Source organism: Pongo pygmaeus, chromosome 3, assembly GCF_028885625.2.
Source record: "Pongo pygmaeus isolate AG05252 chromosome 3, NHGRI_mPonPyg2-v2.0_pri, whole genome shotgun sequence".
Lineage (NCBI taxonomy): Eukaryota > Metazoa > Chordata > Mammalia > Primates > Hominidae > Pongo > Pongo pygmaeus.
Window position 1 is genome coordinate 61383790 of NC_072376.2, and position 72089 is coordinate 61455878.

Consider the following 72089-nt stretch of genomic DNA (forward strand, 5'->3'; position numbering starts at 1 on the left):
CTAAAGCAGTACATCTAAAAATGCATTCCGTAAGTTCTGTTACTTCAAAGGCTATTTGATTACACTATGGACTTCTACATGCCTTTTTACACTGATGTAGGCTTCTATGTTAGCTGGATCCTTAGTTTCATCCCATAATTGCATGCTGTATTTTTAAAATTAACTCTTTAATATAGGCCAAATAGCTTAAAATAACACTGCAAGCTCTTTATTACATGGTCTTTCAGCTGCATTTCATGCCATCAGGGTGTTTCACTTTCCAAAAGGAAGAGATTTAAAGCCGTAAAAATTTTATTACTGTTGATAAATAATTCTTACTAGAAATAAACTGTAGTTAGATTGTCTCCCTAACATAGTCTGCCTATATGTGCAAAAGAGGAAAGGGTAGAAGTATAAAGGGAATCAAATCGTCCAAAGGAATCTCTATCTAAGAGCATTAATTTAGTATTTAAAAACATTGCCATATGTCATATCTTCTACTCCCAGCAACCCCATAGACAATTAAAAAACAAATAAATGCGTTCCAGTTCTTGAAAGACTTAGAGTCCTCCCATGGAAACACTTCAGGAATGAAACAGAGTCAATACTGAGTTGTCAATTATATATTTTTCCAAGTAACATATTTTTAAAAGGAAAATTATAGAATTCGAATTAATATAATACACTTGTTTAAAAATACAAACCAAATAACATATATTTATGCCTATTCTTTAAGTGAATCAATAAAACTGCCCAACTTTAAGGTCACCTGCCTTATATGCCTTGAGGCTTATCTGGTTTTAGAAGAGTCATAATAAGTAAGTGATTCACTGCCTGGTTGGATTTTAACCAGACAGAGGAAAGTATCAAAGAGAATGCCCCACAATAAAGCACTTTAATGTGATAATTGAACTACTAGATAAGATAGATGAAGTCATTATTGACTATGAGAAGCTTTCCATTCTGTAGAAAATGACTTTGGATAAGAGGCCTCCAGAGTTACAGAGAGGTTATGTTTTGGTTCTTTAATGGTGAGAAAAAAAAGGGCGCTAGGAGCCTACTATAGTACATGGAGCATAAGTGAACAAATAAAACTGCTCATTTCTTCTCCCCCCTAAAATTTGAAATGCTTATCATTAAAAATTAATTAAAGGTGAAAAAGATACCGTAAACATATGTATTTATGTGCAATTCTGTCAAATAGAATTATGAAAGGGCAATCAAATGTTTTTATATAAACTACTTGGAAGTATCAAAAATTTCAGGTTAAAAGGGGTTTCCTCCCAAAATGCCTAAATGCATTCTAAAGTAAACATATTATCTACGGAAACAACAACCTACTTTTTCACACCATAAACGTGTTAGTGATAATGTTGTAATATACTTTAAAGTTATCATAGAAATAATGGAAAGTACAGTTTTTCTAAAAATAAGATAAAACTGATGAGTTCACAATTTCTCACAGAAAAACTTAGCTTAAATAAAATTATACTATCATTTTAAGAGAAAACAAAATTAGCAGTTTCTCTGTTACATTTCCACCCTGAGCACCCCAAAAAGTGCTTTCTTGGTCACAGAATTCGCAATCTGTGAATTGAACTCTTATTCCCTATTTCTTGTTGCCAAAGGATTTTGGGTTTCTCTCTATCCTACTCAATCTCTCCAACAAGGGAAACCAGGAACAACACCTTGGACCTTCTGAGGTGTATAATTTAGATTCTCATATAGCAAAGAAGGCATGATGGACTAAATGGTCTCTGAAATTTTACCAATAGAGTCAAGAGAATTTGATTAAGCACTGTCCTTTGATTTACCTCTCACCAGCTGCAGGGATTATTTAAACCAATGTCCTTGGTGCTCTAATTTCCACCTTTTCAACCAGAATCAGCTTATTTACTTCTTTGAATTAATTAACCCTCTTGCTCCTAAGACTCATCTATTATGGTATAGAAAGAGCTTGGGTTTAAAATGTAAACAGATCGTAATTTAAATTGTGTCTTGGTTACTTACTGACTATACCCTTTGATCATAACTATATACTCTGTGCCTTAATTTTTGCCATCCGAAATTATAATAATACAGACTACAGTTAGAAGATGACAAAATAAATATGTGAGAGTTTCTGTGGTTGATACATACTAAGGATACAAAATAAACATTTTCTAACTGAATGAACTCCACCTTATTCAAGGATATTTACTTCTAACCAGGGCTTAGAGAATGAATCTCAGTTTCTAACAGTGAAATCTTAAGCAACAAATACTGAAATGTGTACAAAATGTGTACAAAATTTTTTGGCACAAGGTAAGTTTCTTCAAATCTTCCACATCAATGTACCTGCTCTTAAGGCTAAATGCGGCTGTCTCGCACTCCCTGGGACTATTAAAGTCGGTTTTGCCTGGAGTTTCCACATCTAACAATTGTTTTCAGTAATTAGGCATCTTCTTGATCATATATACTTCTTGACAGGCACAGTCAAGGAGGGAAATTAAACTTAATTGAGAATTATGACCATAATGGCAAAACAGCCTTTAATGAAAATGAGTTACATTCATTGGCTGAGGCCATAATGAGATGATTCTCCTGAAGCAGAGTCTTGGAGAAAAATGAGTAACTAATTCGGGAGCAAAAAGTCTCAAGGAGAATACACATGTATCTCTAAAACCAAACATCATAACTTAATTCACTATAGGTAGTGGTATATTTTTCCTGCAGAATCACTCCAGAATTCAATAGAAGTTCATAGCAAACACTCTCAGGGGAAGAAAAAGCTTTACAATTACAATCTTAATATTTATCTTCCTCTTAAAAGAAATACAATGCATGTGATCATGGCTTAAATGAAAAGCAGCAGGTTGCTTCAAAGCATGTTCATCGCATTATGCTTAATGTATCTTTGTTTGTTTCTTGAAAAGAAGGGTATCCATAGGTCTTCACCGGAAGTAAAGCATAGAATTTGAATACTATACCAAATTCTTTCCAGCCTTAAATTTAGACCACGCTAGAGTGCAGTTCCTTAAAATTATATCTGTAAATAATTTTATGAAAGTTTCAAACTGTAAAAATGCTTCATTTTGTTTGTAACATTTTCATTGGTCCATTCCACATTTACAAATGACATCTCACCTTTCTTTGTTACACCATATATTACTAAAAAGAACATAACATCTATGGGCAATATGCTGCAGGAATACTTTTTTTTTTTTTTTGAGACAGTGTCTCATTCTGTTGCCCAGGCTGGAGCGTAGTGGCACGATCTCGGCTCACTACAACCTCCATCTCCCAGGTTCAAGCAATTCTCCTGCCACAGCCCCCTGATGAGTAGCTGGGATCCCAGGCACCCACCACCACGCCCAGCTAATTTTGTATTTTTAGCAGAGATGGGGTTTCACCATGTTGGTCAGGCTGGTCTCAAACTCCTGACCTCGTGATCCTCCCGCCTCAGCCTCCCAAAGTGTTGGGATAACAGGCGTGAGCCACTGCACCTGGCCAGGAATACTTTTATTTTTTAAAGTGGGTAATTACAATTGAACTTGAATGCAAAAAACAAAGAACTGGCTCACAAACTAACGTCCTGAGCACCTAAATGCTTATGACAGTGATCCTACATAATGCAAGGAATTTGGCATTTGGGATATGAATGAATATGTATATTTTAGAAACTTCTCAAAATAATATTTCCCCAAACTTGGTTCATAGACCACCTTCATCAGAATCATGAAGGCTGATTTCTTGTCCCCAAGTGCAATCCACTAGATCAGAATCTCTAGGCATGGATCTCAGATGTCTGCATTTTAAACAAGCTGCTTGAGTATATCGCTTACTTCGAAATGCCCATTTATAGACAAAGAGACAACAGACCTAATTAGTCCAGCAGTGGATGGGAACCTCATGAACACAAACTAGATGACACTTAAAACTTCTCACCCTAGGCCCGAGGCCCTGCAGGATGCAGTCTCTTTGCATCTCTCCAGCTTTCCCCAGCTCGTGCTCCCCATTTTCTGCTGCACATGCTTGGGCCACACTTAGCAGCCTCCTTCACAAGCCTAAATTCTGATTAACCTAAAGCCCAAAGGACACCCTCTACCACCTCCTATCCTGACAATGGCCAGAGCCTGATCTCATACCCTTGTCCCCCGCTTCTCTCTCCAACCCCCCACCCCAGCTAACATGCGTGTTCATATGACTTCTTTGTTAACAAACATCTTTACTTACATATAATTTACATACAATAAGCTGCAACTACTGAAAGTGATTCACAAGTTTAGATTTCTGTCACCCTGGAAGGAAACCTCCTTCACATTAAGGTCACTTCACATCCTACTTTCCCCTCCCTAGCCCTACGTGGCCAAGAATCTCCTCTCCCCTGTGCTTGTTCTGGATGTTTATATGAATGCCAGATGTGTAGATGTCCATCATGGCACTTGCAGCTGTGTTGCAACTACCTACTTATACATCTGCCTCTCTAACCAGACTTACAGAAACTCAGCTTCCAGGGTCTCGCATTGTGCCTGACACTTGAAGAATAATGAAGAAATACTGGATTAATTAATAAATATCTCTTTTTCCTCCTTTTCACAGGCAAGGAGGGGCAGAACTTGCATGTGAAAAGGAGGAAATGCAATAGAGAAGACTGCTTTACCTAAACTGGGGGTGGGGAGTTAAGTTCTGACAGGATGAAGGGAACTGGATGAACCACGAAGTCAAAATTAAATACTTTCCAAAGTAGCACTGATCTGTAAAATTTGGCATTAGCAGTGTTTAATATGAGAGCAACTGTCCATGAGATTTCCAGTGATACATAAGCACTGCTTCTACATGTCAGAGAAAACTACCCATTTTCTGCTCTTGTCCTTTACCTCCTTTCCGAGCACCTCTTGCAGCCCGTGTACTCTTCCTTGGTGCAGGGTCAACGGGTTGCCCAAAGTTTTCTTCTGCCAGGTATGCTAATTTCAAAAAGAAATACTCCTTTCCTCTAGTCTTACTCAAAATTTCTACTGCCTGAGAGCTATTTACATCACGGTGAAGTGATTCTGAACACGTTAATCAATAGGCAGAACTGGTTAAAAGATTAGGCAAGTATCGGTCATTTAATTAAAATACAATAGAACATACTCTTGAAGAATCCTCAGAGTGAAGCAGGTAAATCATTAAGTCGCCCAAAATACCACAGGGGTCTGGGGGAATGAGGGACGGGCGAGGGGCAATTACTGTTAATATTTTTCTGAACATATTTTATGGCAGCTCTCTCTGAGGACATATACATGTATGTATGTGTGTGCATGTGTGTGTGTGTATACTCACTTTTGTGATCCATTGTACAGAGTTTTTCATTTCCGTGAATACAAATCAACAGTATCCATGGATGGCTGCATGGCATTCCATTGTTGAACATTACATGATTCATCTCTAAACAATCTCTTATTCCTGGACATTTAGGTTATTTTACTTTTTCTCTGGGTAGTATAAACAATTCTAAAAAGACTATGAGCATTTATCTTTGCACAATTAGTTTTCTTATTAAAACAAATGTTTATAAAGAAAATTTCTGTAACAGAGAATATCCAGGTTTTATGTTTTGATCAATATGGTAAAACTACCCTGCAGAAAGACTGCATACCTTTATGCTCTGATCAACAGTGTATATGTGTCTATTTCCCTACATACAGGAAACGATTGCATTTTCATAATATTTTCAGATTTTACAAGAAGCATAAAGTAAATCATGGCCTTCTGACACTGCTCTGTCGTACTGGAAAATCAGCATTTTATTAACCTTTTTTTTACAAGTGATGACTGCAAAACAACTTCTGAAGCTTTCATCATCCTTGACCATCTCTCTATCTCTGACCTCTATCCTTCCCCAAATCCATACCCCACCTTAGTTCCTTAAACTGGAGTCATGGAGGCTGTGGAAAACACACATTCCCTAACAATCAAAAGTATAGAAATTGTAATGGTCTATTTTTTAAGCAAAATAGAAATACAATATTCATATTTTATGTGTATATCTGCAGTTACTAGGAACTTTAAGTATATATTTATTGATCCTTTGTATTTCTTTTCTGAAGTCCTGTATCTATTTGCCTTATAAGAATATTTACCTTGGTTGTTAAGGTAGTTTTTCCACCGATATTAAGAATCTTTGTGATACATATTAACTTTCTATATATACGTAGACATATATATTTCTAGACCCTCTATTCTTTCCATTATCTTATTATGTTAAATAATATAAATTTATAATGAATCTCAATATCTATTAGGGCATGATCCCTCTTCCAATATTGCCTGATAGTACTTTTCTTGTTTTATATATTTTTTTCAGAGGTACTTTAAAATCACTTGACAAATTAAAAATCCTAATAGGTTTTTGCTTGAATTTACATTGAATGCATAAATTTTTAGTGATTTCATATCACTAATGTTTTAAACTTCCTCACTGTAGCAGTAGAAGTATTAGTAGAAACAGTCAAATAATTAGCAAATGGTAACTAAATGTTGAGTATGTATAAGATGATTTCCAAACACTTAAGATCATGGGATATTTTTTAGTATTGTCATTACTTTGTAGATAGGAAAACTAAGCTACAGAATATTTACAGAACTTGATAAATGGTCAAATAATCAGTAAAGACTAGAGCTAGAATTCCACTCAAGCATTTTGAAAAGAGATCCCGTATAATGATAACTCTGCAATTGAAATACATCCTTCCATTAAAGTATTAATGTTTTACAAATTAAAAAAAAAATTTAACCCAGGGCCTGTACAGGTCTTGTTGAATTTGTATCTACACTTTTTATGTTTTTAGCTGCAGTTTTTAATTATTAGATATCCTTATATTTTCAAAAATTTTGGCATCATAAATACTATCAATAATTTGTTTTGTAAACATCTAATGTGCTGAATGCTAATTGTTTCTGAACATATTTTGGTCACTTCAGGTTTTTAAAAATAAATAATAATATTGTATTCTTATTTCCAATTTTTATACCTCTGAATTCTTTTTATTTTCTAATTCGTTTGCCTAATAATTCAATAAAAATAAAGTTTTTATTAAAAATAGACATTAAAGTTAACTAAATGCCTTTTTTTTTAAGATGGATTTTCACTCTGTTGCCAACCTAGAGTGCAGTGGCACGATCTCGGCTCACTACACTCTCCGCCTCCCGGGTTCAAATGATTCTCCTGCCTCAGCCTCCCGAGTAGCTAGGACTACAGGCACTTGCCACCACCCTCGGCTAATTTTTGTATTTTTAATAGAGATGGGGTGTCACTATGTTGACCAGGCTGGTCTTGAACTCCTGACCTCATGAACCTCCCACCTGGGCCTCCCAAAGTGCTGGAATTACAGGCGTGAGTCACCATGCTGGCCACTAAACGCCTTTTTCAATAATCATATAGATTTTTCCAATTTTAGTGTCATTGATCATATTGACTTATAAAATTAATTAGGATAATTTTCTTCTCTCTTTCTAACCTCCAGCACTTAAAATGGCGTAGGCTTCTTGACTATAGAAGAAATTCAAGAATAAAATTTTCTAGCCATAGTACTTTTTATTTTTAGGATAGCTCAAAAGCTATCTTCCTACTGGAAAACTTACAGATTTAATCACTTACTGAGACAATTCTTCTAATTTATAGCCCCCTGAAATATTATTAATTTGATGCATATTTTCTTGCTGTCCTTTCTATTTGTTTTCATAATTTTTGATCAAGCAAGCATTCTGTGTTTTATTTACTGACTTCAAGGAACAGGTTTCTGAATTTATTTTCAAATTCTGCTTTCCCTCCTAGTTCATTAATTTATGTTTTTATATGTACTAAATCATTCATTCTAATTGCATAAATTTTGTTGTGTTGATATTTTTCAGATGTTTAAGTACTTCATTTATTTTATTTTTATTTAGTTCCTTTATATTATGGTTTTGTATACAATCATAGATTCCATATGTAGCATATTTTTACTGCTATTTTCTAACTAATCTGGAATTATAGTTTTAGTTTCTTCTTTTTGCATATGTTATTTCTCAATTTGTTACATTATTTTTATACAAGAGACTAGTCTATCATTAGAAATTTGCCATAATTTACTAAGTTTCTGTGTTGAGTGTGTGTTTCTGTGTTTCACTGAGCATATGATAACATAAACAGTATGTATGATATATTGTCAAGTTTGCTTGTCAATACACTTTGCTTCTTTGCTTGTATAGTACAGAGCTTGCTCACCTCTTGAATGATATTTATTAGTTATATCAGTACAATCATTCTTGCCACAATTTAATTCTTGTGAATTAGTTTTTCATAAATTAAATAAATTAGCTAAACTCAACTATTCTTCATGTTTCTCTCACTTTTTTGCTGTCTATTTATCAATTTTGTTACATATTTTAATTGTATACAATAAATTAAGATGACATTAGATAGAGACTGATATTTTTTGTTGAGGTTTTATAGGGAGAATTTCAGAGTATCGTCAAAAACTCTTCTCCCCCATTTCCACTTACTTTCCAAGAAATATATAAAATTTTGTGTTTGCATCCAAATAAAATCTACAGCTATGAAAATAGTTAAAATAAAGTCATTAAAAATTCAGCAAAAGAGCAACGAATATTTTAAACCATAAATCACATATCGGGAAGTGTGAGATGTGTCTTGAATTAATGTGCACTTTTTATCATAACGGTATCCTTGAAATCTGCATCATGGAGTGATAATCAAGTCAGAGTATATCAAATTGAGTTTCTCATACTTTAGTATTTAAACTGTAAAAATAAGAGACTAAGAAATAATTTATATTCAATTTTCTTTTTTACAGTGCTATGATTTCAAAGGTTACATGACTAATGTTAGTTTCCAACATTGTTCTGCAACGAATAAAAGCTTTGTGCTAACTAAAGAATATTTAAAATTCACTAAACTCAAGATATACATACCAGTTTCTGGTCCCCACCCACCCACCCAATTTAAATAACTGCATCTATTGAGAAAGAATGAGACAAGAATGAAAATAAAGAGAGCACCATTTTCATATGCCAGAAACTGTGCCAGAGTTGCCCTGTTCTATATAAGAGCCAATAAGAGGTTATTTAAATTTAAGTTAATTAAAATTAAATACATTCCAAGTGGAAACTATGTGGCTAGTGGCTACTGTTTTGAATAGCATAGGTGGAGGACAATCCCAGAATCACTGAAAGTTCTTTTGGACAGCACTGAGGGCAGTTATTTTTCTTCCCAAGAATAATGAAAAATAATTTCTTTTTATTCATCATTTCAGATGGGACAACTGAAGTTCAGAAGAAAAAATAAACAGCATATTCAAGTTTAGAATATTAGTAACTGGTGAACCAACGACTTTATGTCAGTTCACTTTGGTTTCTGAGCCTCTGCTTTTTCCACTTAATATGTAGAACTGACTGACGGAAAGAAATCCTTAACATTAGGAATAGCTCATGGAAGGCCCCTCCCTGAGCTGAACACAGCCTCAAAAATCTCACCAGAGGTAGCACTGGCACAACTTGTCCCTGGAATATTTATCCTTGTCCTTTCTATATTCCTTGTCTTACACTAGATTCTCTGAATTGTGCTGAGTTCTTACTAGTGTGTACATTTTTGAATTAAATTAACATTGCAACTCAGGTTTCTCCATTACCTCTTACCTCTAGCAAAAATTTAGCAACTGTGCCAAATAGTATATTTATATTTTATACTACCTACTGAGACAACTTCTGCAGGTGACACAGTCTAAACGTCATGTCCAAACTTAACCCTTTAAGTTCTACCAACATTGTCCTTTTCCACATTTGTGGACTGAATAACATCTCCCAAAAAGATATGCCTAAACCCTACCCTCCAGTACTTACGAATGTGAATTTATTGTTAAAAAATAATTTTTGCAGATAATTAAGGATTCTGGGATGAGATCATCTTGGATTCAAGGTGAGCAGTAAATCCAATGACCTATGTCCTGACAAGTATAAGGAGAGGGAGGTTTGAAGCACACAGGCAACGATCAGAAAATACAGAAGTGAAGGTCAAATGGAGATGGAGGCAGAGGTTGGAGTGATGTGAGTACAGCCTAGGAACAGGAAGGATTCAGGACCACTAGGAGAAGCTAGGAGGGAGGGACGGAACAGAATGTCTCTCAGAGCTTCCGGGAAGAACCAAACTGCCGGCACCTTGATTTTGGACTTCTGGCTTCCAGAACCGTGAGATGATACGTTTCCGGTTTTGTAAGCCACCCAGTTAGTGTAATTTGTTTCGGCAGCTGGAGGGAACTCACAAAGCCACCATCCCTGTCAGTACAACTTCTTTTCAGTGCTTTGATCTCTTCAAAGCAGTTACTGTTTCTTCCACATCTCCCAAAGATATAATCAAGAATTTCTTGTGATTAAATTCCCAATTAACGCAAACAACTAAATGCAATCTGGGTGAACACCTGAAGAAAAATGTCAAAAATACGTAAATGTTAGGTTATGGGAAAATGATTTTGCCTGTTAAAATTCGGCTGACTGGCTGGGTCTAGACCCACGCTACTTCCTTTTTTAAAGTTCTGAACAGGCGCTGAGGCACTAGAAGCCTAAGGAGACTGAATGACATAAGATGTGTGAAAGTGTACTGTTGATCAATGCTACAGGAGGAAAATAGCTTCATCTAACTGACAAACAAAGGAGGGTTCCATTTAATGCGACATATAGGTAATGGTATGTGAATTAATTATTACCGTGCATGGTGATAAGAAAAAAAGCATATAAAAATTTACATTTATTTTATATGGCCAAACCAAATTATTTTAGATGGTCTTACCTTGTATTTCTCTGGCATCTGCAAAACCAAAGTTTACCAATTTTCCATATCCTAAATCTTTTAATGGTTCTTGCATACAGAAACTATTTAGAAAGACTCTCACAAAGTCAAACATTGTGTTTTAAATTGCCCCAAATTCCCTAATTCTATAAAAGGTAGCTGTTTTCCTCCTAAGGTCTAGTGCTGGTAAATAGAGTTATTTACACAGGTCATATTCACCTAGGTGCTCACTAAAAATAAAAATGTGGATTGATCACCTTAAGGTCAGAATGCTGTAGGTGAAAGGCCAGGATGGAAGTGAAATCTCAACCAGGGGAAGTAAGAGGAGCAACCTCAGTAATTAATGGTAAGGGTGATCAAAGGAAGAGAAAGGGAGGACTTGACTTTTCTTCTGGTAGAGTACAGACGGCATGGGCCAGCCAGGTGTTGGCTTCAGAGCCAAGGGAGCTCCTGACCCAGACACAAGACATCTCCCTAGTAAAAGACTTCAAGACTTAAATAAAGAAAAGAACATATTGCCCAAAACTCATCTGCAAATAATTGTAATAAATAGTAGCACATCATTTCCTCGTGGGGATTGGGATAAGGGATCAAAACATATTCAGTCCCAGAAAATGAAGCAGGGGGGTTAAAAAACATAATTGTAATTTGAAAGAGCAAGCTTCTTCAGGTTTGCTAGGAAGAAAACAGTATCTTCACCCATAGAGAGGAAAATGATCAGAAGGCCTGACAGGCCTTGACCATTTAATTTACAAACTAACCTGTTATCATTTTTTTGTTTATTTTTCTTGAGATGTGGTCATCAATAACAGGTAGTAGATGCAAAGGGAACCACTTAAAATCACTTTAGCCTAATTAAAATTTATGCTAGCCCCCAGTTTCTAGGTTTCTCCAGTTAAGAAAGGTCATGTTTTCAGGGGGAAAAAAAAAATACTGGAAAAAAAGAAAAAGAGAGAAAGAACAGAAAAAAACGACTAAAGTTTAACATCAAATGACATATGTGCCTAAGACTCTCCATAGTATACCGATCCATTCTTACTGAGACTTCTATTATATACATTAGAGACTTTTCACTGTTTGCTGACAAGAGAATACAGACGATCAGAATTATCACACCTTGACTGATAGGAAATTTGCTGCCGAAGGTTTGCAGCTAATTTTCTAGTCTACATTGAAAGTTTTTATTCTACCAATTTAAGCCCACAATTAAAAAAAATTATTTTAACAGCAAAAACTTCTAGAAAGAGCATTTTTTACAGACCTGGAGAGAGAGTGGCACTGAAAGAGGAAAGGTTATCTTTGATAATCTAGCCCGGGATAACCAGATTCAGGTAGGGGCCAAAATAACTGGATTTAAAACAACAAACAAGGAAAAATCTAATTCATAAGGTAATTCAATAGGGATGTGTTACGTACCTGTAAACTTTATTTAGAGAAACAACCAAACTGGCCAGGCACGGTGGCTCACGCCTGTTAATCCCAGCACTTTGGGAGGCCGATGTGGGTGGATCACCTGAGGTCAGGAGTTTGAGACCAGCCTGGCCAACATGGTGAAACCCCGTCTCTACTAAAATTACAAAAATTAGCTGGGTATGGTGGCAAACACCTGTAATCCCAGCTACTCGGGAGGCTGAGGCAGAAGAATAGCTTGAACCCAGGAGGCGGAGGTTGCGGTGAGCTGAAACCACACCACTGCACTCCAGCCTGCGTGACAGAGTGAGACTTGTCTCAAAAACAAAACAAAACAAAAAAAAGCAACCAAACAAAAAGAAAATTTTCTTTTGTTTGTTTGTTTCCTGGAAACTAAAGTGATTGGAAATAAATATTTTTAAAACTAAGTGAGAAAACAGTGACACACATTTGAATATATTTAAACATACCTAAGATATGTATTGAAGTATTGGCCTATAGTATACATTAATAAAATTTGTGTAAGTTTGTGCAAGAATTAATATAGATGAATGTACATACACATGCATATATCTATTATTTCCGCAGTGGAAATAAAATAATAGAGAAATAACTGCAGATATGTGTGACACTATCTATTTGCCTATATTTTAAAATATTATGCAGAGAGCAATGAAGTTCTTTAACTGAAGAAAGCTAAAACTTGGTTAGAATTTGAACATCAGTCCAAATAACTGGTGTTTTATTACGTCTATCTGCAAGAAAATTGATCTAAGAAAATCTTGCAACTTTACAATTAATTGGCAGCAGGTGAGTTAATGCTGATAAATCATGAAAATCTACAAACATGTTTTTATTCCTATACACTACTTTATTTTCTTCTAAAATCAGAAGTAGATTATAATGATAAAACATCAGTGTTGGTAATATTCTCTAAGTATTATTACAAATTCCTTGGTTTGTAAGTGAGGAAATTGGAGCTAAGAGATATGCAATAACCCACCCAAGATCACACAGCTTTTAATGAAAGCCAAATCTCAGATTAGGCAGCATTCAGTGTTATATCTATAATACTAGAATATCAGAAATAATTTTTTCAAGCAATGATTCCCCAAGAGTGAACCACAACAGTATGGAGGGTCCAATTATTCAAGAAAATGCTTACGAAAGCTGTTACCTCAATCATATTAAAAATAAAAAATATCCAAGCATACACTAATGTAATTTAACTTTTTAAAATTTTTCCTAAATAAATATTTTGGGATGTCAACAAAGATACAAACAATAGTAAAATTGTTCATTTATCTTTCTTTCTAATGTGCACAGTTTAAACAACTGAAATATCCAACCATAACAAATTGTTAAATAACTTTTGCTAGATCCATAGAATGAAATAACATGTGACTATGAAAATGATGTTGTAGTGAAAGGTTTACTGGCTTCAGAATTTTAATTTTAAACAATGTTATGCAAAATGTTATGATAAATATAGCATAATCGACATACATAAAAAATATATATAATATACCACAATATCACTCACATTTATCTTATAGAATTGTTTTGTATTGTATTTTGCATTTGTAGTTTGTATTTTAATGCATTATTACACTTAAGAACTATTTCAGAAGTCAGAAAAGAAATGCTGAAATTGTGATTTCATCATAATCATATAATGGAATACTGAACAATGGTTATAATGAATGAACTAGTTCTAAATGTACGAACAAAGAAAAAATTTTAAAATCATGAAGAGCAGAAAAGCAAACTGTAAAACGATACACAGAGTGAATGTATAATGAATGTTAAAATGTGACTTCTCTTCTAAATTGATCTTTACAATTTCATTTAATAAATATTATAAAGACTATCGTTTTAATATTGAATATTGGTTCTGTGGGGGCAAATAATTAAAAGCCCTAATAAATACTACAATACAAATATTTTTGAGCATCTTTCTTCTGACCATGTTACTTATCCCAAATTTGTATTCCTTTTTTGTTCCCTCAACTAATTTTCTTTTTAATTTTCATGTTATTTTAATAAAAAGTATTAAACCAAAAGAGTAAGTATTCCTGTACTCCATGTTTTGTCTTTGTAGTCTTCAAAATAAACGTTCTCAGTAGTGACATGAAGGCTTCTCTCAGAGGTCGCTGATGAACAGGTTTCAGGTTTGGCACTATTTTGGTGACCTTGGTCTTACAGGTTTGGTTTACAGTATGTGTCAGTGTTGCAGATCTAATTAGATTTGAGGATGATGACTCGCACTAACATTCACAAGGAAATGAAATGTATAACCTACTATGCCGATTTACTAATTTGTAATCAAAATCAAATAGGAGCCTGGAGCTCTTGCCTGCTGCCTGCAGAAGCACCCTGAACACCTTACTTCACTAAAGAAAATGGGCAAGAGTAAACAGATTATCTGAAGGTGACTTGGTGGCATGAATTAGAATACATTGTTCTATTTATATGATATACTCCTAATGCCATCAGACCATGCAGGTCTGCAACATCAAGTATTCAGAAAGCTAGCAACTACTTTCTTTCCTGGAGGGCACCCATGTGAGTATTACCAAACATTGCCCTTCAGATTCTGGTTCAGTTTGCATGTTTTCCATACACAATTAGAAACATTTATCTCATAGACATTGTTAAGACTGTCAGTATGATTGGAGCTGCTGCCTTGGGAATATATTCTATCCTTTTTGATAGAGATTCTTTTTCTCACAAATCTATAGATTTGGTCTCACAGTACGCATGGGGGGTCTTCTTATCCATTATTTCTTGACCAGTTTTTGAAATTTGAAGAGATTTCTGAGGTGACTTGCTTATTCTTTTGCCTAGAGGCGTATTTTTTTCTTAATTGTATATAAAAACATTATTTACTAAAATGTTTTGCATATTATTCACATTTTAAACTCTTCTGCATTACAAAATGGAAAACATTTTACAAAAAAATCTGTCAATATATACTTATTTAGAACATCAGAAATAATTTTTGAATTGATATGTCAGTTGTAATTTTATAAATGATATTACATAATGAGCGAAACCACTGTCCCTTATTGTTATGGTTGTTGGTCTTCTCAAACAATTTAAAAATTAATTTTCTATAATTTCTTTGGGGTTATGAAAAGCTGATCCACGCAAAAAGGAACTCTTGCAAATCCTTTTCAATTTAATTCTAATCACACACTGATTCCAAATAGTAACTCACTAAAATAAAATGACCAAGCTCCAGAAACAGGAAAATGCAAAGAATCTTACCATACAATAATATTTTTAATCGAGATTTTTCCCAAATCACATTATCTGACATTTAAAAATTAAAGAGAACATTAAGCAGATAATTTTATTCATGTGCAATTCATGCTAAAGCAGATTTGAGTGTGAATTCTGTTTCAAAGGTACTTGTAACTTCAAATTTCTCTGTTTTTGTTATCTCAAAAGCAGCATCATTATGATAATTGTTTCATTTGTACTGTTGGTACATGCACTCTTTTATTTAAATATATCAACAACAAAATTTTTAAGTGCTATAAGGTTTACATTTTAAAATAGACTAAACTGGAACTACCAATATTGTATAAAACAATAGTGGCTGAAATAAGACTTTCTTAAAAAATAAATTTATAAATCATTCTATGTAAATATTACTAGCATAACAATTTGGACATAAACTTTACCAAAATCCGTAATAAGGACCTGAACATTTAAGACTACTGTTAACATTTCTTATACTTTACTATTTCAAGGTTAGTTTTCCCTCAAAATTTCTGAAAACAAATACTGAGATTTCTATGTTTTATAATTTGTTATTATCACAAAGTTTTCATTTCTTGAAATTTAATTTAATATATGTATGATAACCATTAAATTTTTGCTTTCTTTGTTCAAATTAATCACTGTGAATGTTTCAAAAGCCAAATTTTAAAAAGCATAAGGTTCGCAAGTAATAAGAAACACCATTTTGTTGAAAATGTTATTAGATTTCTTGAAGTAAACAAATTGTAAGCATTAAAAAAATCACTGACCTTTAATTATATGAAAATTAACCTTTTTTATTTTGATCCCGCAGTTACAAGTAAAATTTTGAAGAAATCACTAACAAATTTGACTCACACAAATAATTTTAGAAAAATATTTATTATGAGTGTTAATACTTTATGTGAGTTTAACACATTTTAAGTCAAAATAAAATAAAGTTGGCAATAACTGCAATATTGTCAACTCTGCTCTGAATATAAAAAGCAAAATAATTAAGTTGTATGGAAAAGTATTAATGTGAAAAGTAGGAATAAAAAACTTCACAATGATAACACAAGAGGACCTGTATTTGGGAAAAAATCTACAATAAAAATAATGACACATGCAAAATATAAATTTAATACTTTTGAAATTCAAATCTATAGGCAACACACAAGAACTGAAGACACTTTAGTGTATTTAATTTTATCAAAAAAACATTTATTTTGCATAAGGAATTGTTATATGCTATATGAAATTAAAATAAATCTGTAAGAAAATGAGAAAAAGAAATTATGAACATCCCAACGCAAAACAAATATTTTCTGGTTGTTAACCTCTTAGACTATCTTGCACCTATTTGTTATTAAAAGAAAGATATCAGTGTACTGATTTTTATTTGATAATAAGAAGAGATCAAAGATAGATAGATCCTAATATTTATTGAGCACTTAATTTGACATTTATGTTTTAAAAACTTTTATAAATATTATAGATGCTGTTTAAATTTAGGTAAATATACTTTAAGAAAAAGGCTTAGAGATGGAAAGTAAATTAGCATGCTTATTTTTCAATAGTAACTGCTTAACCTTTAAATCTATGTTCAACAAGATACTATTATCGTCTCAGAATATTCTATTCTACTGATAGTACATATTAATTGATACAGAAAATTAAAACACACACACACACACACATATAAACAAGAAAGCCAATTTATCATTTCTAGTTGACATTTTGGCTGAAATTTGGGATTATTTATTCTTGCTGCTGTTAATTTTATATACAATCAAAACTTAAACCTATAAATATTTATCTTCTAAATAACAAAATTAAATCCTAAAAACTGCATCAGCAACTTATTCTTACTTTTTATTTTTTTATTTTATTTTCATTTTATTTTTATATTATTTTTATTTTATTTTTATTATTTTTATTTTATTTTTAACAGACAACTATTAAAAATCAGCCTATGTAACTGCTGAAGTATTTTTAAAAAGGTAATGTGAATAAATCTTTCTGCTTAATGAATGATAGATTGAGCTATAAGATGAAAAAATATAAAGTACTGATGCAATCCATTAATACACTGATATTTGTGACTGTGATTGGTTCTCATTAAAAGTGTCTGGGTTTAAAAAATGTTAAAATAAAGTTTATTTAGAAAACTGGTGGTATAAACTGGAGGGAAGACATTCATGGAAAGGTGTCTCCTCACTTTTCTCCCTCTGTCATATAGTTGAAGCTGACATATGGACACTTTTTGTTCTCACATGCCCATGGGCACTAATTTAGTAAATTCTATAGACTCAGAGTAGAGATTGTTTTATTGTCTGTTTTGCATAATAACGTTCTAAATCTAACGTTACCAGTAAAGTTCTCTGTCACACAATAATTATCAATATTTATTACTAAAGCAAGTTCTTGAACATACTGTAATTTAAGCATGGAAAGTTGAATAAGAATCTAATATAATTTATATTCATAATAAAAGTACTAGCAAAGTGGTAATAATACTGATTTGGGGGAATATAGGAAGTAACATCAATTTAAACTTTTTGCAACACCAGTATTCAGCCTCTCAGTTTGCCAACAGTATTCTATCTGCTAGCTGCCTTTAGTTTAGGCACAAAGTTCTGATAATCATAATCAATCATACATTTCAAAACCTTTAAGATATTCATATTGGAAAACACAGTATAATTCTATTTGTTAAGGGTGCTGTGAAATAATCAAAATCATGAAACATATTCCTATCAGAATGAAAATGCTAGTTAGACAACTGTTTTATTCTAATAATATCAGGTACGTTTAATTATGCCTCTCCAATCTCCTACCTTTGGAAAATAATAATTAGAAAGGTATGCTTATTATAATACTTAGTAAGTGTGATTCTGGTAAATAATTTTTCACACACTTGATATCCACTTTTGATCCATCCACCTTTTTCCATAATAAGTTCTAAATATAAGTCCTTTAAAGCATGAAAGATAGTTTTTGACCACTATAAAGAACGACTATGTTTGTCTTGTCCCATGGTTTTAATCCCTTGGTAACAATATAAACAGTTTATATAACATATTGTATTTAGAGGTTATCACAAGTTTCATGGTAATTACGTGAATAGTAGGGCGGCTTACCCAATTATATTTCTATGACTAAATATCTCTAAAGCTATATGGCAGAACTGTCCTATACAGTAACATATAGAAAATTATCTGAGGACTCTGGGGCTTCAAAAAAAATTTGGGATAATCAGTGATAAAATCTATCCCTGAATATTGTATGAGCAAAACTGTACTCATGTTAAAAATATGTTTTATGAGATATATATCATATAACATATGCCAGAAAACAATCATATTATACATATATAATTAAGCTATATTCTTGGTAGACTTTTATACAAAGAAGTGGTAATTAAAGAGAGTTAATGGTAAAGGTGTTTGTACCCAATACAGCATTAATATATAAAAATTAAATTACAGTAATACTCAAAGTTGGAAATATGATTTGGGATAAATCTTGCATCCTCATCATTTCTGCTAAAATTTATATCCCAAGATACATTTTTCACTGCTGTACTCATCTAGAATAATTTTTTTATATTATGATTTTTTCCTTATATATAGTGCTAAAAACTTTTTCTTCTTATTAAAAACTAATGGTGCCTCCCAATAAAACACCCAAGTTTCAAACATATATGCCTTTTCTATAAATTATAAGTGAAAGTCATGCTCAGTCATACTTGACACTAAGAGAAACCAAACAGGCAGGTGACAAGACAGAAACTAAAGAATAAAAGGTTTCATCTTTTGCTTGATCGTCACTGACTGATAAACCCATGTTACCTCCCAGAAGATAACTTAATGGAGAAAAAAACGAAATCTCTGTTTCTTCATAATCTCTCAATCCCTCTATATGAGTTTCAAAAACTTAATTCAGTTGAAATATTAGGTTGGTGCAAATGTAATTGCGGTTTTATATTTAAGTCTAAACTCAGTGGCTACATTTTATGCTGCTGGAAGAAAACTACCTAAGCTCTATTAGAACAATGTCCTAAGGAGATGGAATGAAAATACAAATAATGCAGAAAGTGCATTAAAATTACTGTAATAACAAGTGCAAACACTTGGTGAATGCCAAGCTTCAACTATTACCATGAGGCTTAGGTTAAATACAGATCCTCTACTTAACAGATATCTATTTTTGATCACGTTTTTAAAATGAGAATTTAAAGTTGATGATTAGACTATTTTCCAAAATTCTTCAATAGGCACATTGCCACTCCCATTACCAAGATTCCCAGTGAAAACTGATGACCCATGTGTGTATGTATATATGTATGTATGTATGTATGTATGTATGTATCCAATATTTCCCTCCACAAACTTGAACTCAACTTCAGTAGCATATTACAGGATTGTATCAGTCCAGTAAACCTAACTGAAAACGCTCAGTACTGTACAAAGAGTATTTAGTGATTATATTTTTAAAGTCTCAAAATATGTAGAAATATATATGTCAAAGTTATATCAAAATTATGTCAATCTTATCAGCATTTCATTTATATTGAGTTTGCAGAAAAACTTACAAGGCACCCGGTTTTCTCTGAAGATATATATCACATGAGCAATGACCATAATATACCTACGTTTAACCTATTTTACTACATTAACATTGCTTTGACCAGCTGATTTGTAAACTATCAATAAGAGTTATATTGGAGGAATTTAACACATTTAATAGAGATGATACATTAGTAAATGTCTGGTATTCATATTTTTAAATATTTAAATATGGCATAAAACTTTCAGCATCTTACACTGAAACCCTTTTGTTCTTGCCTGTGTAAAGGGGCATAAATTTAGGATGGAATAAATTTAGAAAAATCTATAATCATTTAATCTGTGTGGCAACAGGCAGGATAAAATTAGTTCTTTCAGAAAGGTAGTTATACTATTTTATAACACTGGCAGTTCCAAGCCTTCTTGGATATTATGCGAATGTGAAAGAAATATACTTTCAGAATGCATAAGTAAATACTTTGCTACAGACGTTATCTGAAGATTTAGAAAACAGTCACATATATTTTATAAACATGTGCCCTCAGTGTAAAGCATGTTTAATTCAAATGATTGCTAGTGCTACATTTTTTCAATGGCATCGTGTGTGTCTCTAAATTCATTAAAATGTTTGCTGTATGGCTGTAACTTTTAAATTGCTAAATAATGACATTAAAGTAAGACCTAATAGGATTTTTTTCAGAGTAGTTAAGCTCAGTTCTCTGCCACGGTAAAATCTATGACAAAACACAATGAAAGGAGCAAGAGATGGGAGATGAGCAGATTAGACTGAAGAACCAGATTCTTTCCTGAAACGGTGCAACAAAGCAGGTGCCTAAGTCTTTGCCGTTCTGCCTGTGAAATGGGCAGCCCATTTGTCTCTGTTCACTTTAAAGCTATTTTTTCAGATGCATGACTGATTGCAAAGTTTTAAAATTTTGTAGGAAGGCAGATTCTCTCCTGATGTTATTGTTAGCATAATATATCAATGTAAGGATTTTTTAAAGTGGCTTTTGAAGAATTTCGTCTTTGTCTCTGAAGGTAAAATGAATGTGACCAGATCACACCAGATCTAAATTTCATGAAATTTTGGGGAAGAAGGAACATCAATTCACAAGAATGACTAAAACGTTTTATTAACTTTTGCCTTCAATTTAAGCTGCAGTAAATTATTTGAAGAAATAAGTGTATTTAGCTATCTTAACTTTGCAAAACACAAATTCAGTTGCATTTAGAATGCTAAAAAGTATTCAAAATGATGTTTGCTTACTTTGAAATACAAGTTTTTATACTTTTAAACTATAACGCAATAATTAGACTTTTATTATGGCAGAAGGCATTGTTTTTCATGGTGTTGTGAGTCACCACAATATATAACCAAAGGACCAGTTGACATTTCTGACATGAATGAATCATCCTGTACTCTAATATGCACAAAAAATTTTCAAATGCTTTATGAATGAAAAAGAAGCCTAAAGAATTGAAGTTTCTACAGATATATTCCAATCATATTTCAGTAGACACAAAATTTTTTCCAAATATGACAGTAAAACCAGTGTCTCCCCTAAAGTGAGCTCCATACACATTTATTTGGCCTCTTTGTGATTACATTGGGATAAATGAGTGTTATGCAGGTTCCAGTATAGTTTTCCACTGCTCCATCTGCTGGATATGTCTACATCTCCTGCACCAAAGTGGTAACCTCTGAAAAGTAACATGAACTAATTCAGCAGGTGGCTTCAAAAGGCTCAAGCACGTTGCTTGGAAACTTACTATGACTTCTAAATTTTCGTTTCACTAAAAACTTCCTACTTCACCGTAAGAAAAATAATAATAATAATGAACCTATAACTATTACTAAAATAGTATGGCACGGAAGATACGTTTCCCAGTAGGTGATACGTTACAAACAAGAAGGCACTGGGCAATTCATTGCAGGTTTGCACACCGCTCCGATCTTACTGATTTTGGCATTTATCTAAGAGGTTTCAGAGTCGTTCACCTAATCTAGAAATGGAAATCGTATGCATAAAAGTTTTAAAGAGATTTTTAAGCGTGTCTGTTATTAAGCACATAAATATCACAAAAGGAAATCATGCCTCTCCAAACACGATTTACCAAGGATCTGGGAGCCCTTAGCATTTTCCCCCGCAGGTCTTTGCAGGCAGCTCCCGAGTTGCGCTCTCCGACGAGGCAGCCCCACTTTTCCTCCTTCTCCCAGTCACAGAGGGGACAACGTGCAGCTGCCGCCACCGGCCAGGCCTCTGTCACCGCTGCCGCCGCCGCCGCTGCTTCAAAACCATAGTTGCTACTGCAAAGAAAGGGTTACTCCTCTCTTGGAGTCAAGTGGCTGCAAACTTCACCTGCTTTTCATGTACCTTCTCCTGCAAACTTGTACGTCCTTCCGTGCAGAAGGAGCAAGGAAAACCATTACCAGCATCACAGGGAACATCATAATGAAGGACACCCCCGGAAGGCAAGACCTGCGAGTTATTCCGAAATACGATCTTAATCCAGATGGGAACCACCGCTGCCAGCAGATCCTCCCCCCCGCCCCACCCTCCTCTCGGTTCCCATCAGCGACCGGAGCCCACGCTGCCAGGGAGGGCGGCTGCAGCAGCCGCTGGCATGTGCGAGGTGGAGGTAAAGTTTGACAAATGATGACCACTCTGGGAAGGTGAAGAATCTAGGCAGCCAAAAATCCGCGCGGGGTGTGCTAGGGAAGAAGGCGCGCCGGGAAGCGCCACGTACCTTGCTGGGGTGCCAGGTGTGGAGGCTGAGGAGAGAGTCGGTGGAGGTGGCGGGGCGAGAGTCCAGCCCTGGCCGCGGGCTCCCTCCCGGGGCGAGCGGAGCGGCCGCCGCCGTGCCCGGGCGCAGGGCCGAGCGGAGCGGCCGCCGCCGTGCCCGGGCGCAGGGCCGAGCGGAGCGGCCGCCGCCGTGCCCGGGCGCAGGGCCGAGCGGAGCGGCCGCCGCCGTGCCCGGGCGCAGGGCCGAGCGGCCGCCGCCTCGCCAAAGGCGCTGGCAACGCCACTCACTTGGCCCGGGGAAGTTGGGCAGCCTCCGCCGCGGCCTCGGCACCCGGCGAGAGCAACACTTTTAGTTTGGACTTTCCAGCTCCAGTCCAGGCAAATCCACACTCACGCACACACGCGCGCACGCGGACAGCCTCTCAGAGGCGCGCGAGCCGGCCCCGGTGGCTCTCTGGTCGCGTCTTGCTCTCTCCCTCGCTCTTACTGGCGGGGAGGTTATTGTTTTATTTATTTATTTCCTCCTCCCGGGTCCATCCCCCCTCCCCGCGCCTCCTTCTCCGGCTTCCCCCCTCCTCCCCCTCCCCCTCCCCCTCCTCCTCCGTCTGCGGGACCGGCCGCGGCGGTAGCTCCAGCTGCAGCGTGGCGGGGCTGAGCGGCGGGACCTGGCGGGGGCGCACCAGGTGGGGGCGCTCCGGGTCGGGGCGCTCCGGGCGGGGGCGCGGGGCCGGGCGGGCGGGGGCGCGGGGCCGGGCGGGCGGGGGCGCGGGGCCGGGCGGGCGGGGGCGCGGGGCCGGGCGGGCGGGGGCGCGGGGCCGGGCGGGCGGGGGCGCGGGGCCGGGCGGGCGGGGGCGCGGGGCCGGGCGGGCGGGGGCGCGGGGCCGGGCGGGCGGGGGCGCCGGGGCTGCCTCCTTGGCTGAGGTGAGGGAATGTGGGGGAGGCGAGGGGAGGACGCTGCCGCCTGCCGCACTGTGCTGTGCTGGGGGCACCCAGCCGGGTGCTGCCGGGGAGAAGCGGGGCGAACCCCGCGCCGCAGCCGAGGAACTGCGCGAGGGGCGGCCGGCTCGGCGCGCCCGGACCCGGCTCCCTCTTCCGCCGGCCAGGCGAGAAGGCTCAGTCGCCTCCTAGCCACCGCCACCCCGCTTCTTTTCCTGCTCTCCCCGGGGGCTCCCCACAGCCCCTCGGGGACGCTCGGACGCGCGCCGCCACCGTTTATCCACGGAAGACAGGGGTTTGCATTTGTGAATGGTGGTTTCAGCGCTACGCGGTTAGGCTGCCTCCACTTTCCAGCCGCCGCTGCCCCGACTCTCGGGAAAGGTGCAGCCACCGCCGGGTGGGGCGGGCTCAGGCCTCCGGGGCAATGAAGTGGGAGTCTGCGGACCACGGCCCCCGGCGCGAGTTGGGGTGCCTACGTGACACTCCAGACCCACCTACAAGAGCCAGGGCGGCAGTGGCTCTGCTGCTACCATTCTCCCCCAAAATGAGCTCTAAAAGGGCAGTTGACCGCTGTTGCCACGGTCTTTCAGTCACGGCCTACCGGGCTCCTAAACCTGCGGGAGACGCGACCTGAAAGCCGGCCGCCCTCCCCCACCCCAGTTACCCAAAGGCCGGGCTGGAAAGAGCCCGGGGCAGAGACCCGGAGACCGGTGGGCGGCTCTCTGCTGCCTGCCCCGCTTCCCAGCGGCTTCTCCAACGCCAACCCTTCCAGGCTTCCCGTTAGGTAAACCTGTTCTGGCTTTTTTTTTTTTTTTTTTTTGTCCTTTGGTTTGCTATTTATTTATTTTTAGGAATTCATGATTTCAGTCACGAAAGGGGGAAAACTTAAAAGGAAGTAAGTCTACAATATCTGCATAAATACAGCCAGTTAACTAAGCAGCATCACAAAGGCTGCAATGTAAATCTCACGCCTTGGATTTGGAGGCAGGTTGCTTTCCTCAGCGTTTTGCCCGCCGAAGTCCTCACAGCCTTGGACTGCATTGTACAAGGTGTATAGATACAGGAAGATGGTGACACTGGAGTGCTTGCCCTGATCCGTCACAGTATGCTTATGTATGTAAACGGTGCTTTCCTTTCTATCCAAACCTTCCAATTTCCCTGAAATTTATTCATTAGATATGCATTTCTTAGTCTTCTGGATCTTTTCTCAGAAATCCACCGTTAGGGGTACAAATACTACTTAAGGAGCCGGTTTTACATACTTTACATTTTCCTTGACATCCCGAGTAAGCCCCCAGAGGTCAGACGGGGAACAGGTGAGGTCAGAAAATGGGAGAAGGTGGAAAAAAAAATGTTTATCTTTTAGGTGGAAAAACAATGTTTATCTTTTCAGCATGTTCTAGTTCTCTTGCCCCAGCATAATAATGTGTACTTGCCATTTTCAAAGAAAGGAAACAGGAAATGCCCATTTCTGGACCTGTAACTACTCCCGTACTCATGAAACACCGGCTTATTACTGAGAAAAACGGCCACCCATAATTCAATTTAAGACCTTTATTGAATGGAGGAATCTAGAGATAATACCCAAAAGGCAGTAAAGTGCCTTACTGGTCAGCTGAGTGGCGGACATGAAGATGTGCCCGTCTCTGATGACATCTGTGCCAGTGAGATAGTAAGAGTTTCACTCAAAATCTGAAAGAACCACGTGCACTTTTAAAGCCAAAGCTTTGGAAGCACATGTATTTCTCCAGAATTATTGTCCCCTGCTCCAGAGGTAGGCAGCCTCTAACATAGGGAAGTACCTATCTGATAATGATAGCTTCGATTATGTTTTACATAGAACGTTTTCTGTATACACACACACATATACACGCACACACACACATATGTGAATCTAACACACATACACACATATGCATGCACACATATATACATACGTATCTAACACACATACATACATACACACATATACAGGCACACACACATATATACATATGTATCTAACATATATACGTACATGTCTATATATACACACACACACATACACACACGTATTCCCCACCCCACCACCATAGTTTGAACAACTCTTAAAACAGCATACTTTTTCTAATTTTCTCTTAGGGAATGCAACTGTTCTCCTTGTCCCTCCTCCCCATTTCCCCACAGACTTGCACCCAATATGCTTCTCTTCTCCAGTGTCCAGAGGTAGCAGTGTTCACTGAGTTTTGCAATCCACATTATGATGGCTGTATTCACTCTTACTAGAGAAACACACATTTGATGCTGGGAATGATACTGACTCTAGATGCAGCAAACATCATTGTCACAGTTATTAGATGGAGAAAAGATGAAACCAGGAATTGATTTCATCATCATAGTAAAGAACTGACTATTGTATAATGTCTATTTTCTGGAAACATCATCTGTTTCAATGATTGTGTTTATGTTTGTACCCACAGCCTAAGGCCTGATTCATAGAAATTTAAAAATATGTGTAGGATGAATTAAAATTACGAATACATAAACAGGGTGAATAGCCTATTTCTTTGTTAAGGTCACTGAATCAGAAGGAAAATGATATTAAACATAGGTAGTTAAGGGATAACTTAATGTTTTCAGAGGTTATTGTCAGAAATACCAAAAATATACTATCTTTATGTAGAATATAAAAATGTATAACTGCACTGAATTGATTAAATTTATTTAAAAATATGATTTAATTTCTTACTAAAGGGATGGAAAATAAAAGGACATAGAAAGGTTCTGCAGGGGACAGAGGGATGAAAGTTGTGACTGTAAGGGAAGGAAGCTGCAATGCTGGTAGAGGAGGGGCACGATAAGAAGATAAGAAACATGGAGAGAAAGAAAAGTATGAGAATCCCTTGATTTCTGGCCAAGAACATCAGCAGTCATCAGAAAATCCCTCTTAAACCCTGCTTAATATCCTGAATTTGTGAAAATTTGCCTAAACAGTTAAGTTGTTTGTGTTACCACTGATAGAGCTACGTCATACAGGAGAGTGAAACCAAACCAATAATTCTCACTTCCACAGTCAAGAACTTCACTTTTCCCACTTTTTCATAAAAGGCACACTGAGTCATGAATGTATATGGTACAATAATTTTAGTTCAATTTTTTAAAATTTATGAATGCATGTTGGCAAGTCACATAACTCCATCTTGTCCAGAGTCCCTACTTGTAATTTGCAACCGGTGATCTATTTATTTGTGTTTTCGTGTACATATGTATGTGTATGCAGACATATTATCAACATCTAACCGAAGGCACTGCAGTGTGTACATCTAGGTTACACATATGGAAACTGAAGCTCAAAAATAAAAATAAAAAATCTGTATTATTTGTCCCTGCTGGTAAAAAATATGTAAGCATTGCAATTTTGAATACCTAGGGTTAATACTAAACCATTTGCACGTTAGAAAATGACTACCAAAAAAAAAAATCATTTAAAAAGGTGTTCTTGGCTGGGCACGGTGGCTCAAGCCTGTAATCCCAACACTTTGGGAGGCTGAGGAGGGCGAATCACGAGATCAGGAGATTGAGATCATTCTGGCTAACACGGTGAAACCCCGTCTCTACTAAAAATACAAAAAAAATTAGCTGGTCCTGGTGGCCGGCGCCTGTAGTCCCAGTTACTCGGGTTGCAGTGAGCCGAGATCACGCCACTGCAGTCCAGCCTGGGGGACAGAGTGAGACTCCGTCTCAAAAACAAACAAACAAAAAACAAAACAAAACAATGATGTTCTTGATCTGTAATGTGTTTCGTCTCTTGCTTCTCCAAATTCTTCAGCATTTATCATTATGGTGAATCTAAAAAAAAAATCACTAACATAATATACTCATTTTTGATACATATTTGCACTTTATAAAACATAGATTTTCTAACTCTCCTATGTTCATTTTGCTTGTTAGAGTATACCCTCCACCACCATCCCCATCTCAGCTTTTTTTTTTCCTACATCTGACATATCCAGTATGTACGTTCAGGACATTGGAACAAAGACAGGAAGACTTTAGACAAGCTCTTCAATTATATCTGAAGTCAGGGAGAAAGAAGGGCAGTAGATTAGCTGTTAGGGAATTTAAGGTTGTAGAAATTCTGGGCAGTGAAAAAGTTAATTTGCCAGAGGGACAGCACCATTTTCCTTTATCTGTGTGAAGACAAATAGAATCTGTGTGCCAAGTGTGACTGTCACCAATCCCTTCCTATCCCACGAAAGGGCCTCATTTGATTCTTTCTTATTTTCTTCCTTCCAATGCAGGATCCTTGCAAATCCTGTTCCCTGTGCTAAGACCGCACCAATTTCCTCCACTATTCAGCTAAGGTAACTCTTATTCATCTCCAAGCTCCAGGTAAAGGCATATCCTAAGATAACAAACACTTCCGTGATTGGTTCTGGGACCCTATATTCGTTTTCATGACACTTACAGTTTTCCAATAGATTATACCAGACTACTTGTAATTCCATAGGTCTGAGATATTGTATTTAATGGGTATATTTTCTCCAGCACTGGAATATTTCCATGAGGGGATTTTTGATTGTATCTTCAGCATTCAGGGCAGTGCCTGACACAGAGTAGTTGTCAAAAGTACATACTTGTTAAATGAATATAGGAAGGAAAAATCAATACATTTCAGGCAGGCTGTATTCTGGATAGTGGAATGCTAGACAATTGGGATATGGTAGCGTTAAAAAAAAAAGACAAACTACTTAATTTTATCCAAGTTGATTCTTTCTTCACCATTATTATGAAAACCCTTGGTGTTTTTTGAAGATCTATGGTCTATGAAGCTACTGTCAAGGTAAGAAGAGAGACTTTGTGCTGTATAAATTGCAACTTGTTTTTTGATAGCTGCATTTAAAAATTGGATTAGTGTGAACGTTATAGTTAGGAATATTTTGGCATTAAACATGAGTGAAAACCTTAAGTTTAAATCATTTGAGATAGCCTTGATTTTACAATTCAGGGAGTTAGTGGTATCATTTTCACTGAGGATACTACAAAAGTCCTGTACTCTCAAATGCAGTTTACACACTGATAAATTCATGAGTATTCAAACATAAAATGAAGGATCTATATACTTTGAAACGTTAGTTAATTTTTATTTTCTCTTTTTGATATGGAGTTCCTCACATGCATTTTAAATAACATATTTATCAAAATATTGTTTAAACATTATTTCTCCCTTACATGTGGTGATATTTTATTTAGCAAAAAATAAAGCCAATTTCAAAATGTTCTCCTTCGTTGATAGAGGGATCAAACATGCTAACATTAATCATGCCAAGAGCTAACCAATGTCTTTGTAAAAGGTGAAGTTTCTCAGAGCTTTTGAGATAACCTTTCAAAAAATTACTTTTAATATTTGTTTCTACTACAATAATTTTAAGACTAAGATTTTGAAAGCTGTGAAGGAGAGATGAATAGAGAAATCAAACTCGATAAAGAATTGAAATCTCACAAGTGCATCCCTGTTACCCAGAGCCCAACATAGGGTTCTCAGCTTGTAATTTAAGTACATTTTAATCTATCTTATAAAAGAACAAACACCAGGAGTTTGAGGGTGGGAAGAAGGGGAAAGAAAGAAAATAACATGTTATTTTATGCTGTATTCTATTGTCTTAGTCCACTCAGACTGCTATAATAACAAGATGCTGTAGATTGGGTAAGAAAATTATTTGTTACCATTCTAGAGGCTAAGAAGTCCAAGATCAAGACACCAGCAGATTCAGTGCCCAGGGAGGACCTGTTCCTCCTAGACAGCGCCTTTTTACTGCATCCTGACAGGGTAGAGGGAGGAAACAAGCTCCCTCAGGCCCCTTTGATAATGGCACCAATCCCTTTTAGGAGGACTCTGCCCTCATGACCTAATCATCTCAAGACTGCATTGGGGATTAGGTTTCAACTTATGAATTTGGGGCTGGGGGGGACACAAACATTCAGATCATAGCATCTATGAGCCAAACAAACACGGAAATTTTCCAGGGCCAGGGCAAGGGTGAAGTTAGTAAAGCACTCTCAGGCAGAAACTTTAAGTGAGTTGAAGGAGAGGTAGCGCCAATAATTGAGTTGGGTAATATTTACATGCAATATTTTCTAAATTGTGGCAAAATATTCATAACATACATGTTACTGTTTTATCCATTTTAAAGTCTACAGTTCAGTGGCATTAAGTAATTCACGTTATTGTGCAACTATTACCACCATCCATCTCTAGACATTTTCATCTTCCCAAACTGAAACTCTGCATAGTTTAAACAATTTGCCCCCATTCATTCCTTCTTCTAGCCCCCAACCCCCACTATTCCACTGTATCTATGAATTTAACTACCCTAGGAAACTCATTTAAGTATAATCATATGGTATTTGTCATTTTGTGACTATCTTGTTTTCACATAGTAAAATGTCTTCAAGGTTCATCCATACTGTAGCATATATTAGAATTTCCTTTTTTTCCCCTAAGGCTGAATAATGTTTCCTTGGATGTATATACCACATTTTGTTTATCCATTTACCCACTGATGGACACTTGGATGGATTCCACATTTTGGCTATTGTGAATAATGCTGCTATGAACTTGAGTGTACAAATATTTGTTCAAGTCCCTGCTTTCAGTTTTTTTGGGTATAAACTCAAAGTGGAGTTGCTGGATCATACGGTAATTCTGTTTAATTTTTGAGGAAGCACCATACTGTTTTCTATAGAGGCTGTACTGCTTAGTGGCCCTGCTTTGCCACTAGCAGGGCACAAGAGTTCCAGTTTCTCTACATTCTCAGTGTCATTTGTTATTTTCTGTTTGATTTTAACCATTCTAAGGGGTATGAAGTGGTATCTCATTGTGGTTTTAATTTGCGTTTCTCTAATAATAGTACTGTTGAGCATCCTTTTATGTCCTTATTGGCCATTTGGATAATATCCTCTTTGGAGAAATGTCTGTTCAATTTCTTGGCCCATATTTTAATTGGGTTGTTTGTTTTTTTTGTGTGTTTGCTTTTGAGATGGAGGAGTTTTTAAATATATTCTGGATATTAACCCTTTATCAGATATATGAGTTTCAAATATTTTCTCACATTTCGTGGTTGCTGTTTCACTTTATTATTAGAGTTCTTTGATGCACAGAAGTTTTTATTTTGATGTCATTCAATTTATCTATTTTTAATGCAATACATTTTTAAAAACAAGAATTAATTCAAAAACCGTGATGAACAAAACATCCAAATTTTAAATACAGATAGATCAGTATTACTGATTTTGTCTTTGCCTCAGGCTCCAATATGGCTAAGCACAGCAATGCTGTATGCATTTTCTACACTATGCATCATGAAACATAAGAAGTCCTGTGGATTCTAACACTTCTAGTATCACAAGTAGATAAATCATATAAAAAGATTCTAGAGATGTTCTGTGTTGTGCAATGAATAGCACCTGATTAATGTAAGGTCACAATTCTCTTTGTTTGCATTTTCTGTATTTTCAGGAGAGGATAAAAGGCAAAATTCAGGTCTACACTTGCAGCTTGCTTTTCTGAATAAATATGATTATTCTTGTTAGAAAGAAAATGGTCTCATCTCTTGATGAGAATTATAACTGGAAATGGTGCCCCAGGAGAGTTGCCTAAGGGTGGGGGTAGGTAGGCTGCAAAGTCAGTGAAAACCTATCTTCTGTATATTGTTGTGCCTAAAGCTTTTACTAACCCAAAGAAATCATGTTTTTATGTTATATAGGGAAATCACAAATCAAGAAGTCTGTAAATGTTCTAAAAGCTCACAGAAAGTTTCCTATATTAATAGATTTAACACATGTCATTTAAATTTTCCAAATGTCAGCATATGGCACTCTAAAGATTCCTTCTATCTTAATCACTAGTGACTTTATGTAGATTTACCTTGCTGAACAGAGCCCAGGCATTTCACATTGTTCTACAACTGTGTACCTCTACTTTTGTCAAATGTAAACCGGAAGCTAGATGAATGTTCTTTATAGTGTTTCCTATTGTCAACACTGAGACCTTCTTTCTTAAATTGTTGGTTCAATGTTTGACTTTGTTTTGAAGCATGTATTTAAGAAAGTATTTAAAAATCATGAAGTTCATGCTTTTAACATCCTTAGAAATCAGTCCTCAAGGACCATTGCACCACTTGTCAATCTAGGGGACATTGCCATGTTACAACAAAGAGGCACCATGGAAGTTGCTTGTAAACTGCTTTTGAATTGAAGCAGTTTACTTTTTCAGTAAATGAGAACAGAGGATTTTTTTTTAATAAAATGAGATTCGATTTTTTACAGCTATCTGAGTCTTTTTAACTGCTTTCTTTAAACATGCGTAGTAAAACTTTCGTGTGAATTTCATTAAGCTTCAAGGTCATTCAGGAAAAAATGATAAGCATATCAATGACAGAAGTGTTTTGCATGTAATGCAGGTGTTTGCCTATCAAATGGATTCATTAAGACAGAAGATCATTTATTCATTTTCTGTTATTACTATTATAATATTTAGAAAGAAATCTTAATATGCCATATATTCTCTCACTGTTTTTCGTAAGCGCATATCTACCATACAATAAATAAATGCCTTCATATCACTATTGTTATTTTTAATTTCAGTGAATTAGAAACAAAATAGTCTATAATTCCTTCAACTGATTTTAATTACATCTGAATGTCCAGGATTTTTCCATTAATATGGATATATATATATATATATATATAATTGAAGGTTGGACTTTATATTGGAAAGATATTTTTACAAGTATATTAAAATTGTAGAAATTCACAATCTTCCCTTATTGTGTTTTTATAATATATATTCGAAATTTTAATTGAAACTAATGTTCACAGTGAAGAAAAACATTTGAAAAGTAAAATAATCTTAAAAGTTTTTTTTATTAAATTCATCCACTTGTTAGTCCAAGAATTTAAGTTTTTACTTGATTATTTTTATGTGCTCATCTCGTGAAAAAGTATCTTTTAACAACACTTAATTATATGTATTAATATACTGTAATATTGATTAAAATTCTGTTCTACAGACGTCAATATATTGACTTTTTAAATACTTGAGAATTTCAGATATTATTTACTGGTATAATTTACTAGGGTTTCATGGTGATCATGAAAAGAGAAGACTTTCTTCGAGTAAATAAATAATTATAGTTTCAATAAATTTGTAGTATGCTGTCCACACTGTACTGTTTACAATCTATTTGTTAGTTGGTATGCCTTGCTGATGGTGGGTGTGACTATCTGTGCAATTCTGAAGATGCATGGCTAGCAGAAAAAATGTCTACATTGTAGAAAACAAAATCACTTTGTCAGAATAATGAATAATTACAAAAATTACATTTTGCATTGAAGTAATTTGATGTGATATTTTTCCAAAACAAAAGGGTAGCTACAGTAGTGTCTGGATTAGCTAGAATTCTCCAGAATAGCTGTGTATAATTAATTAAATTTTTGATTAAGAGTTAATTGGCACAGCTATTGTTTCAATTGTTCATTAATTTTCTGTAAGTGTACAGTAGTTTCTCCCTTAGTAAATAAAGGATAGTAAACATTCTTAGCAAGATGATTTCTAGTCGAATTTGTTCATTATTTAAGCATAAATTGTTCTTGTACTGTGTCATGAAATGCTTTGAACGTTGTAAATACAAAGATGAATACATCTTAACTTCGTAACTGTTGGTATCACACATTTGGAAACCCATCAGAGATGTTGAGGATGACTGTGCTACATACAGTAGCCAAAACAGGCATTACCAACTTTTAAAAAATCATTGACAATCTCATAGGTAAAAAGGATATTTATTATAATTTAATATTAATGTATTTTATTAGCGTTAGCTTGTTCATTTTTCATCATTTAAAGTTCATTTGTGGTGCTCATATTGTGAGCTGTCATTTCATATCCATTGCTCATTTTTTGGTTATACTGTTAGTTTCTTCCTAGTAATATGTGAAAGCTTTTTATATATTAGACTTGGATTATGGTGACTTCTTTGCCTTGCGTGTTTGTTATTAAAAACCTAGTCAAACTTATCGTTGTTTTCTTTTCTGGCCTTTGAATGTTGTATTACACATAGAGAACCTTTCTTTGTCCTAACATTTTATATTATTTTCCCAAAATTCCTGTCACCTTTTGTAAGATTCATTTCTTTTATATTCAAATATTTAGTTTTTATGGTACAAGGTGGCATTAAGGATCAAACTTATTTTTTTCCCCTGGAATTTTCCCACTGGTTTGAAGTGTCCCTTAAATTATCTTATGAATTTTGCCTGCTTCTGGATTTCTGGTTGGTTAAATTGATCTGACTTTCTATACACATCCTATTATTTCCTGATTTAGTTATTATTTTATCATTTTATCAACATTAAAATTTGCTTTACTACAAAAACAAATATTGCTTCTCTTCTAATCCCAATTCCAAGTAATTTGCTTCATCTGAGCTGCTACAAGTAATGCATAACCGTCTGAAATGAGGTCTGGAATATTATGGGGATCCCAAAAGAAAACTGGCTTGAGGCAGCTTCTCCTGACAGTTGGGCAAACATGTAAAGAACTGAATCAAAGATCAAGGTCAACACCTAGTAATTTGCAGATTCTTGGCGGGGTTTATACAGCAGAGACTTTCAAAAACCCACAGGGAAGATCAGTATTGGCCCCAGGTTAGCATGTTGAGCTTCTCCTATTATCAAGAAAATAAAAAATAGTGGAACCATGGGCAGATTACTGTATCACTTGAGACTGAAGATGTACAGAGGGCACATGCAGAGCCCCTTTCATCAGTTGTCCCAAACATGGATTGATGTCTTACCTACTTCACATCATTCTTTATTACCTTTGTGACTGCTGACCCTCAATGTAAACACAAATCCACACCTAAGCCCCCATGCCTTGAGAAAAAAAGAAAATTGCTGCATGTTTAAAAGGCCGTGTGTCAGTTTCCTATGGCTTCTGGAACAAATTACCATGAACTATATGATAAAACAACCCAATGTTATCCTTTTATGGTTCTAAAACTTAGAAGTCTGAAATGGCTCTTAGAGGGCTAAAACCAAGAAGAGAGCAGAGCTACACTTCCAGAGCCTCTAGGGTAGAATCTGTTTCCTTGCTCTTTCCAACTTCTTGATGCCACCTGCGTTTTTTGACTCATGACATCCTCCTCCATTTTCAAAACCAGCCATGGAGCACCCACTAGTCTCTCTCTTTCTGTCTCTCCCTCTCTCCCTTCCACCCCAACCTCTTTGCTTCTGTTCTCACACCACCTTCTCTCCCTATGCTTCTATTTTCACATCACCATCCCTGACTAACTCTTCCTGCATCCTTCCTATAAGGAACTTTACTAATCGTCAGGCATACTCAGATGACCCAGGATCTTGAACTTAATCATATATGCAAAGTCTCTTTTGCATGTAAGGCAACATTCACAGGTTCCTGGGATTAGGATGTGGATATCTTTGGGGGACATTATTCAACCTACCATAGATAGGCCAACAAAAGAAGTTCAGTCACAAGATGCAAAACTGAAATACAGCTCATAGAGGAATGAGGTGAAAACTTCAATAAAAATAGGAGTAATTGAGGAAACGGGAGCAGTAGAAATGTACACACATACACACACACTAACACAAACATAGACTTTTTTTTTAATTAAACAACTAAGTAGAATATTTGGAAGGAAAGAAAATCACATATATTGAAAAGAGAATTATAAACAGAAAATGGAAACTATAAGCAATTGTCAAATGGAAAAAGCAAGAAATAAAAATAGTAATATCAGAAATTAAGAATTCCTTCAATAAAATATCAGTGATGTCAAAAATAGTTAATAGTAATCATTCAAACTAACAAAGAAAGATGGTAAAAGAAGGTAAAAAAATGACCTGAACAGCCAAGAGCTGGGGGACAATACCAATGGTCTAATATACCATGAGTATAGTTCCAGAAGGAGTAGAAAGAGAGAATGGGACAGAAGAAATGTTTGAAGAGAAAATAGCTGAAAAATTTTGGAAAGCAATGAAAGATGTCAAATCACAGATTCATAATACTCAAAGAAGATAAATACCCCCACTGTCCCACACTCATATGTATTCACACCCAGATACACCAAAAGTAAACAGTAAATTTCGAATGCACTCAAAGAAAAGAGACAAAGAGGACTACAGGAGAACAAAGAGAACTAAGCATTCTCCATAGTTCCATTAGTGGTTATGAGTGACTATGCACCCATCAGAAACCCAATGCTGAAAGAAAGAATACAGAGACAAAAAGAGGACAAACTGATGATTCAGCTTATGTTAAGTTCAAAAGCAGGTAGAACTAATCTATGTTGATAGAAGTAGAAGTGTGATGTCTTTCAGGGTATTGATTTATAGCAAGCACAGGGAACTCTCAGGGGTACTGGAAGTATTTTTCTGTCCTTATTTTGTACTTGAATTTGCCCACTTTTTTTTTGTAAATTTGGATGACTTTTTCTTCTTTCAGTTTTATATATTTTGTATGTTAGTCTTTTACAAAATTATGTATTGAAATATAGTCTTCAACTTATTCTTGTAACTCTTTTAAACTTTTTTCAATGTATAGTGATTCTTAATATTAAGAAAGCTCTGTTTATCGTATTACATTTTTTCACCTTAAATTTAAGAGGTATAAAATAAGTAAATTGTGTAAATAAGATATGACTGAATTAAAATTGAATAAATGTAAAAGGGAAAAAAGCCTAAGAAATATCAAGATCTCAATATAAATAAAAACAAGAAAAATTAATACACACTTTAAATTCTAATTGTAATCTAAATAGTCTGTTTCAAATTGACACAGTAAGCTGTTGAATTTGTGTTGAAGAGTAAATATCTAGTATTAACAATGTAATTTATTCAAACAGAAGACTGTTGAGCAGAGATATGCCTTACCATATGTGAAAAAAGTGCAAACCCCAGTAATCATGTCACTATGCTGTTGGCATAGACTTAGCCAAAGGTGAGTGGAGAGAACAGAGTTCAGAAACAGATTTCAGAATCAATAAATTTCAATACGTGAAAAAGAAGGTATTGCAATTCGGCAGGAAATTATTGGCTAATTTAATACTTGTGGCTGGCACAAGTGACTATTTGTTTGAAAGAAATTTATATAAAAGCCTACTCTACATCATATGAAAACATATTGCAGGTAAATTAAGCATTTCAATATAAAATAAAATCGCAGAAATGTTGGGAAATTTTAGGAGACCAAACAAATAAACTAGAGATTAGGGAATCTCTTAAAACATGTTAGGAAGGCCTGGCGCCATGGCTTACACCTGTAATCCCAGCACTTTGAGAGGCCCAGGCGGGTGGATCACGAGGTCAGGAGATCAAGATTATCCTGGCTAACATGGTGAAACCCCGTCTCTACTAAAAATACAAAAAGTTAGCTGGGCATGGTGGCAGGTGCCTGTAGTCCCAGCTACTCAGGAGGCTGAGGCAGAAGAATGGTGTGAACCCGGGAGGCGGAGCTTGCAGTGAGCTGAGATCATGTCACTGCACTCTAGCCTGGTTCCAGAGCAAGGCTCCGTCTCAAAAAAAAAAAAAAAAAAAAAAAAAAAAAAAAAAAAAGGAAAATTGTTGGCTATAATGAAACTATCAAAATTTTGTTCTATTAAACATAAAATTATAGGCAAGACACATTATAAGTATAGTCAAAGGAAAACTATAGATTGGGAAAGTATTTACAATGCACATACTTGACATATGTACGATATTTATATTCTCTCTCATATTCATTAGTGCTACCTTATTTCATGACATGATTTCAGTGGATATAAATTACATTGTGTTTTATGTAACCCCTAGAGACTGTAATGTGAATAGAAGCAGGGTTAGGCTCACAGGAGTTGTTCACTACCACAACCCTACTGCAAAGAGTTCCTACATGTTCATATGAGAAAGAAAGCCTTATAGAAAAGTTTGCAGAGGGTCTTTGACAGATCACATATGGAAGAGACAACCAAATACACACTAAACACAAAAATATTGTGGGACTCATTAGTAGACATTTTTTAATTGTATTAAAAGAATAACAGGGTAACTCTGTACAGGTTACCAAAAATAAAATAATAATCAGAACTGGCACCAATAGGTACAAAGGGTGAACGCACACATGTGTACATAACTGGTGAAAGATGATTTCGTAGAGCTTTTTTTGGAATATAATATGGCAATTTTATTTGATATTTATATCATATATATATGTTTATATCACAAACAAAGACTTCTGTAGCACAATAAGAAGATTCCAGGAAATCTACAGGTTTATTTGCATTTATTTATTGGTATGGTAAAAATCTAGGACAGGGATCACTAACACTAATGCTACAATACAATTTTATGAGGATAAATCTAGAAATGAGCTAAAGCACTAGTAAGTAGGGAAGCTGTTGACAAAATTACGGAACATTCATCCCACGGAAATGTGAAGTCTTTGCAAGGATGAGTTAAACGTTTATGAGTTGTCTTGAGAAGAGTTTATCACACAATTCTAAGTGAGAAAATCAAATTGCAGTAATGTATATATAATATAAGGTCAATTTAATACACAGAGAAGGGAAATACTTTTGTAGAAATTTTCACTTGAGTGTATGAACAAAGAGAGAATTTGGGTTAATGGAAAGAGCAAGGAGACACCACAAAAAAAGGAGATGATAAAAAAATGCTATATTAAAAATGCCAAGACAAAAAGCAAACTCATTAAAGATAAAATAAAAAACAATATGTGTATATATGCATATATTTATTTCTCTCTTATGAAAAGGTTATTGCTGGTTATGTCTACTAATTGAAAATTTCAAGTGATTTTGACTTTCCTCTTACATTTTGCTATATTGTTTGAAGTATTTATAAAAAGCATGAATTATTTATATAATCAGAAAGAAACAAGGAAACATTTTTATTTAAAAAAGAAAATATGTAATCCATGTGTAATATGTAAATTTGTATGACTCAGAATAAGTTAATCATTGTAATAGACTACTTCTATTATTTGTCACATCAGAGAGCTTCATGCATTGGTAATTCCCTATCTACAACTATCTAGCTGTCTTTCTATCTCTGAGACATTCCAGGCTTTGCTTATTATGAGGGTAAACAGGTCCTATCACAGCAATTTCCCAGGACATACCTTGAAGCCACTGCGCACTTGATTACCAGATACTGGGCCACATAGAATAAATGGTGCTGCTCTGCAATCTTCTGCTTCTAGTTTGTGATGCTTTCTTTCTTTGGTTTCATTGAATGCAGTTGCTCTGCCAGTACTGACCTCCCCTAGTAACCCCAGTCCTGTTCTCTTTCATGTAGTGAACAAGTCATTATTCTTTAAGTAATATTGTGCAATAGGATATTCTACAATAATGGGAATGTTTACCTGTGCTGGCAATGTGGTGGGGACTGGCCACATGGAGCTCTCGAGCAGTTGAAATGTGGCTAGTGACACTGAGAAACTAACTTTTAAAATTGTATTCAAGTTTTATTTATTTAAATTTAAGTAGCAAAAATGTGGCCTGTGGCTATTATTGAGCAGTGCCACTTTAAAATAAAATTTTCAGTGCTATTGGGATAGTAATAGCATTTTTCACCTATGTCTCATCTTTGGCTCTCCCAGACACACAAGCCTTGCAGGTGTGACTGTGCTGAGAGGTCACAGCCATCTCGCATCAGGGGTCCCCAAGCCCCAGGCCATGGACTGGTACTGGTCCGTGGCCTGTTAGGAACTGGACCACATAGCAGGAAGTGAGCGGCGGTCAAGGGAGCTCTACTGCCTGAGCTCCACCTTCTGTCAGATCAGCAGCGGCATTAGATAAGCACAAACCCTATTGTGAACTGCACATGTAAGGGGTCTAAGCTGTGTGCTCCTTATGAGAATGTAATGCCTGGTGATATGAGGTGGAACAGTTTCATCCTGAAACTGTGCCCACCCCACACCCCACCCCCATCCTTCCATGGAAAAATTGTCTTCTATGAAACTGGTCCCTGGTGCCAAAAAAGCTCGGGACCATTACTCTGGATTACTCTCAATTCTTCTTCGCTAGTGGTTATTTGTTTTTGGGGGTCCACACTATCTCCTCCAATCCAGAATCCACTGTGGAATCTCTACCATATAAAGAAGTTTGTTAATTTCCAAATTATCATATGGATTGAATATGAATTATTTTTCATAGATATTCTGAACCCCAACAACTTATGGGATATACTGGAGAACCTTTTTAATGTTGATATTTTGTCAATTATAATAACAAAATCCTAAACACGTTCTGAAAGAAGTTCATCTGCCAAAAGCGCACTAGAAAGTCTTGTTGTGCAATTCTTCCTCCAAGCCCATTAGAGCTTAATCTCTGAGCCAGGCAAAATTATACACATGCAACCATCCCACAATTAAGGAGCCCTACATTTACATTTAGATCAGGGAAATTTAAATGTTTTCTTCTTCTGCACTCACCACAAAGAAGAGCATAGGTGCTGCAGCCCTTGTCTAAAGTTCATTTTCTCTGTCCCTATTCTGTCACCTCCCAGGAGGAGAACAAGTCTCATATGCAGAGTCAGAATTTACTCATGAATTTACAGCATCACAAATTCAGAGTGTCATTCAATTTCCCTTGCTCTACTCCAGGACACTTGACGGCTACTTCTTTTAGATTCTGGAAACACAAGTTGTCCACCCCTTTCTGAGCAACACGTAGGCGCTGCATATAGCACAGAGGTTCAGTGTAAGAATGCTGGAGACAGACTGCCTGCTATCGAGACCGGGTTTCTCCATATCCTAGTTGTGTGTACTTGAGCAAATGTTGAACATCTGTCTCCCTGCCCTCATCTTTAAATGGGGAATAATAATCGTATGTGGATTCCATAGGATGGTTGAAAGGATGAAATAAACTAATACCTAGTCATCCTTTGATATTTATGGGGGATTGGTTCCAGGACCCCCCTGCAGATATCAAAATCCATGGATGCTCAAGTCCCCTATGCGAAATGGCACAGTTTTTACTTATAACCTACATACATTCTCCCGTGTACTTTAAATAATCTCTTGATTACTTATAATACCTAATTCAACATAAATGCTATGTAAATTGTTGTCATATGTATATTTTATTTCTATTAATTATTATAGTATAGTTACTTTTTTTTTTCCTAATATTTAAAATCTGAGGTTGGTTGAATCTACAGGTGTGGAACAAATGTGTATGAAAGGCCAACTGCATAAAGCATTTATAACAATGCCTGGCAATACTACTGGCACTACTACGTGCAGTGTCTCATCATTTGCTCTCCACTTGCCAAAGTTGGCTGCCCTTTTAACCTTCAAGAAGGAAGCCATATTAACAAGGAATTTTCCTTCTATGGGCAAGTTACACATACAGGCAACCCTGGGATATATTGCAGATTTGGTTCCAGGCCACTGAAATAAAGCCAATAAGGCAATAAAGTGAGTTACACAGATATATCTTTTTTCTTTCTCAGTGCACATAAAAGTTATTTTTACACTATGCTGGAGTCTATTAATTCAATAGCACTATGTCTAAAAAATTTACATACCTTAATTAAAATATATTTTATTGCTGAAAAATGCTAAGTATCTTCTGAGCCTTCAGCAAGTTATAATCCTTATGCTAGTGGAGGGTCTTGCCTCAATGTGGATGGCTGCTGACTGGTTAGGGTGGCGATGGTTCCTCAAGGTTGGGGTGTCTGGCAATTTCTTAAAACAAGACAACAATGAGATTTGCCACATTGATTGACTCTTCCTTTCATGAAAGATTTCTCTGTAGCATCTGATGCCATTTGATAGCATTTTACCCAAACTTTCAAAACCTGTCTCAAACCTTGACACTGCTTTATCAACTAAGTGTATGTAATATTCTAAATCATTTGTTGTCATTTCAAAGTGTTCATAGCATCTTCACCACTGGTGGATTCTATCTCAAAGAAGCCACTTTCTTTGCTCTTCCATAAGGAAAATCACCTCATTCTCTTCAAGTTTTATCATGAAATTGCAGCAATTCATTCACACCTTCAGGCTTCACTTCTAATTCTAGTTATCTTGCTATTTTGGCCAAATCTGAAATTAATGCCTGCACTGATGTCATGAACCCCTGAAAGTCATCTATGAGCATTAGAATAAACTTTTTCCAATCTCCAGTTAATGGTAATATTTTGACCTCGTCTCATGAATCACTTATGTTCTTAAGGGCATCTAGACTGGTGAATCCTTTCCTGGTTTTCAACTGACTTCTCCCAGATCCATCAGAGGAATCACTATCTGTGGCAGCTATAGCCTTCTGAAATGTATTTCTTAAATAATAAGAATCGAAACTTGAAATTGCTCTTTTATCCATGGGCTACAGAACGGTTGTTGCGTTAGCAGGCATGAAAACAATGCTTATCTCTTTTTACCTCTCCATCAGAGCTCTTGGGTGACTAGGTACATTGTCAATGAGCAGTAATATTTTGAAAAGAACTTATTATTTTAAGCAGTAGGTCTTGAAAGTGGTCTTAAAATATCCAGTAAACCATGCTATTAACAGATGTGCTGTAATCCAGGCTTTGTTCTTCCGTTTATTGAGCACAGACGGGGTAGATTTACCATAATTCTTTAGAGCCCTAGGATTTTTAGAATTGTAAGTGAGCATTGGCTTCAACTTAAAGTCACCAGCTATCTTAGCCTCTAACAAGAGAGTCAGCCTGTCTTTTGAAAGTTTTCAGCCAGGCCTTGCTCTCTGTAGCTATGAAAGTTCTAGATGGTATCTTCTTCCAATAGAAGGCTGTTTGATCTACACTGAAAATCTGTTGTTTAGTGTAGTCACATTCACAATGATCTTACCTATGATTTTCTGGATAATTTGCTGCAGTTTCTACCTCAGCACTTGCTGTTTAACCTTGCACTTTTATGTTATAGAGATAGCTTCTTTCTTTAAACCCCATGAACCAAACTCTGCTGGCTTCCAATTTTGTCCTCTGCAGCCTCTTCACCTCTCTCAGCCTTCATAAAATTGAAGAGTGTTAAGACCTTGCTCTGGATCAGGCTTTGGCTTAAGGGAATGTTGTGCCTGGTTAGAACTTCTATTCAGATCTTTAAAACTTTCTCCATATCAGCAATAAGGCTGTTTCACTTTCCTATTACTCATGTGTTCATTGAAATAGCACTTTTAATTTCCTTCAAGAACTTTTTCTTTGCATTCACATCTTGGATAACTGGCACAAGAAGCCTAGCTTTTGCCCTATCTCAGCTTTCAACATGCGTTACTCACTAAGCTTAATAATTTCTAGCTTTTCATTTAAAGTGAGAGATGTGTGACTCTTCCTTTCACTTCAATACTTACAGTCCATTTTAGGGTTATGTATTGGCCTAATTTCAATATTGTTGTATTTCAAGGAATAAACAGGCCTGAGGAGAGGGAAAGCCAGGGAACAGCCAGTTGATGGAGCAGTCGGAACACACAAAACATTTATCAATTGCGTTCACTGTCTTATATGGTCACAGTTCTTGGTACCCCAAAATAATTACAATAGTAACATCAAATATCATTGATCACAGGTAATCACAACAGATATAATAATAATGAAAACTTTTGAAATATTGTGAGAATTACCAAAATGTAACAAAGAGACCAAAGCAAAAGTGAGCACATGTTATAAGGAAAATGGTGCTGATACATTTGTTCAAGGAAAAGTTGCCACAAACCTTCAATTTTTGAAAAATGCAGTATCTGTAAAGTGCAATGAAAGTATGCTATATTCCAGGGATACTTACATCTTTCATCTTTGGCTGGAAAACACCTCTAAATACTCACACAACATCTTCCCAAGGTAAATCACTGGGGTGTAACTTTAATAAATAAGATGTGATATTACTATTATGTCTGCCATTTGAGATGGAGAATAGTAATGCTGAAAATATACTTTAATTCAGAGTAAGTTTTCAGTTTTTAATGATGAGCTTAGCACCGCAGTTTTCACAAATGCTATATTGATAAATGAATGATCATAAATTATTAGAATAGCACAGAAATTGTTTTGTAGAATCAAACAAATTCAGGGACAGGGGTGTGGAAACCATAATTTGTGACCCTTTTTATGTTCACGTTAAATTATTTTAAAATTCTTTTGCCATGAAAATTTCTGTCTTGACTCTTGTGATTGTCCTTATAAATTGGAATGTAAAATATGGCTAACAGGTACATGTAATAGTGTTGCTAATGAATAATTGATGCCTTAATAGTCTTTGAAAATCTCATTACCTGATTGTTGCTAAGAATTTTCTGGTAAGGGCTGCCTACAAAACAGAGGAAAGGGAAATTCCTCTGACTTTTTACCAATGATAGAACCCTAGAGGTGACGTGCTTGAAGAGGGAGGCAAGACCTGATTTGGGATTTAAAATCTGAAAGGCAGATGTTTATTCAACTGATCTAACAAGCTATAGGGTCAATAGAGAAGTAAAATAAGAAAATGAATGAGGATTGTCAGAAGACATGGGAAAGCAAAGAAGAAGCCTATTATGAGTAATTCCAAAGCAATTTTATGACCCATGAATTGTTCTTTTTCTGTACCAGCACACTTATTTCCAGACTTTAAATGTGTTATCAAGTTTGACTTATCTGTACTCCCTCATCCCTCAACTTACTTCTGGACCAGATCTTGGTTTATTTGGTGTGCAGGTGTCCCATATTTACACATGCTATGTAACATGGATTAACTTTGAAAGTATTATTCTTAGAGAAAGAAGCCAGTTAAGGAAGACCCCATATTATATGACTACATTTATATAAAATGTCCACAGTAGTCAAATTCATGGTGATGAAAATTCAATTAGTAGTTACTGAGGGCTATGGAAAGGTGGGAATGTGAAATGATTACTAATGGGTAGAGAATTTCCTTTTGTTGTGATAAAAATATTTTACAATTAGATCATGCTGATGATTGCACAATCCTGGGAATATAATAAAAGCCACTGAAATGCACACTTTATAATATGTTTAAAGTATAAATATGAAGCTATTATTAATATTAATATGTGTGTACATGTATATATTACACATATGGAATTTATACACATATAAGATACACATATATAAATATATACACATATATACATGAACACACATATTAATAACATGTATGTTACCTAAGTTTGTCAAATATATAATATATGTTACACATATGTGATATTGTATATATATATTTCACATGCTCAGTTAACATACACTTACACTCCCCTAATGTGAACTAACAAAATACTAGATTCCCTGATAATTTTGGACATCCTTTGTTTCCATACTCTTTCTGCTTTGGTACCATCTTTGTGTAATTACAAATTCTCAATTCTGTCTTTATAATCTTTCTCCTGGACCCTTGCCCTTTACTTTCTTCTTAGTCTGCATTTGATTCTTCTATTTTCTACTTGTTGACTTCTGCTGTAGAACTTTCAATAATTGACCCACAGTCAGGTGTGATGGCCCACAGCTGTAATCCCAACAGTTTGGGAGGCTGAGGCAGGTGGATCTGTTAAGTCTAGGAGTTTGAGACTAGCCTGGGAAACATAGAGGAGACCTCATCTCTACAAAGAAAAAAAAAATCTTAGCCAGTTGTGGTGGGCACGTACCTGTGGTCCCAGCTACTAGGGAGGCTGAGGTGGGTGGATCGTTTGAGCCTGGGAGGTAGAGGTGCAGTAAGAAATGATCGCACCACTGCACTCCAGTATGGGTGGCAGAGCAAGAATCTGTCTCAAAAAAAAGAAAACAAAAAACCCAAGTAATTGACCCATTAGCTTAGGACCACCTGTGTGATGTAACTTACTCTAATGTTCTCTGTAGTATCTGCATCTTTGCCAGCTATTTTGTCTGACATTCTGGTATCAGGAACCTCCCGCTTATAATAGCAACTATCACTCTCTAATAATTGTTTCCAATGACCACTATGTTTAATGAGGAAACTGCATCCCAGTCTGTTCAGAGAGGGAAGAAATACATGTCAAAAATTACATGTCTGTGCATATCGATGCCATACCCTTCAACTTACAGGAGGGTTCTCACATCACCGTCATGCCACAGATTTTAAGGAATTGGAAACTGTTTCCTCAAGATCCATTTCCCTTATACAGATACAGATGCAATACACTGCTGTCATGCAGGGTGTCAATCTGTATGAAGATCTGTATATGTGATCATTATAATATCTTAGTATGGGAAGGTTGATAACTGAGCAGTCCCTTCTGCATCTTCCTTTGAGGATATTTCAAGAACATTTTTGGCTCTCCTTGCCTTTACATTTGACAGACTTGCACAGATGATTTGTGGAATACAGCTCTTAGTGATTCTGCCTTGAGGATGAAGGATCTACTGCCAGGGCAACATGGGAATGATGCAGTTCATGACACATTTTTGAGTAGGCATCTCAAGATGAATGCCCCAAACTACTGAATATAATTAGTCTGTGGGAGACACAGCTTATGACATTCTCTGCTATTCATTACTATAGAAAGAGTCACTTCCAAAGAGGAAGAAATAAAAAGCAACATTGATGCATTGCCAGTTGACATCACCAGAGTGAGCATGTTGTGAGGTAGAATGGATATATGTGTACTTTGGTGTTCAAGAGACATGCAGGTACTCCTTCTGCATGTACTGGGCAAGAGTACAACCACTGCCTAGATACGACATTTCAGGAGTAACAGGGGAATCTGTGAGATTCAGCCTTGTGCTATCACTGAGACTGATTCTTCAGTCAGGCTAGCAAGGGTTTAATAGCTGGCCACATTGCCTATATTTTGAGCTCATGCAGATTTTCATCACAGTGATTTTAGCTGTGTTGCATAGGTTTACAACTTTGAATTTTTTCAACAATTTTAGCTCTTGAAAAACTTGTTATAATCATTAATATTTCTTTTGTTTCAGAGACACAAGACCATCACACAATTAAATGTATTCAAAAGTTCCTGTAGCTTGCCAGGTACCTTAACCTCCACTTTTTTTTTTGCTTATAATTTTTATTAATGAGATTGCTTAAAAAGGAGTTTGTCTTTAAAACGCAATATGTTTTGCTGCTGCCACGTGACAGAATTTAGAATCAGGCTGCCTCTGTATTGTGCAAATACCAGTTCTGCCACATATTAACTGTATGTCCTTGGGCAAGATAATCTTTTTGCCTAACTTGATGCCTTCCTTATCTGAAAAAATAGAGAGAAGGAGAATAATGGTTCTTAATAAGATTGTTAGGGTGTTAACTCGATTACTAATGTAAAGAGCATTTATTAAAGTATGTAATAAGTGTTCATTATAATTATCTTGCCTATTATTAGTGTATTGGCCTTTATATTTGATTTCTCTAGTGATTTTGGATCTTCCTTTTGGACTGTGGTACAAATCTTTCCCACTCACTCTTCCCACATTGGATTTCCTACGATGGTCCTTATTCAGTCCTAGAGAACCAACCCTCAGCTCCAATCTATGGATTATCTTGCAAATTCCTAGCAAGAACTAAGGGGGAAGGCACAACATTATTAGGTAGAGAAAGCAGGAGAGGTTTTCGGACTCAGATACTATTATATGTAAGTACTGTTCTAAGCACAGGAAACACACAGCATCCACCAGGGGGTGCTTGTCTTGTAAAGATTGGTTAATTTTTGTCCAGCTCAGTCAGGGAAGATCCTTAAGAGACTAAAGTTGAACAGACACTAAAATGAATGTGTTCTTGAATATGACGTGGAATTTTGAGCTTGGTGCTCACTTGCCTGGATATAAAACTATTTTTGCAGCCTGAAGTCACATAATGAAGTTTTAATAGAGGCATTAGAATAGCATGAATACTCCATATAAGAGAAATATTTAACCATCCTCTCCTTTCAGCTCTACTTCCCCAACACACTAGCTCCTAAACACACACACACACACACACACACACACACTAACCTGGCCCATGAAACCCTACTTATTTACGTATATGATTTATTTTGTATGCTGAAAACTGTGATGTTTAGGACCCACTGTAACTTCTTATTTGGCCTCATTGAGTCAGAAGCTGGATGGTGCCTTTATTCCAAACAGAACCACATAATGCCATCCTGAATTTCATAAATACATCCTTCATATTTTATTATTTCATTAGTCACTTGAATTCTCTACATAACCTGTAGCAAGTTCTTTTGATTATTTATAAGGTACACTGTACTAATAAGATATATAGACCTGTGGGCTTTTGCCCTGATGGCACAGATGGAAAAGTAGTTTCAGTGACTAGATTACGAAGACCCTATCACTTTGTTCCTGATAAATATTTATTAAAGACAAGCATTTTACAAAATTTAGAAAATTAAACTAACCCTGTTTTAGTGGGTTGCTTAAACAATTTTTTATAAGAATGTATGGATTTGAAATGCTTTTAAAATCTTATTTCATTAATATAATTACCATTCAAAATTAAGTTACACAGAGTATCTCAATTTGTTGCTCATGGGATATGATCTCTCTTAGTTTAAAATTACATTATACTCAGGAAAGCTTCAAACTATCAGGTTAGCTTGTTTGGCAGATTGTTAGATTAATTCTCTAATTCACTGAAACATCTATTACAATTTTCAAAAGAATTGACTATAATGAATTAGAGAGCTAATCTTAATAATTTATCACTCAAATGAGGTCATCACAGCTAGTGGAATATTCAAGACTACCAGCCCATTTCTAACATTTTCTTTATATGGAAAAATATATTTTACATTATGTTCTATCATATTTTTAATGGATTATAAAATATACTAAAGAGCTGCTGTATTATAAAATAAAAATTACTCATCATCAGCCTGTTGTAAATTACTTGTATGAAATTATTAATTATAATCTTGGCAAATAGTTAATATGAGAGTGTGATGCATTGATAAACAGGGAACAATGGTATACTCGAGTTCTAAAATTTTAAGCATTTATTAGAAAATCCAGAGACAATTACAAACTACATTTGTTCACTGTGGGTATATTTCATTTAAAATAACAATAGTGACTGTTAATATATTTTTAAATAGTAGTATAAATATTTAACTGAAGTTTGTTAACTTTTTAAATTCTCAAATATAACTGAAGTTTATAAAGAAATATTGGTCCAGATTTGCTTTTTTTGAATTTGAGAGATTTACCCAACAAGTTAGGGTAAAAATGTTTATGCGTTTGGATATGTTCTTCCTGCTCACAAAGCTCTCCAATTTGCAAATGTCACTTTTCAGAAACATTCATGAGTAAGGTAACTGAATAGCTATTACACTGTAAAATAATCTCTACTAAGTAGATATTTTGCATTATTTAATAATTTTTATCATGTTTTATAATATTTCAGTATACTTTTTATTAAGTGATGTTAACTAGCATGTCATTTGGCAGAATATAGCAACATCATATATTGTTGCATATAATATGAAAATATAAAAATTCAATTAACATAGATTTTATATGCCATCCTTCCTTTAATTAAGCATATCTTAATGTATTTGAATGATATTTTTGTCTCACTTTTTGGCCATTTACATGAGTTATTATGTGGATATTAGAAAATACACTGGTCTAATCTTTGCTAATTCTGCTTAACTGTAATTTCTAGCTTCCCAAATAAATTCTGAAGTAAATGTAAGAGGCAATTACAAATTATTTTGCAAGATTATTTATAGACTGTATTCTAGTATTATACCCATAGTAACTGCATAATAAATATTTAATGTATTTTAAAATAACGAAAAGTAAAAATCACTAAAACTGATTACCATCGTGTGCCTGTGTCTGCACATTCTGTATTTAATCCTATGGCAAGCCTTTGATAAAGTGCCTTTATTTTGCAATTTTGCATGTTAGAAATCTGGGTCTCAAAAGTTCAGATAATTTGTCCAAGGTCACTCAGTAACACAGCCAACCAAACCCCAGCTTTTCGGAGACAAATGCCTGTGTGCTGATAACCACTGCAAAATACTTTCCCCAAAGAATATGTAGACTATTTTCAAACACCATTAGTACTTCTACCAAATCAATGTCAACACATTTCAGCAAGTAATTACTATAAAAATTACTTTCAGCAATGCTACAGAACATTAGATTGCAGTGATCTCTATTTTAGGAGCTTGTAGGATAGGATACCCATTCATAGTAAAGGACTGTTTATTTCTTACATACATGGAGATTAGCTTTGACGGCGGAGACAACTTGCCACAGATAATGAAGAGAGTTGGGCACCCTGCCATAGAGAAGTTACCTAATATTTTAAACTCATCAATGATGGATCAATAAATACATGCATACATTTATAAAACGCATAATAGTATTCCAATTTTTGCTTGCTTTGATGAAGTTGGTCTAATCAAATCTTACATTTTAAGCTGAATTAAAGTAGATTTCAAATGTTTTTGGTTTATATAATCAGACACCTATAAAAAAAAGGAGGCCAAACAGAAACAGATACAATTTTGCAAAATCCTTTTAAGACTGAATAGACTTCAAAATACAATTTAAAGAACAAACTTATACCTCCCCACAATTATCCCTCCCCATACCTAAATCTGTGCAGTGCATTCCATGTATAGCAATGCATATGCTTTTCATTCTAGATAGCCCAGGAGTCCCAGTCCTTTTTAGCACCAGGGACTGGTTTTATGGAAGACAATTTTCCACAGATGAGGGTTGGGTGTTGGGAGGGGGTGAGGGGATGTTTTCAGGATGATTCAAGTGCATTACATTTATTGTGCACTTTATTTCTATTATTACTACATTGTAATACATAAAGAAATAATTATACAACTTATTATAAAGTAGAATCAGTGGGAGTCCTGAGTTTGTTTCCCTGCAACTAGATGAGCCCATCCGGTGTGATGGAATGCAGTGACAGATCATCTGGCATTAGATTCTCCTAAGGAGCACACAGCCTAGCATGAACAGCAAAATAGAGTTCACACTCTATGAGAATTTAATGCTGCTGCTGATCTGACAGGAGGTGGAGCTAAGACGGTAATGGTAGCGATGGGGAGCAGCTGGAAATACAGATGAAGCTTAGCTCCCCAGGCCACTGCTCACCTCTTGCTGTGCGGCCCAGTTCCTAACATGAACCCCCTGGGGTTGGGGACCCCTGAGATACACAGTTTGGCAGTCAAGCGCATCTGTGGAACATACAGCTTTTGTAATGCTGATGTTTAATAAAACTGGTAAAACATATATTATTCTGTCTTATTAAAGATAATAAATGCTTACTGCCCATATTTCTTTTTTTTTTTTTTTTTTGGAGATGGAGTTTCACACTGTCACCCAGGCTGGAGCGCAGTGGCGTGATCTCGGCTCACTGCAACCTCTGCCTGCTGGGCTCAAGCGATTCTCCTGCCTCAACCTCCCAACTAGCTGGGACTACAGACACACACCACCATGCCCTGCTAATTGTAATTTTAGTAGAGATGGGGTATCACTATGTGGGCCAGGCTGGTCTCAAACTCCTGGCCTCAGGCAATCCGCCCGCCTTGGCCTCCCAAAGTGCTGAGATTACAGGTGTGAGCCACTGCACCTGGCCCAACTGCCTATATTTCTAACCAGTGAAAATTTCTTTTCTATTTGCTGATAGACAATTAAGCGGGATAATTTACTCTTTCAAAATTTTCTTTTCATTACATGTTTAACAGAAGACTAATTCCAAAACCACTAAATATCTCCTCATCAAAGTGACTTCCAAACATGGCCAATGTTGGAATTGTGAGGTTGTCCTCTTTTTCTTGGAACAGTCTTTTCCTGCTGTTTGCTTGGCTTTTTCTTTAGGTTTTAGCTAAAATGTTATAATAGAAAGAGTTTCCTTAATCACTCACTGATGACCTTACCTGTGGACTAATTGGAATGATTCAATAATTTTAATTTCTATGTTGTCATACATATTCAATAAAAGAGAACTTGAAGGTAAATTATTAAGATAAAATACTATAAAATGGACAGTGCAAATAATTTTGAAATTAAGAAAGCATAAGTAGGATATGTGACTTCATAGAAGCATAGAATTAAATGGCAATTTTTAAATTAAAATGTAGAAAACTGAATGTGTTATGTGGAAGTTGATAAAGTGGATAATAAAGAAAATAACTGGAAGATACTTTCAGTTCCAGGCCTAGATGATTAATCTTTCAAAAACATGCTGATGCTCAATGCATGTTTCTGAGTAGTCCCTCTTTACCCATTTCTTAGGGAGTGGTTGACACAGTACAACTCCAGAAAGGAAATGCTTGAGTAGCTAGCATGGTTTGTCTTTAGCGCCACCACTTGAGACTTTGTCATTTGAAAATCCATATGTGGAAACAAACACAGTATGCGAGATCCTCTAAATACTGTAATTATACACATATAAATGAACAAATAGCAGATCTAAAAGCTTTTTTTGAAAAAAAGGCCCTATTGATGCCAATTTGATAAAAGAAACAATGTCATTTTTACTTGCAATATGCTGAAATCTCTCTTTGAAAGTAGATACATGATTCTAATTTTGCCAACAACACATTTTAAATTCCAAAAATTGATATGTGGGGTGATTATACGGTCTGTAAAACGAAAATGCCTCAGATTATTGCATATAATAATTACCCATTTTCTCACAATATGAAGACTACTCAAATTGCAGTAATATTTTTCTGATATACTTTGGGCAAAGAGTAGATAATAAATTAAAATTTAAAAATGTTTTATTTCACACTGAGCAAGTAAGTATAAACTATCTTTTAAAATAACTGTAGTTGTCCTATTAAACAACAGTCCCTTTGAATATTTCTGTTTCATTTTTGGTTTTGACTCATACAGATATGTCAGTTTTAAGGCAGTTCTTTTTTCTGTAATACCAAGATTACTTACAAACACACTTGTTTGCAACTAACATTATATTACAATCATAATACTTCTTAGTACGATGTTTTTAGCTATCAAAACACAACAAATAAATGTATATTTGTTGCTATAACCTAGCTATATGCACTTTAAGGAACAATTTGTATACAGAGCTAACCCATTTCAATTCCATTTTCAATTGTATTTATTTAACACTCGTTGCGTACCTAGAAATATTTGGGTAATTTGGAGGACATAAGTAAATATATAAATCACAGTGTTTTATCTTAAGGAATGTGTTTGTCTTCAAGTTATCAGTTGGCTATCTATAAAAGTAGTAGCGACTAAGTATTAAATTATATTTAATTAGATTCTATATTTGTCTTCAAGTATTTTACGGCAGTAGAATATTGGGTAAATATTAAGCTTTTATTATCTGAGAAGCCCAACTAGAACTACTGGCTGGAATTTATGGGAGTGTAAATCTGTGTCAATGTAAGGGAAGAACTTGACAAAAGTAAGAACTGTATAAAAATGGAACCAGTGAGCTTTAAAATGTTTGAGCATCCTTATACTTTGAATATTACAGCACAGAGGTATTTGGGCTAATTTCATGTAATGGTATAATGCAACCAGTACAGTACCTAGTATGATGAAACATGTTTACTAAAGTCTAGTTCCTTTAATACAACCATTCCCTAATACCTATCAGCCTAAGGGAAAAAGTACAGGCTCTGCTCATGCAGATTATGGACTAATAGAAAAGAGGGTAATGTGTTTTTAGTAGGCATCACTGCAGGGATCATTGTGAAGAATATAAAATTTGAAACAGGCTTCGCTAGACTGGCCAACTTTGAAATGGTTCAGAAGTGTGTACTAAGTTGCCAAGGTAAGGATGAAGAGAGAGTTTAAAATATAAACAAATAGAATAGAAGTACTTATTTTTATACTTATAAAATTATATTTTTGTCATATTAAAAATGGAAATGAAATTCATTGACATTTCATAACAACTTCAACAATATCAACTCATCTGCTGGATTATTACACACTAAATATATGTAATTATCAAGATTTTCGGAAGCTACAGCTATCATTTAGAAGATTTGGTGACATCTTAAGTACTCTATTTAAAGTACTTGTTAGATGCAATGATTCTTTTGTTGACACATGTCTTTAATTTGCATGCAGATAACAAATAATTCTTAAGATAATAGCTTGTGGAAAGGACAGTCAGGCTTGGGTTTAAAGGCACGTGATCAGCCATGTGGCTTAAGAAAAGCACAGAAAATCTTTTAAAATAAAATCCGGTAGAAAAAGGGTTGCAGAAGTTGTAAGCTTTCACAGCATGGTTTCAAATTTCCCTTATGATAGATACACATTTACTTATAAAATGAGGAAAATATTTGTGGTTTATTCTTTGAAAATATATTTCTCACCTTCCTTCTGTTGTTGATACTATGGGGTAATTTATCACTTTAATATTAGATAATTGGAGGTGGTTTTCATTATTTGTGATCACTGTGTTCCTTATAAGTCCAGAAACCAAAGAATTTGCCTGCCGCGTCTTAGTATTTCACCTGTGATTAGAGCAAATTGCCACAGGGAGGTGTTGATACATCAATCTGCTCCAAGATTCTGAGGCTTGGACCATAAATGAGTTTCCTCTAAATCAGCATAGATAAAACAGGAAAAATGAAAGGAGGGGACAAAATGTCAGAAGGTGTAAGAGAAATATGATTCGAAACAGCATGTTGTGTTAGAGAAACTGGAAAGATCTCAGTATGGTCGGTTAGATTATAGGGTGCAAATGTTGGGTTAGGAGAAGACTAAATTTAAGAGACAGGGAAGAACTAGACAAATGCAGTACTATAACAAGATTTGTGTTTTGGGAAAGTATTTCTGGCATAGATATAGATGATAAGCTAGAGGGGGAAAGATTAGAATCCGGGAGACATACCAGGAGGCTACTAAATTAATGCCTGGAGGGAAATGCTGAAAATCTTAACTATAGAAGCTGTGATAGGAATGGAGAGCAGGGGATGGATACAAGAAATATTTCAGCATTAGGACTGGCAAATATTTTAAAGACAAATATTTTCCCACTGCCATGAAAGCAAAAGAAAAAGTTATTTTCTCAACAGCACTCTCAAGAAAAGCTTTATGGATTAGCTATTGTATGAAATGAATACTCAAAACTGTGCTTATACATTAAACAATTATCATCTTTTAACTTTAGTAATAGCAATCATATTTACAGTTTTCGACACAGACTTCAACATTTCCTGACAACTGATTTAAAAACAGCTTTTATGTATACCTGACAAAGCATTTTCAGAAATATTTTACATATCTTCAAATAAATGTTTTCACTACATGACTATTACATGTATTTCAATAGTACTCAAATGATAGAACTACATTGCGAAAGTACCTTATTGTGAAGAAGAACACAAATGACATATATATTAAGATTTAATGTGCTACCATTGAAAGAGCTGCATTCCTCTCTTTATTTCAAATATATTTCTTTATTTTTTACCAATGTAATTTTTAAGTCTCCAGAACATATCACAGTGTCATCAAGGAATAAGTAAACAAAAAGATAGAAACATTATGCCAATAGGCTTTTTCCTTTATATACAAGCAATCAAGCCTTAAAATGTTGCCTAGATGCAAGCTGAAACTTCTTAGTTCGAGAACCTGAACACAGAGACAGCACTTCACTCTCAGCCAGCTATGCCACGGTGAAGAGCACTGGATCCGGAAATAGGCCAAGCTGGTGGCCCAGGGAAGTCACTTCTCCATGTGTCTCTGATTTTTTCATTTGCAAACTGAAGCATTATTATAAGAAATAAGTGACCTAGTACACATAAAGAGTAGTGCCTGATTTGAAAGGCTGGGAAGAAAGATTTAATAAGAAGTCAACACAACAAATATTAGCTATTTATGTGATACAAGCAGAACGTTTTATAAGTATAAATATGTACTGCTGCCTGGAGTTCTAGAAAAGGACACTCATTGATTGATGCTGAAAATGTAAATTTTTGCAGAATTTGTGGAACTCAATCAGGCAACATTTATTAGCCAAAAACTAAACATCTTCTTTGATCAAGCATCCCTGTCTTTGGAATCAATTCCACAAAAATAACCCCCTCAGTATCTAGAATATTGGAATAAGGTTGTTTTTGTTTATGTTCTTAATGGCAGAAGCAATGTTAACACCCCACCATGGCACATTTTTATCTCTGACACAGTACTATTTTTGTCAACTGACACAATAAAATAGTTTTTTTTTTTGGAGACAGAGTCTCACTCTGTCACCCAGGCTGGAGTGCAGTGGCGCGATCTTGGCTCACTGCAAGCTCCGCCTCCTGGGTTCACACCACTCTCCTGCCTCAGCCTTCCAAGTAGCTGGGACTACAGGTGCCCACCACAACGCCCGGCTAATTTTTTGTATTTTTAGTAGAGATGGGGTTTCACCGTGTTAGCCAGGATGGTCTCGATCTCCTGACCTCGTGATCTGCCTGCCTCAGCCTCCCAAAGTGCTGGGATTACAGGCGTGAGCCACCGCGCCTGGCCAAAATAGTTATTCTTAATTCTGTACTGTGAACATACAAAAACACAATTAACTATGCTACTATTTCCTTTTAACTAGTCATAACATAATAACTTAAATGCTTATGTTAAGATATATAAATAAAACTTACATATACTACAGAAGTGCATGAGGCATGATGAAATTTCATTTTTGGAAATTTCATCACTGCCATTGAAAATCTCTTCTACTGTAAGTTAAGCATTCGTTTTAACATATTCTTTAGGTATGAGGACATTAACCAAGTGACTTAAATCATAAGTATACTTTATTAGCTGAAAAACTGCTGGTGGTGGCAATATATATAACTTGAGTAAAAAATAAAGTTTTATATTAAATACCAAATCTCATGGGATTATACGTGGCTGTCTGGCATATTCTGTGGAGAAAGATTCTATGGCCATATTCAAATCCACTGAGTAAAATACCATGAGAATTAGTAACATTAGTATTGATGGCAGCATCGAACTCATTGTGTTATTGTTGCTATGAATACATAGAAAAAAACACCTGAATCATGTTTTCTTCAGTTGGTTGGCATTAAAAACACTAAGCTAGCATAATAGTTTCATAATCTAAAAATCTGATAGTCATATTTTATAGTCCAGACAGATTTTTATTTGAACCAAAAAATGTTTCAAATATGCTATGTAACAATTTACATTTTAACTTAGAATTTATTAGCAATTAAGTAATTTAATGCATCATAGGCCATTATTTAACATGTACTTTATAAATTTTTAAAAATAAGACCCATAAAATATGCTATAATTTCACTATGTGACATAATTAGGCTGAAATTTTTTCATGTAGTTCTGTTTATAAATTTTTGACCAATGTCTGAAAAAGACATATATATATATAGACAGTCTGTACTTATAATGTTACTTAATAATTTGGTTCCCATTAAGAGGTGACTGCTTAGAAAAATGAGTTAACAGTGATAAAATTTAATCCACATGGGTTTTCTGTTAGTTCAAAATAACTACTTCAGTCTATGATATAGAAGTGACAATAAGCACCTTTTTTTTTAAATTTTACTTTAAGTTCTGGGATACATGTGCAGAACATGAAGGTTTGTTACACACGTATACATGTGCCATGGTGGTTTGCTGCACCCATCAACCCGTTATCTACATTAGGTATTTATCCTAATGCTATCCCTCCCCTAGCCCTCCACCCCTCAACAGGCCCAGGTGTGTGATGTTCCCCTCCCTGTGCCGATGTGTTCTCATTATTCAACTCCCAATTATGAGTGAGAACATGCAACGTTTGGTTTTGTGTTCCTGTGTTAGTTTGCTGACAATGATGGTTTCCAGCTTCATCCATGTCCATGCAAAGAAATGAACTCATCCTTTTTCATGGCTGCATAGTATTCCATGGTGTGTACTTGTCACATTTTATTTGTCCAGTCTATCACTGATGGGCATTTGGGTTGATTTCAAGCCTTTGCTGTTAAAAATAGAAGCACCTTTAATTTTAAGAGAATTTTCTTAGAGGTATTATTTTATTTGGCATATCATGGTATTTCACCACTTAACAGACTGTTTTTTAACAATACAAACTGTGCCTATTTTTTTTCATGTATTCCTTTCAAATAATACTATAATTGAACAGCATAGATGACATTATAACAGTAAATAAAAATTATGAGTCCAGGCAAGATTTTCCTTTTCACATACTATTTCAATATGACATCTAATGCACAGAGGTGAACAAATCCTTCCTGAATTTAACTAAACTTTATGTAACTTGATTCATCTTAGACGTCCCAGACAACACAGGTTTAGTAACTTTGACAGTGCGTATGCAGGTCACACTTCTATTGCCTGCCATTTTCTATGATTCACATTTCCAGATCACCATCCCAGTGCAGATGAAGAAGGTTGTGAATGTACTAGAAAAGGTAAGGAAAAACTTATATATGTTTGGGGAATTTTTCCTGGTAAAAGTATTCTCAAAATCTAATTTCACCTCTTTCCTAAACATAAAAACATTAAAGCATATATCACTATTTATGTTTATGAGAGTATTTCAAGCAAATCTAAATCACAAGGTAAATACAGAATACGGCCCCCAGGAGCTCCTCTTTATTTTTTCAACATTTTTACAGTATACCCAAAATATGTGATCTTCAGCAAGCAAATTCAGAGCCAACAATCACATCTTTATATCTAGATTTCCTACTATCAGGGGAGGCTTTAAAATCTGCAGTGTCATAAAAAATCAGTTACTTCAAGCTGTTATTATGAATAGCTACCTCCAAAGTGAACTAAAGAAGAGTTTAAGAAGATATTTTTCAAAACTTACAATTGAAGAAAGAATCAACTTTGTTTTCTAAGTGCAAATGCTTTGTTGGAAAGAATAATTGGCTTAGAACATTTAACCTTCATGATTTTACAGAAGGATCATGATGTAACAGCCAACTAAAGGCATATATAATTTACTAAATAGTTACATGGACAGGATAAAATTGGATGTGTACTGGCTAAAGTTTGTAAATAGGCTGTATTTTAAATGGCAATGTTATTTACCACAGATAAAGAAATGGTATTCTAAGCATCTCTGTAAAATAATACCACTAATAGCACTGGGTAGGAATATGAATGAATGAATGAATGGAGAGTTTGGAAGTCTTAACCAGAGTAACACCAAATCTTCAACTCAATATCAATGGAAAAACCAAGTCTTATTCTTTACTGGTTTCTAAACTATGCAGAAATTATTTCATGTTCATTTAGTTTAATATCAACCTTATTGTTGGCAATTTCAATATATTTGTGGTTTTACTGAGTACAGTAAATCTCAGTCCCTTCTCTGAGTTCTAGATTAGAAAATAACTCACAGAGAGGAAATAACATTCTTTATATAAGTATTGCTGATACAAAAGAATAAGGCTTAAATGTGTGATACAGTGGGATTCATTAACCTTATTTCTAAAATTAAACAGAGTCTCAAGCCATAGGAAGAACCGAACACCATAAGGCTCTTCGTGCTATCACTATTAGTGCAGCGGCAAAGCCTACTTTTATCTATTGTTCAACAGAATCTATTCTTTCTGCAGGCAGCCTGAAAGGAGAAAGGAGGGGCTGAGCTAAGCACATCTAGGTCCTTTTCCCATAGTCACCAAACAGATAAGTAACTCTACCTAACATAGGAAGGAATGAATGAACTGTAGACATAGACTCTAAGAGTGTGACAGACGGACTTTTCTTCCCATAAAACGAACTGTTAGGATGGAGAAAGAGGAAGCACCTCCACATTCCAACATTGTTATCTGCTCACAACTAAAACATATAGGTTCTATAGAGCCCAGGAGATGGGAAAATCCAGTGTTTTAGTGAATCACTCTGTTACAAGTATTCTTTTCAAGGCTTTCATTTGAAAATTAACAGCTGTATATAAATGATTGCGTCATTATTCTTACTTATTAAAATGGCAAAAATAAGCATATAATTTATTTCAGCAGTCCAATATTGGTTGTAGAAATATACCTTATGTTTCTGATAACTACTTATCTTAAAATATGTATCTCTCTAGAAACAGGTAACAGCCAGTTTCAGATACTGGTATAGACATAAATATAAAATTTTATTTTATTTCACACAACACTGGTTTTGAGGCTTAAAATTACTATATACGCTGTTTTATAACTTTGCAAGTAGTAAAAAATGATAAAGTAAAGCACTTCACAAATCAGGACTAGAGATGGGAAAATCTTTAAAGTACATGTTTTATTTCTTCATCCCACTGACATCAATCACTAAACAGACAACTTGTACAAGTTGGATCTCCATATGTTTAATATTTTAAAGAAAAGCACATTTGAATTAAGAATTTCTGAGCCTAGACTCTCTCCTTATTCTGTATACCATTTACAACAAATACAAAAATCTACTTCTTAAAAAGAGATGACAAGTGTAGACATGTCACATTTATTTTCTTTCAATCATAAAAAACATTAACAAGACAAGAAGCTTTATGTAAACTTTAAGAGATTTGAGTAAGTTTTTGTCTAGAAGAATTTACTAATAAGGAACAGTGAATTAAATCTCAAAGAAATTATAGAACTTGAAAGGTTTTGCCACTTAAAATAGACAAAAAACATATATCATCATGCATTTCTTAACAATAAGGATATATTTTCAGAAATGTATCCTTAGGCAATTTTGTCTTTGTGCCAACGTCATAGAGTACACACTCACAAACCTAGATAGTGTAGCCTACTACACACATAGCATAGACTGTATGGTATGGGTTGTTGCTTCTGGGCTACAAACCTGTACTGCATGTTATTATACTGAATACTATAGGCAATTACAACACAATGCCTCTTTGTGCATCTCATCATACCTAAACATGGAAAAGATACAGTAAAAATATAATATACAAGATGAAAAATGGCACACCTATATATGACAGCTCCATTATAATTTTATGGAAACACCAACATACACGTGGTCCATCATTGAACTGAAATGTCATTATGGGGCACATAACTGTAAGATTTAAAATATGATGTGCACCAAACAACTTTGATATCATCTAAAATGATATGTTGTAGGTTTATAACTGCATAAAGGTTAATAAGACCTAAATTAAATTTTTGGATTAATTTTTTTACCTAATTTTGCCATATATTGATGGTAAAGAGTAAAATTTGAACAATGATTCTTAATTCCTGAATATCCATGCTGTAATAAAATCGAGATTATATATTTTTCTCCCATTAGTTAATAATTATTAGTTTGCATTAAGCAAATAATGTGCTATGCTTTATCAACCAATGAATTTTGCTTGCCTAAAGCTCCTTTTAAGTTTAAATTGTTTTCATTAAGACAAGTTCATTACTATGTTCAAGGTCTCTATAAACCAGCAGTATTTGTTTTAATATGCATTTACATATTTTATATTTAAAATATACCATTTTGGGAGAAGTATACGAATTGAGGAAGGGAAAATAGACTAATATACTATTGCTTAATACTGTTGCATTAGTTACTTAAAATAATTGCACTGGAAAAGACCTTTCTATAAACTTGTAAACAACTTAAATTCCTTGAATGGTGTTTTAGAAAATATACAAATATACACATTTTTACATATAATACTTAATATATGTGCTATATTAAATATGTATCTATGTACTTTATAACATGTATTCAAATGTTTTTATAAAACATATATGAACAAATACATATATATTTATACACATATATATTAATGTGTGTGTATATATACACGTATAAAATCATATTTGTTAGAGAATGTTTGAATCAATTCAAAACACGTTTCCCAAATGTGATGGTCAATGAAATTATAGGTTAATAGTTCTACTAAATGATGTAAATTGGCCTTTATGAGAGATCATTTATTTAAGTGAAAATTCAGTTAACTCTAAAAAGTGAATTTATTAGACACTAGCTTAAACTCCTCATCATTTAGAACTGCACCATCAAGGTCTTTATAATATGTTCAAATAAATGCAACTCCCTAAGAGTAAAATATTTTCTTTAAACTTCCCACGTGTGTCCCGTGTATCTACATCTACAGGAAGGAAAGATACATGATTAGTTACATCAGCTCAGCAGCAGTTCATTTTCACTATCTGCAAAGAAATCAGATTATATTTTTACATAACCATAGTGATGAGCTTTGTTTTCAAGTTTATTCTAGTCTGCTTGTACAACACATAGTATTAACAGTTTTTATATGTGTGTCAACAGAGAAAAAGAAATAAGTCATAAGCAAATACATATTTGAAATGCAGTTGTTGTGAAATAAACATCTTCTGTCCCTCATATTAAAAAGGTATTTAGGAACAGAAAGTTTTAGCATACTCGTCACATTTTAAAAATGTGTACCAAAGAAAAATGATAGTTTTAGATTTTCACGCTACTTTTTGTCTTGTGATGACCTCTCCTGGTTGAGTTGCTCATTATCTTAGATTCATGTAGTTTCCATCTTTTTCTCCTTTGAATGTTTTATATTGAGAATATAACTATCATACTTTCCTTCAGAGCTACATATAATGTAAATAAAAATGTTCATTAATGTAAAGTACAGTTGATATTTAAAGTACTGAATCCATGAAGCTCATTCTAATCAATAAAGTTCTGTAGCATCCTTATTATTTAATTCATTTCCAGCATATAGGGCAACTTTGCATTTTGGTCACACAGTTTAAATTCAAACGAAATAAAAAGCCACCTTAATTAAGCCATTACGCATTTTTAAACAATAGAGAATGAAAGCCAAGTTAGTAAAAAATCTTAATGGCCGTAACTATTAACCATCTTAAAAGTAATTGTTTCTATGTTCTCTGTCTTCAAATTCTAATTAAAAAGTTAAAAACTTGGAAAATATTTATGAAATAACAACTTTTTTATCTTAAAATGCATTAACCCAATGGCTGCCAGTGTTCCATTTGCTATGCCTGGCAGATGTTTCAGATGGACCCATCAGAATTAAAGTATACAGAATGACGGAACACGGAACCCAGGAAAAACCCTGGATATGAGGACCTTCAATCAGTGAATATAATAAATTTAACATATAAGGAGTTTATTTTCCAGGAAAAGTGGCAGGAAATTCTATATAACCAGACCTTGAAATGGAAACAGAAATTTCATCAAACTAGTTTCCCAATGATAGAGTTACATATTTGTGTAAATATCAACAGCAAGCATTATATCCCCACAATTTGTTTAAATTTATAAAATTGACATAAATATTAACAATATTTAACTCTTTGTGATTTAATTTGTGTTATAAAAAATGCTATACAATGTTTTCAAGTTCATTACAAACTTAGATTGCCAGTTCGTTTATCTCCTTATCTTTATACATTGTGAGAAAAGAAAAGCTAATACTGTACTTAGGAAGATATGTCAAAACAGTAATACTGGCTCATAACCGGATATTATATAGTAGATTCCTTATTACAACTTATAATGTCCTTTTTCAATGCTATTCTTGTTGATAGTTACCACTACAATAAGAACATTATTAACAAAGATGCATTAATACATCCCAAAATCTTATAAACAAAGAGAAGACTACTTCGCATATGACGATTTCTGGAAAATATTAAACTTTTCTTTTCCTAAATGGACAAAAAAAATCTTCCTTTTAAACTCTGAAATCTCCATGATAATTCTTTACCAACTTACTCATTCTCAGAAACTAGTATGCGCTTATGAATATTATCCTAAGATTCCTATAGGCAGTCTTTCTAGTGTTTTAACTCTTTCTGAACCAAAGGAACAATCATGCATTTCCTCTCTACATGCACAGTATGCACTTCTAAAGGAATGCAGAAAATGGGCCAGAATCTTCCATTTCTTTCTAAACCTCATGAAAACACGGGCAGTCTTAAACACACACACACACACACACACACATACACACACACAGTTGATTAAAATGCAGAGATACACATATTGAATAGAATTATTTTCCTGAAAACCCTATTAAGAATCTGTTTATTACTACATTAACGACGCTTTGCACTGAGTGTCCCAAGTCCCGTACTGCATCAGTCATATCCATGATATCAAAGTATCAAAGAATTAAAGCAATTTCAGTTACAATTTCGCTGCCTTCCATTTTAATAAGCAAGTACTAAAGGGGCATTAACTTTTTAAGAGAACGGGAGAGGTTAAACAGACCCTATAGGTGCCCAAACTGTTTAAAACATGCTCCTCTTGTTAACCTCAACCCCGTGCTCATTAAGTTATAACCATAAATAAAAATAAGAAACTTCGTTTTGCCATGGTCTTCACTTTTCATTCACTGACCTACCTAAGCCAAATGCAGTTAACTCTCCCTGCACAAACAACTCCTAAGAAGCTGCCATCTACACCAGTCTCTCTAGCCAAGCTCTTGCCAACCGATCACCAAGACCAGGAACAACTTTCCAGAAACATCACCAGCGTCACAACCCTGTGTCTTCCAAAACAAAAACGCTAGGTTTCGAGTTTGTCTACTGCAGTGGCTGCAAGTGTGTGACAGCGGAGACACAAACACATCAGGGTGCGAGCACTGCGATGCGCTTGGGAGTTGATACCCTGGTGCCAAACATCAATGCCGCACTGAAACTGCTCCAGAGCAGAGCGAGGAGACGGCTACTTACGGGACGTAGAGGGAGCCGTCCAGGCTCTGCAGAGGCAGCTGCTGACAGTCCACAGCAGGAGCGCTGCCCCGCAGCCGGCGGCGCGGAGCCGCCCGCATCCTTCGCCTCCTGGCCGGCGGCGCTCCAAGAGCTCGCTGCGGAGATGCAGTCCGTCTCTCCGTAGAGTTCATGAAGGGAGATGGGCTGTCCTCAAATACGCGAGGAAGCCAAGCCCCTCCCGCTTCCTCTTCTCCCCTCACCCCACTCCAGGCTCCAGTTCTTCTGGGCTTGGAGCGGCAAGCGAGTCAGCCTTCGTTCTCCCTCCGTGCGAGTATTGCCTCTTGCACTGTGTGCCAGTGCAGTGCAGGGGGAGGAAATTCAAACCAAGAAGGCAAAGGAGGGGGAAGAGGGGAGGGGACGGACACCTACCCTGCCCTCTCCTTCTTGAAAAAAAAAAAAATCACCAAAGGACGGGGGAGGGAGGTAATCAGAAGAGCGGAGGCTGCAGAAGAGGAAGGCAGAGCGACGGAGACGGTGGTGCAGCTGTTGCCACTGCGGGCCAGCGCTCCCTCCACCGCCGGGCAGCGTGACTCGGGGGGTTTCCAGTCGCCCGTCAGCTCACATGGAGAGCTTGTGCATGTGGGGAGCGCGCAGCGCAGCCGGGGCGCACGCACGGCCTCAGCGCTGCGCGGCGCGGGGAAGCATTTCCCGGGCGGCGGAGCGCGAGCAGCAGCAACAGCCGCGGAGAGCAGGAGACGCCGCCGCCGCCGCCAGCGCCTGTGAGCCCGGGCGGCGAGCGAGGCGGAGGGAAGCCCTCCCTTCTCTTCCCTTCACGGTCCCCTCCTCGGCTCCTCCTCCGCCGCCGCCTCCTCCTCCTCTTCCTCCTCCTTACCGTACCCTTCTGGCTGTCAAAACCCTTCTGCCCTGCCCTGGCCTCGTTTGAAAGCAAAAGGGAGACTGAGCCGACCGGTCGTGGTCCATCAGCTGGGGCGGGGGCGGAGCAAGGAAGCGCGCGCCTCTCCCGGGGCGGGAGGTGATGCTGTGCGCGGTGCTGAAGTTGGGGATTTGCTGTGTAATCCTAGAACCCTGCTCCAAACCTGGCTGCCCCCTACTCGGCTGCCGTAAGGAGAACACCCTCGCTCAGATGCCTTCTCCTTTCCTTCTCTCCTCCCCTTCAGATAGAGATGGTACAGGCTCCTGGAGCTCCGGCACCCCGGGAACCACAATCAGGCGTCCCACAGGCAGGTCTTCCGAGTGGTCCTAACACCAAGTGACGGTGCTAAACATCCCGACTGACTGGAGCAGCGAGGGAGGACTGCAGATGCCGTTAATGCACATATTTTCGATATGTAATTAATTCGTACTCATACATATGCACACGTACACCAAACACACGCTGCTGCCAGGAGAAACTACACTTAGGCAAACACGCATACAAACACAAACACAAAACGGAAATACATAAGCAGGCATATGGGTAACTATTTCAAGGTACCTGAGGCATTGCAAGCACTAAGAATTAAGAATGTTTAGAGAGACCTAGATTTTCTTTTCAGATTTAGATAATTTTAATAATAATTATCAAGCTCTTCTCCCTAGCTCACAGCTCTTCACACTCTACCCTCTATATGTTTTTCTTCCATCTAGTCTACTTAAAGTATTTGAATTCTTATGTCTCTGCAGAGCCAAGCAGTCCACTGACTTTATTGACACAATTAAAAATCATTGGTCATCTAAATATCTAATGATGTTTGTGGAGGACTAAGTAGGAGTAACCATGTCTTTCAATGTTATGCAATGAATAAGCATTTGCATTTAAAGATAAATAGAAAATTTATGGAGGCTTGCCTACTCCTGGAATAAACTGAGTTTTTAACGTCATTGTTTGGTCTTAGAAAGGTCCACTGTAAATAGTACTGTGTATTCACTGCATAATTAATATGGTGTTAATGGGTCTGATTCAGCACTTTTTATTTGATCTTTGTTTCTTGTTAATTTAAAAGGATGCTTTGTCCTAGTAAGAACTGCAGATTGGGTACAATATGGAAAATGAAGAAACACACAGATGACTAACGGGAGGTAAACTGCCTCCTCATTCTATAAAATACTCCTCCTGTAAAATAATACAGCAAATGCATTCTTATGGATTATAAAATGTCCCTTTGCTGTTTGAATTACCACAGACTGTCAAAAGTCAATGACCACTTACCGAAACACTCCAGTAAAGAACTGCCATCAGCCATTTCTAAGAGCTCAAAGAAACAAGTCATAGGAAAAAATACTGTCAGAAAGCGTAACTTTTCAGAACAATCTATTATTTAACTATGCCTCTCCATTTTAACTATCATACTGAACTCCAGTAACACAGCATTAAAGTATTTTCAATAGAAGAAAAAAGGCAACGATTGAAAGTATTACCATTTCAGTAACTCAATGAATGCTATTCCATGGGTATCTCAAGCAGAACTGAAACAATTCCATTTCCCAGATTACCAAACTAAAAGACATGCAATAGACATCTATTTAATTCTTTTGTAACAGAAAATGATATACCTGAGGGTGTATTCTTCTCCAAAAAGCATTCTCATCAGTTTTCAGTAATTTCTCCTAATGAGAAACAACAAAACTCAATTTAATGACACATGTAAATACCTGCACCACCTCTGTGCCATATAGGATGGTCTTATTTCATGCCAGTATGAGCTAAGAGCCTGCTTTAATCTGTTTTCAATGCACTTTGTCAGGTTTGAAAGTTATGTCACATCATTTGTAACACAACTACCTCTGCCTTCGATTTGTGTTAATTAGGTATGGACATCTGGAACTCAAAATACTTAAAGTCTTAAGACTTTAATTGTTGCCAAATCAGAGATTCCCTAGAGTATAATGCTATGTTCTTCCTATCCAACTCCATTAGAGTTTATATTTTCATCATTATTACAATTAGAATTTAGAATTAAGCTTCTTCTTCCTTCAGTTATCAGTATGACTTTTAGTGAGAAGGTAGGAATTAGTAAGTCTGTTTGTTCTGGTCAAACTACACGGTCCAGCAAAACTGGTAATCCAGTCAATGGACTTACAACAGTCCAACCAGATGTCTAGTAGATATGACAAGCATGAAATTTCTTGTTTCCAAGAGTGAATTCATTATTGATTTCCATATTACATTCATGTTTGCAAATAATTGAAGACAGCTAATAATGATTTGAACATATGTCTCCTTAGTTGGGAGTAAGGTCAATTAAAGCTTGAAAGTAGTAAAACTAAGCAGACCAAAGGTACACACACACAAACCCACCCACCGCCCCCGCACCCCAGCCCCACCTCCCCCAAACACACAGCATGACCAGAAAAGACAGTGGGCAATTTGCATTATTTTGGAAGTAGAGCAATGGAAAATAACAAAGAATAGACATTTTCTCTTTCCCACTGCTCACGTCCTCTTTACTTCAACAGATTTTTAAAAAATGTTAGCTTGATCCCATGAGTAGTGGCTTCATTAGCAGTATACACATTCTTCATTTGCATCCCCAATATTAATTGAATATCTACTATTATTGGGTTTGGCATTGTGCTACATAGAGATCATGCCTATGACCAAGACAGATATTACATTGGTGGTGAGTGGTTGAATAAAGGGACCAAAATAAGTCCATATCATCTTTATGCTAACATTAATTCAAGTAAATCTTGACTGGCTATTTTTTCCAATATCTTAATACATTCTTAAAATTAATATCCTCAACAAATATAAAAATTATTGTTATCACAATCATCATTATTATTCCAGAGTTCTGAAAATAGTCTGCCGCAATGTAAATTATCTCAAAAGTCTGCCCAAATTTTGGAACTTAAGTGAAGAAAAAGAGTCAAAATATTTCAATCCTAACAGTTTGAAGTGATTGCATGAAGCACTGGAAAAATTCAGGAATTTTCAATAGGTTAAAAAAAATTGGTATATGTCTAGGTGAGTGCCTTGGAGTAGAATTTCCTTCTGTAAAGGGAGCTGTCCAACTATGCCCAGAAATCAGTGAATGCCTGCTGAAAAATCGGTCAAATTAGAGTAGATACATTTGCCAGTCTGATTGCACCCTCTAAGAAGGCTTTAGCACCTGCTTCTCTGAAAATATACAAGCTGTCTGGAATGTTGTTATTTAGTGAGCATGAACAGGATAAAGTAGAGTCCCATAGTAAAACCTCTGGTGAGCTGAAAAATCTACCTGGATTTTGGTCCTTTAGCCCTGCTAATTGTCCCTGGGCACTCTGAGATACTTCATATCATAATCAAGTATCAATTCGAATGACATACTGAGGAAGATGCATAAACTCAAAGGGATTTCCAAAATTTCACTTTATTTTAAGGTCTCAGGGAAATGCATCACACTGAGTGTTATTTGGACTAAACACCTTGAATATATTGCTAAAGAAACAATTCATGTTTTGGCTGTTTAATGTTAGTAGGAAAGGTAAAATCAGCAAAGGGTGGTCTTAATGCACTGGTAAACATACTTTCAATTAGTATAAGAAACTGGGAGGAAAAATGGTTAAACTAATTTGTATATTTAGAATATAAAACTTGACCTTAATATTTACTGCATTCTTCATGTTCTGCGGGGTGAGGTGGGGGTCACAGCCTAGCTCTGTTGCCCAGATTTTAAGTGAATTTCTTTTGAGTGTCATAATCACATAGAAATTAGGAAGAAACAGACGGTCATTCAGGAAGCAAGTTAGAGTGGAAATTGAGCCTGGTCTCTGGGATTTGTGTATAGGCCTACGAACTCTTTGTGTGACCTTACCCACACACTGGATGCTTTCATTTTCTCACCTATGAGATCAGAGTAGTATTTATACCTATAAAACTTGATTATTTTGGGAATTAAACATAATTTATATATTATACCAGGCACAGAAAGTGTTCTCTATAGATTAACTACAAGTACTATTATTATTATCCAGATAAATTAATATACCTCAAAGTTCTAAACTGAAGTTCTAGAATCTTAAGTTTATCCCTCAATAAATTCATATTGCAAAATCATTTAGATTTTTTTCTGGATTAGAAAAAATCTTTTATCAATGAGAAGTTATTTCAAATTGTCTGAACATTAAGATCAATTTATGTATTAATGTGAAAGCAGTGTGAAAAAATAAAATGCATATTGGAATAAAATTTTGGAAATATATTTGGAATTTGAAAGAACTATGAGAAAGTAAGGTCTATAGAAACATAAGGCAAGATGTGGGGCTTGTGAACTGAAGTACATATTTTCCAACAAAGATCACTTCTTAAGATTTTGAAAATTATCTTTGTTTCAATTAAAAGAGAGAAAAATAGAGTTGTTTAAAATTATTCTGAGCATTAAAGTATTACTACTCCATTGAGACTAGACCTTATGTTATAGATGTACAGACTGTCTAAGCAACAAGGAGGACCCATTTCCTAAAGCAATAGTTTCAGGAGATGAAGGAGAGGGGAGAAAAAGGCCTTTCAGCATTGTAGGCTGGTTACAGAGAGGCAGTCAGGCTTTCAGAATTGCAGTTCCAGGAGTGGTTGCTGCTGAAATATTCAAGTTTATGAGTGGATTGTTTCCTGAAAAATCCAGGATTAAGTTGGAGGGTAGTGGGTCTAATCAGTATGACTACCCAAAGCAGACTGCCTACAGCAGGCTTTAGGAAGTAGGATTTGTTACAGTATAACCCGCTCACAGTTTGCAATTTATCATCAAAGGTTTGTTTTAATACAAAATACTAAACTATAATAGGAAGGCTGTTGAGTACATTTATAAAGCACCGTCTTATGGGCAAGGGCTTAAAGACCTTTAGATTTTATAACTCAGGTCATTTGATTTGATAGAATTGAGTAATATGTCTAAATCACATAGGCCAATGCACGTTTTGCTGACTTTTGTGTGAAATTTGTGATATGAGTAGCTAGGCTGTGGAAAGTATCTTAGTCTGAATTTAGAGATGTGTGCTATTACTATGTTAACAGCAGATTGTGTAAAGTTTTATGTGGACTTTTCTTGTCAGACAGGTTATTTAAACTTTTATCCTTCTACTGATGTCATGATTATACATTTTAGACCACAGGGAATTGGGTAGAATTTACTCCCAAATAGGAGATCAATAAGTCCACAGAAAATATTTGGGTTAATAAATATCAAGAGTTAATATGATTTCATCTCTGGGGAATGAGGGTGAGTGAGAGCATAGAAGAGGAGATGGAGAAAATTCTATGAAGAATTAGGCAACAGCCTTCATTCCAAATACAATTTCTTTGATTCGGATTAAAGATAGAAATGACTTGAACTGGAGGCTTATGTCTATGTCTATTACTTCCTCTTGGAATGGGGCCTGTGAAATCTTTTTGGTAGTAAGTGAATACAGAGGTGCATATTGAAATAGCAAATGAAAACAATAGTCATGACCACTGGATTCCAGCCCTGGGATATTATCTGGTTCTAAATAATGGAGGAGAGGTATTGTGATACTTTGTTCAGGTACTTTAGAGGAGATGAGCTTGTATGTAAAGAACAAATGTAAATAAAATTAAAAATGATTTGTGAGGACTACAGGAAGAAAAAAAGGCAGTAGCTGATACAGACTATCATCTTTGGTCTAAGTGGAACTAGAGAAATATTATGAAATGCTCCAAATCTACTTAATGTTGACACACATTCTCATGTATGGTACTTCATTTGGTTTCTAAGAAAACTCATAAAATCCTCAAACTTTCAAAATAGGGTGAGACTGATGATAAAGAATATTGTGTAGATAGCCATGGGAAGGATGCAGAGTTGTTTTATTTGGGGCAAAAGATGGATTTAAACATTTGACAAACAAGCTTGCCTAAATTGTCACATTCTTGACAAAATTTAGCAACTCAGTGGAATAAAAAGGAAAATGGAATTAGGGTGGTGACAGACAAAGGATATTTGGAAGAAGTAAGTTCATCTAGAAGAATTTACAGACATTGTCTTTTTCCTGGGTTGATAAAAGTTTATCATTCCGCCTCACCCTCAAGGAGATATTTCTGGACCAAGATCAACTATAGTATCTTCAGTTGATTTAAGGAGAGAAAACCCTTGCACTAAGAAGCTTTTAGTGTCAGTAAAGAAAAATGGTACACTCCAGCCATATTGAATATTAGGGCTAGTGCTATATGCCCTGTCTAGAAAAGAATAAGCTCATTTCTGAGATGTAGAGTCTAGGATGATGCTGGCAGGTCCCATTTTCTTTATTGTTAGTGTTCTTCTAGACATATAGCAAATTGGAGAGTACATAGTTATAATGGGGTTCATGCGAAAGCCAAAAATCAACTTTTAGTAGCAGCAACATCATTTACAACAAATAAAAGTTAAGAAAACACACCATCTAGCAAATAAATTATAAACGCTTAACTCAATTTTAGGAGATGGTTTCTTAGAAAAAAAAACCCATAAAATGGCTGGCTTATAAACAACAAGCATTTATTTTTCAGTTTTGGAGGCTGAGAAGTTCAAGATAATGTGCCTGCAGATGTGGTGTCTGGTGAGGGCTTGTCTCTCATAAATGGTACCTTCTAGCTGTGTCCTCCCTTGATAGAAGAATAAAAATTCTCCCAGGCCACTTTCATAAGGACACTAATCTCTTTCACATGTGTTCTGTCCTCATAATGGATCCAACCACCAAACACCTCATCTTCTAATACTATTAACTTGAGGCTTAGGATTTCAAGATATGACATCTGAGGGTACACATTCAGACTACAGCAATTTCCCAGTTGTTACCTCTTTACATTCCATACAATATGATGTCTGCTTGTTGAATGTCCAAACATCTGAGATCCTCA